This window comes from Dasypus novemcinctus, chromosome 23 (assembly GCF_030445035.2).
Source record: "Dasypus novemcinctus isolate mDasNov1 chromosome 23, mDasNov1.1.hap2, whole genome shotgun sequence".
NCBI lineage: Eukaryota > Metazoa > Chordata > Mammalia > Cingulata > Dasypodidae > Dasypus > Dasypus novemcinctus.
Window position 1 is genome coordinate 9,321,223 of NC_080695.1, and position 70,467 is coordinate 9,391,689.

The following is a 70,467-nucleotide window of genomic DNA, read 5'->3' on the forward strand; positions in this document are numbered from 1 at the left end:
ACACTAGGGCAGGAATTCTTAACCTTTTTGTTCCACAGCCACGCGACACTGTGTGTTATTTAATAAATACATCACACCTGCACCAACATGTCCCCACAAGAATGATGGTTTTTTGATTTTCAATTCAAGCCCACGCCCCCTGGTCAAGAACCCCTGCTCTAGGGAATTCCGCAGACGAACTGGGAGAAGGACAGGACAGCAATTTAAGGGTTCCAGAGGTGGTTTCAGTTTTGTTCCTGTGACCACCAGCCCCTCTCAGGCAGCTCAAGCAGAGGACGATGACCTACTGGCAGGTCAGGTGTCACCTGTGGGGGGAGACAGAGGCAGACGAACACGACACCTGCTCTGCCAGATGGTGGGAGGCACAGCGACTGCCCCGGTCACCTCGAGGCTCCACCGTCACCCACATCTACTCTTAGGGCCTTGGGAATGAAAAGGGGCTCCCCTTAAAATTCCCCACCCCGGTGTTTTCGTTTCCTGGCTGCTAGCACAGACCATGGGAATTTATGGGCTTGGGGGTTGGAGGCTAGGAAAGCCCCAAATCCAAGCGTCAGCAGGCGAAGCTTTCTCGTCAAAGACTGGGCTTCTCGGCGATCGTCGGTCCTCGGCGATCCTCAGTCCTGGCTTCGCTGTCCCAGGGCGGCGCACGTGGCGTCTTGCCCTCCTCTTCCAGCCTCCCCTGCCCCCTCCCCACAAGGCGTCCCCCGTAGGGTAAGCTGCACCCTGATGAGGTGGCTGCACCCTAGCTGAGGTCACCTCCTCAGAAAGTCCCAGCACCGCGGGGCACACCCCCAGGAACAGAGGGGATTAAGAGCAGGCTTGGCAGGGGTACGTCACTCCACGTCCCAACCCCCCCTCAATTTCAACAGCCTGCGTTGGAGCTGGACTGGGGTCAACGTCCCACTGTGGGGCAACCTACAGCTTTTTTGGATAAAAAATTGTAGCTTGGGTTAGCCCCATCTTCCATGCAGAATTCCTTCTGTGCTGGAAGGTTTTGTGCATTTAAAGCATGTATTTCTGAACTTTTAGAAATATTCACATACCTAACTCTTGACTTGCAAACCTGTAGCTAAATCTCGCCCCCCGTGCCCCTCGGTGACGTCTGTCATCTCTTCTCCCGTATTAGTTCTCCACGTCCACTGCCTGAGCAGCCTCTGGTTCTGATCTTCTTTCATCATGTCAGGGACAATCACCATCAAATGTTTGAATTTTTTAGTGCTTTTCTAGGGAGTCAGAACCCAGCGCAGACTGAAACTGGACCCACACTGGAGTCTCGGTGAGGCCACGGAGATCCCAGGGGCTATTAGGAGAGACTGCTGGAAGCGGGAAAATGAGTGGAGAGAGGGAAAACACAGTCAGGGGGGCAGGAAGAGGCTTACAGCTCCCGACCTCCGGATCTGCTCTCCAATGGGGTGTTTTGCCCATTTGTCTGCTGCCCTCTGTCTCCCCACTGCCATCTAGCTGCCCTCTGTCACCCCACTGCCATCTAGCTGCCCTCTGTCGCCCACTGCCATCTAGCTGCCCTCTGTCGCCCACTGCCATCTAGCTGCCCTCTGTCGCCCACTGCCATCTAGCTGGCAAAAGAGGTGTAGGAAGCAGCTGGGCGAGGGCAAGGACGTTGCAGAGTGCCAGGAGCAGGCAAAGTCCATGCCAGTGACTCTGTCCCCACAGGCACAGCCCCTGGACGTCTGTCCTCCCAGCTCATGCAGCGCCAGGAGCTCAGACTGCATGGGACCTGCCAGGCCGGGTTGGGGAACCCTGCTATAACTGCATTGTGTGTTCACACAGATCACCTATTTCCATTTTTCTCTATCAAAACGCACCCTCCCTGCTAATCTCTGCTTTTTGAAATTCATTGCACTCTCACTTTCTGTATCTTCTAACCTGGTAAGCCCATTCCCTTCGGGGTTCAAAGAGGGGATGTCACACGCTATTTTCAATATTTCAAAGTACCCACCAGAAAACAGTTTACTTGTCCTTATGAGACTGTGCAAGATTCTTTGCTTTTCACTGGAATGCTTTCTGGTAGGGGTGGCCATGGGTCGACCTGGACCCCTGGGCCTGGACGGGGCTCCTCCTCGCTGGGCGGGGCTCCTCCTCCCTGGGCGGGGTTCCTCCTCGCTGGACGGGGCTCCTCCTCCCTGGACGGGGCTCCTCCTCCCTGGACGGGGCTTCTCCTCCCTGGACGGGGCTCCTCCTCCCTGGACGGGGCTCCTCCTCGCTGGACGGGGCTCCTCCTCCCTGGACGGGGCTCCTCCTCGCTGGACGGGGCTCCTCCTCCCTGGACGGGGCTCCTCCTCGCTGGACGGGGCGCCTCCTCCCTGGACGGGGCTCCTCCTCCCTGGACGGGGCTCCTCCTCCCTGGACGGGGCTCCTCCTCGCTGGACGGGGCTCCTCCTCGCTGGACGGGGCGCCTCCTCCCTGGCTGAGCGACATGCGGAGGTGCTTAACGAGGCTGAGCTCAGTTTCCCCATCTATGGAACGTGGATACTCACCATGCTCAGGAAACGGGAGCTATTGTCTCTGTATCATTACTGTTTGTACCCAGTTCCTACATCAGTAAAAAGGAAAGCTAACCATTCGTTCATTTGGCAAACATCTATTGAGCCCTTGCAATATATTTCTAGGTACTTGTAGTGTATCAATAAGCAAAGCACGACAAAATTTCCCCCTATTGTGAAGTTGACATTTATGTGAAAGGGAACCAGACATTAAACAATAAAATAATTAAAAAGCAAATTTTATAGTATGTTCAAGGGTGATAAATGTAGCAGAAACAGAAGACGTAGGGCAGGGTAATGGGGGGTGGGGGGTAGAGGGGGGCTGGTTGCCATTTTAGCTAAGGTTGTTAGTGTAAGCCTCAAGGAGAAAGTGACCTTTCGTCAAAAACTCAAGGGAGTTAACTGCACAGTTATCTGGGGAAAGATAAAATAAAATTTGACAGATAAAGTCTTCCAAGAAAAGTGAAAGTGGCTCTTCAGGGAGAGCTTGATTTGTACAACAAACACCCTCTGAGAAGTTCTCAATGATCAAAAGTTTCTGGCAGGCTCAGGGGAAGCTCCCTGACCTTCCAGAAAGAAAGCAAACCCAGGCTGGCAGACACCTGGGAGGAGCGATGCAGACTGTGAGTCGAGATTAGGGGTCTGCAAACTGGGGACAGCAGGTCAAATCCAGGCCACGGCTGGTTTTTGTTTTGTTTAGTTTTAGCTTAGAGCAGTGCTTTACATACCATAGAGTTCACCTGTTTACATTGGATGGTTCAATGGTCTTGAGACATTTGTAGAGTGGTGAAGCCATCACCACATCCTGTGCACCTGTCAGTATGGCTAGAATACAAACGAGTGCCAACACCAAATGCTGGTGAGGATGTGGAAAAACTGGATGTGCCAACGAAACAGAAACCTGCAGACAACTGTTCATACCTGCCTTATTGGTGATAGAAGACCAATAAATATTCACTATGAGAAGAGTGACATCGTCAATCAATACCCAACCAACTGGAAACATCTTTGGCTACTTTAGAGATGAAGGCAGCACCAGTTACTTTGAATGGATAGAGGGAGTCCAAACCTGGGAATGCTTTCTTTTGGCAAACATTTCTGGTTTATTGGGTGTTGACTGGCAATTTGCTCTTCTTTGGACCTCAATCCACAGGAAAAACAAGTGACTGAAACAAACAGTAAGAGAACATCTAGCATCTTGCTTGGAAACAGCTGAAATGGGACAAAGCCCTGCCTGTTGCACTCCTGAGGATAAGAATAGCAGCCAGAAGCAGACCAGGTTTAAGTCCTTAAGCAATGACATACGGAAGGCCATTTCTAGAAGTGAAGTATGCTAGAAATAGGCATCCTGGTTCTGAATTAGCTGTGTTCAGTAGGTAAAGTCCGTAGGAAGAAGTTTAACTGAAATCAATACCTCTACTTCGAACTATCTCAAGTCCCCCACATAAGTTCTTTACACAACTACCAACCTGGAGATGGGGTGTGGTTGTGTGCATGGAAAACTCACACCCCACCCCAAGCACAACGAAGTCCCAGATAGGTAGGACCATACCTGGCATTGCTTGTCACTCCCTCTTCTCTTAAGTTACAGGGCATCAAACCATGGCTACGTCACACTGGGGTCCAGTCACAACCCACCCTGAGTGCTGATGCTCCACCCCTCAGCCAGAAAACTGCTGCTGCGATTGACCCACCCGAAGACTAAATACACCTGTGATCCGCCAGATGGACTTATAGTTGTTCGAAAAGGAAAAGCCTTCATGAGTACTGGTGGTTATTGTAGGTGCTAGTAATTCCCCTTTTCTTCATTTTCCTAGGAAATTGGCTTCTGGTTAACAATATTCTTAGTCACTGAAAATTAACTCATAATTAACATTAACATGGCTATCCAACCCTCTTTCCTATCTTTGACTCTAAAACCACAAAATAATCACCTTTTTCTTCAGTGGGTTCGTTCTTATATTAACAGTGAGACCCAGCCTAACTGCTGAATTTGTGGACAGCTGCCAACCTCCAGCATCTACAGACTGTCCTGTGGCCATGTCCCGTACGAGGTACTGATTGGAAATCCTTCAAATCTTTCCTAAAAGAAATGCAGAGACAGCAAGGAACATTAGATACCATTGACATACCCAGAGCCAACCCTGGACCTTGGCCAGTGAACCCAACCAAACCTGGTCCTCGGCTCCAATTCGCAAATGATGTTACTGCTAAAACTGCTTTGCAGTGTTCTTTTCAGTTAGCCTACCAAGCTGGAAATTTTACCATAAGAGAAAAAGACGGACGTTTCCAACTTTGGGACAGAATGGCCTGGCTCTCCCCAGGGAATGGCAAACTAAGTCAGGGAGCACCCCTATGTCGAGAACAACGCAGTCTCTCCTGGCATCAGAACCCTTCTCTAAATCGCAAATTAGAATGCTTAGTAAGAGAAAATTGTCACCAATCACCTTACATGCAAGTGGTTGGTTTAGCACTGATTGGGAAGGTAGACCTGGAATTGCTGTGTAGCACCATTTGGCACCCAGTGGATTTGTGGAAAGTGAGTGGCCATGGCTCCCTCCAGGCTGGCTAGGAAGATGTCCCCTAGGGCTGCCATGGGGCTGAAAGAACTGTTGCAGCAAACCTACCCTTGTTCCACGCCAGAAGGACTTGCTCCATCTTTCATTGGTATGATCACCCAGCAGCAATTTTTTCCTCCTATAGGAACTGAAGATGTTATAGCAAGAATAGAAGCCTAAAAATTGTATTTCTCAAGCCTTTATTGAGAGTTACCATAGTATATCTCTTATTAACACTGAAATGAGTCTAATGCTCAAGGCTATTCTCCAAAATGGAATGGCTTTAGACATTTTGACAGCTTCTCAAGAAGGTATGTGCTGTTAGAAAAGCTGAGTCCTGTACTAACAGCCCTGATGAATCTAATAACATAGCCAGTCAATTTCCGTGAATAAACAAATTCAGGCTGTGTCCACCCCTTCCAGTCCATTCAAATTCTTTGATTTATTTAGTTGGCTTCCATCCAGTATTGGATCCTGGCTATGCGCTCTTCTTCAACTGGCCTCACAGTTATGCCATTAATAACCATAAGCCTTGTGATTCTAAAATGTGCTCTCTTTATGGACTTGACTATTCATAAAAATCTTTTCTTCACCTAGAGTTACTTCAAAAACCTCCCCAGTCCTCAAACAACAATGAACATTACTTACATACCCTGGAATCAGCATGTCCACCAAGAAACTCCATAACTGCTCCATCCCATCTCAGCAGGAAGCAACCAGATTGAACGATAATCAAATCCCCCCAAAATAATTCCATGATTGGAAATAAAGTACAATCAGGGGAGTTTGTAGCATGAACAGACCACAATGTGCCTGTAACCTAGCAAGCACCTTAGAACAGGCTTGACGAAGTTCATACAGAAGAGCACGTAGCCCTGTCGAGTTTATTAACTAGACACTTCTTTCTTTGTAAATGAAATGCCTCTCCTCTTATAACCATGAAACTTAGAGGCACCGGGCACAGTATGTGTCTTAAATGTTAACCGGAGCGAAAACTAGAACAACTCTCCAACGCCTTCAAAGAAATGTTGAGTCGATGATTAATTTTCTTTTTTTTAAATCACTCCTGTGATTAATTCTCTTCATTTCAAGCCTGTACGTAAGCTGTGGGAAAACCCCTGGGCAGGCTTGCCAGCAGTTGCCCTCCGCCAGCCGGTACACCTTCTTTTCCTTCCTGGTCCAGTTCGGGGCGTATCTATCTCGCTGCGCCGAGTGAAGAACTCAGCCCAGGACAGCCCGTCTTCCACATACTGCACGGATGCATTTATAGAACTTTCTTGAAATGACATTTATAGAGGCGGAAAACAGATTAGTGCTTGCCGAGGTTTCGCAGTGGTGGCGGGAGGGGCGGGTACGACTAAGACGACTGCAGGAGAACTTCGTGGCGAGGCAATGCAAAATGGCACAACTGCTTTGGAAAACAGTTTGACAGTTTTTTAAGTTAAATATACATCCACCATCGTCCACTGTAGGCGTTTACCAAGAGAAATGAAAGCACATGTCCATACAAAGACGTATGCAAATGCCCATCGGGGATTTGCAATTGCAAGACTTGGAAACAAGCCATCTGTCCGTCCACAGGTGAACTGATGCGCAAATTGTGGTCCTTTCAGACAGAGAGATACTTCTACTGAGCAAGAAAAAGGATGAGCATGCAACCTCGTGGGTGAATTGAAAATAATCAAGCTGAGCAAAAGAAGCCAACCAAGAGTCCATATGTATGACTTGGATGTAAAATTCTAGGAAACGCAAACTAATCTAAAGAGACAGAAAGCAGACCCCTGGGTGGAGGACTGGAGCAGGGAGTGGTGACAAAGCAGCAGGAGAAACCCTAGAGGGTGCTGAATCGATGCATTATTTTCATTGTATCAAATTGTGTGTTTAAATATGGACAGTTTATTGCACACTGATTATACCTCAAAAAAGCTGTTAGATATTGAAAACGAAATATATTCACAGATGGATGTGTAATAATAAATTTAAAAACAGGTATCTGGGGGAGGCCTGACGCTGGGGCAGGGTTGGGGGGGCGTCCCCCCAGGCGTCTCGGCCGCGCACTGAGTTTGGGTGGAGAGCGGATTTGACTCTCACAGTCGTGGTGGCAAAGGAGGGGCAGCCAGGAAGCTCACGTCCTCTCTAGGAGAGGGAAACCCCCAGCCCCACCTTCTGACAAAGTGGGGGGCCCAGCAGAGCCACGCCAGCAGACTCTGGGGTCCAGTCCCAGGGGTGCACCCCGACTTCAGTCTTCCCTCCCATGGGTCTGTCGGTGACTGTGGAGTGGGAGCCTCTGCGTGGGGAGAGGTGCCGTGTCCGGGCCGTGGCCTGGCCGTGCCAGGACCCCGGGGGAGGGCGGAGCGGCCTCTTGCAGGAAGCTGCGGCTGGAGCTGATGCCGCGGGGGGCCGTGGAGGCCGTGGGGCCTGGCCAAGCACCCGAGGCCCCTTCCAGAGAGCGGGGCTCCCCGCAGCGTGGTCCCGACTGTCCCCGCCGGGCCTGCCCCGAGACTCCGGGCTGGAGGCGGGACGCTCGGCGCCCAGTCCAGGGCAGTCCCGGAAGCAGGCGGCGCCCTGTGCTCTTCCCCGCGGGGAGGGAGCTGGGGCAGGAGTCTTCCCGGGGCAGGAGCCTTCCCGGGGCAGGAGCCTTCCCGGCCAGGAGCGCGGCATGGGCGCCTTCCCAAGCCCCTCCGCGGAGACCTGGACCCTCCTGGCGGCCTGCGGCGCCCTCCTGCTGCTGTGAGTGCCCCTGGGTTTTCTCAAGTGCAAGTGCGGCCGCGGGCCGGGACCGGAGGGTGAAGAGAGGCGGGGGCGGGAGGCCTGAGCCGTTGGCCCACCCGGAAGAGGAGGAGGGCGCTCAGGGCGGGGGCTGCTGGGTCCCGGGACATCTGGGCGCCCACCCCGCGCCGAGCTGGGCTGCCCGAGGCAAGGAGGGCCGGGGAGGGCGGGGGCCCCGGGCGCCGCAGGCTTAGCGGGCTTGGCAAGCTGCCTCCGTGGCTGTCAGCCAGGCCGGGGCAGGGGCTGGGTGGGCGCTGGCGACCCAGGCCAGTTCACAGGTGTAGACACAGGGCAACTACTGGGCCAGGCAACAGGTGTAGACACAGGGCAACTACTGGGCCAGGCAACAGGTGTAGACACAGGGCAACTACTGGGCCAGGCAACAGGTGTAGATGCTGGGCGGTTCCAGGGGTCAGGAAACAGGTATAGACGCTGGGTGACGGGGGTGGGGGAGGGTATCAGGTAACAGGTGTAGACACTGGGTGATGGGGGGGCATCAGGTAACAGGTGTAGGCGCTGGGTGATGGGGGAGGCATCAGGTAACAGGTGTAGGCACTGGGTGTAGGGGGCATCAGGTAACAGGTGTAGACGCTGGGTGATGGGGGGGCATCAGGTAACAGGTGGAGATGCTGGGTGATGGGGGGGCATCAGGTAACAGGTGTAGACGCTGGGTGATGGGGGGGCATCAGGTAACAGGTGTAGACGCTGGGTGATGGGGAGGCATCAGGTAACAGGTGTAGACGCTGGGTGATGGGGGGGCATCAGGTAACAGGTGTAGACGCTGGGTGATGGGGGAGGCATCAGGTAACAGGTGTAGATGCTGGACGACTCCCAGGCCAGGTGACAGTGCAGATGCAGGTGCCTGGGAGGGGCGAGGAGTAGGCCCGGGCGGGCAGGCGTGTGGGCCCTCACGTGCCTTTAGAAGGCAGCCGCTCTTCTAAACGCACGAGGAAGTGGGACTCATGACAGGCAGGGGGTGATTTGTGGAGGAGGAAGTACCGTTTGTCCCGGGACAGAGGGAAGGAACCTCGTGGGGACGGGCGCGCATAGGTGGGGGAAGCGACGACGACCCCCAAGCGTGGACACAGGAGCAGCCCGGCTGAGGGGCGCACGGCGCCCCCCTCCTGAGGATGACGGGGAAGGAAGCCTGGGCCGAGCCGCTGTACCTGCAGCTTGGACACGCAGTGGCGCGGAGGCCGCAGCTCACGATCCGGCTTCTATGACACCCTAGGCCAGTCATGGAGATGGAGTAGACGGACTCCGGGCCGGACAGGGCAGTGCATCTGGGAAGCTGGAAAAGACCTGGAAAGGGATAGTGGGTGGTGCCTCGGGAGTGCCACAGGCTTATAAATGGTTGAAATGGCAAATTTGCATCGAATGCCTGTCTCCACAATCTCAAGGCCGTGGCGTCTCCTGAGGGTGAAGGACAGCTGTGCAGACTTCCACGGACGCCCTTGCCCATCGGGTCTGCATTTGCCTAAGAGGAGGTGACCTTTGCTTAAGTAGGACACGTGGGAACGCGGGGCTCGCCGGGCCTTTGAGAAGTGTCACCTGTGGTTGGTGCCGGAGCTGGGGTGTGCCCAGGAGACTCGAATCTCTGGACTGTCCGTGTACCAGCTGGGCCCTGAGCCTCAGCAAAGTTGCAATGCCTGCTCTCCAGTTCATTGCACCTGCCCAGGTCAGCTAACAGGGAGGTGAGGATGGTCAAACACATACCAGGGAACCAAGAGTGCCTACGGCTGCAAGCAGGAGAATTGCATCCATCATCCATGTGGGATCTAAGCCCCCTCTTCATCTAGAGGTGGAGTGGACATCACCATCTCAGGGTTCTCAGGATGGAGGAATAAAATATGGATTAGAGTGGATTTACTGGTATTCTACTATAGAATTATTGTGACTCTAGCAATGGAAGAAATTGTATCATTGATGTGGAGACAGGGGCCATGGGAGTTGCTGAGGGCAGGGAGAGGGAAGAAGAGGTGTGATGTGGGGGCATTTTTGGGACTTGGAGTTGTCCTGAATAGTATTGCAGGGACAGATGCTGGACATTATATATCCTGCCATAACCACTGAGTGGACTGGGGGAGAGTGTAAGTTACAATGTAAACTATAATCCATGTGGCGCAGTAGTGCTCCAAAGTGCAATGAATGTGCCGCAATGATGAAAGAAGTTGATGTGGGAGGAGTGGGGCGTGGGAACCTCTTATAGGTTTTAATGTAACCTTTTGAGTGTATATCTTTGGAGAAAAATAAAAAGCTCCATGAGGGCGAACGCAGCCCCAGCCTTGGCCTCCGGGGCGGATGGGCTTTTGTTGAGCAGCTACAGTGTGCGGGCACAGCGACGGGGGGAAGACGGTGTGGGGACTGTCCGTGTGGCACTGACTTTCTCGGAGCAGATGGACAGGAAACCAGTAAGAGGCTCGGGGCGGAACAGGGTTCAGCCCCGGGGGGAACGGATGCACCTTCTCTGTGGACAAAGGACACTGGACGGCTTAAAACAAGAGACAGTTCCAGAGCCAGAGGCCGCAATGGAGGCGTCGGGGCGGCTCCCTCTGAAACCTGCAGGGGCCCCCCTGCCTCTTCCAGCCCCCGGGCCCCCCCAGCTCCTCTTCCAGCCCCCGTCCCCCCGCTCCCCGTCGTCCCACAGTCTGCTGCTTCCAGTGCTTGTGAGGACACCAGCCTTGCAGGAGCAGCCCCCTCCCCAGGATGACCTCACCGTGACTGGTTACACCTGCAGAGACCCTCTTTTCAAACGAGGCCGCTCGCACGGGACCGAGGGTCAGGGTATAGACGTGTGCTCTGGGGGACACGATTCACCCCGTAACCGGGCTGAGAGCGGCGCCTCCGGGGGAGCCGCGTCGGGGACAGGCTCAGAGCGCTGTTGGCTGCGTCGGGCTCCCTGAGGACCCCAGCAAGCCCCCTGACATGACTGCTCAGAGGATCTGCTCCGCGGCGTGGGGAGGGTCCGCCGGCGCTGGGGCGCCCTCGGCCCCCGCCCGCCCCCTCTGCAGCGCAGGCTCCAGGGCTCCCGCACAAGCTGCTGAGAAGCTTTGCGTGCTCCGCGAGTCGCGCTTGCGCTCTGGTCAAAGGCTGAGCCCCTGCTGGGCTCTCAGACAGGGCTTCACTGTAAGCAGCTGAGCTTGGACGGTTGTGCCTACGTAGTCGGTCTTCAAGTCAGCTTTAATGACGATAGACAATCCCACTTCATTATTTTCCAGAGTTGCTTTAACAATTTTAGTTCTTTTGCCTTGCCCTGTAAATTTTACAATAAAAATAAACCTTGCTGGGATTTTTGCAGGAATTGCATTGCACCTGTGTATCCATTTGGGTGGAACCGACGTCTTTCCCACGTTGAGCCCTCCAGCCCAGGGCAGGGAGTGGCCCTCCACGTACTAAGATCTTTGATTTCCTTCATTAGTGTTTTGACGTTTTGGCATGCAAGCCACGTGCCCGTTTGGGTAGATTCCCACCTAAGTAACTTTTTGAACAATTGTAAATGGTATTGCCCTTTTAATTTTGGCTTCCATGTGCCATGCTTAAATGTAGAAAACATTCATTTGAATACATTTGCCTCATACCCCGGGGCCTTGTGAGCTCTGTTAGGATTCAGGAGCGTTTTGAGGATCCCCCGCAGGTTTTTCAGGCCCTCTCATGCCATGTGCGTGCAGGGACATTTTTCGTTCTTCATTTCTTTTTTGGATGCGTTTCCTCTCCTCCTCTTGCTGTTTTGTGGCGGCGGGAACGTCCAGTGTTGAGTTGAGTAGAGGGGTGGGAGCCGCCCCTGCCCCGCTTCCTGATTAGTGCGGGCACGTGGCGTGGGGCCCCTGCTCAGAGACGCACTGGCAGGCGCTCCGGGGGCTGGCGGTGACCCCTCCCAGCTCGAGGTGGCCTGTCCCTACCCTCCTCCTCGCTCAGCATCCAGGTGGGATTCTCCCACATGCCCAGACCCTTCTCTGACGACCCCTCGAGGCACGTGGACGGAGGAGGCCTTGGTTGACTCTCTAACTACCTTTAAACAGATTCAGTCTAGAGCTGAGCCCCCCGCTACAGCAGCCCTAGCTACCCATGGCCGGGTAACCCCGATTAAAATAAAAAGTCCCTTTCCCGGCCACGCTGGCCACAGGGCGCCAGGGGCTACCATACTGGACAGCACGGATGACAGAACGTCTGCATCCCTGTGGAAGGTCCTCCGTGGATGGAGCTCTTCATCCACAGCCTCTCGTTCCCCCACAGGTATGGAATATGGCCCTACAACCTGTTTAAGAAGCTGGGCATTCCCGGGCCCAGGCCCCTGCCGTTCATCGGGACATTTTTAGAATATCGAAAGGTGAGTGCGCTTCAGAGTCATTTTTCCTCAGTGCTTGGGATCCTTGGGCTATTCGACTGAGTCGAATTCATTTGTCTTCAGAAATTCAGAGGGCAGTTAGGAAGGTGAGGACAGAAGGCTCTGAGACCAGGTGAGGCCGCCAGCCTCACCTCTGCGCGCGCCTGCACAGGCGCACAGCTGCTCCAGCTGGAAGCGGGAGCAGCGGTGGTTCCCAAGCCCCTGGCCCGGGGGCATCCACAGCACGGATGCCTCGTTTTACATATCTTGAGAGCACCAACTCCCCCAGTGCTCTGGGCAGGTGACAAAGCTCTCTCCGTGCCAGCCCCTGGAGGAACAGCCAGTAGCTTGGGGACGGTCTCTGATAAATGCGCGCACCGCAGCTGAGCTCCACTTCGTGCACTAACCTAGAAACGCAGACGCAAGCCAGGCCTAAGTTTCCAGGTGGGAGATACCGGCCAGGCCCGGGGAGCTCGCGCCCGGTAGCAGGACTCTCTTCCCCCCTCCTGGGTGGGAGTGGTCAACGCCAGCACCTCCGCGCCTGCCACGCACCACCCAAGGCGCCCCGGTGCCCCTCTGGAAAACGGGGGTGAAGAGCCCCACCCACCGAGGCCAGGCCGAGCAGCAGCTCGGGCAGCCTGTCTAAGGAAACTCCTTCTTTTGCAGGGGCTTTGGCAGTTCGACCTGGAATGTTTTAAGAAATACGGAAAAACCTGGGGGTAAGGCTCTCACCACGGGGTCCCCTCCTCCCACTGCAGTGAGAGAACACGGGGGGCGGGGGCTCCTCTTTCCGGACACCACCGTGCGTGCAGAAGCTCAGGCCATCGGCCAGGCTTGGCTGTCGGCCGCCCGCCCCTTTGGAGCTGGCCCTCCCGCACCGTGGGTGGGAGGCATGTCCACAGCCCGGTCAACCTGAAAAGTAGCAGCGACGGCTGCGTGCAGGCGCTGAGCATGGCCAGACAAGATCTGTCCCTCCCGAAGAGCTCAGACCCAAGTGGGGTTCTGATGCACGCATAGGAGCGAGTAGAAGTCGGCCCAACAGGGCATCTTACAGTCCAGTGAGGAGGCTGGAGACCACGTTGACCAGTGTAAGGAAAACACTCCGAGCTGGGATGCGGAGGGCGCCCAGCTGGTCCCAGTGGGCTCAGGGAAGCCAGGCATCCCCATGGCGACGAGGCACGAGCTGGCGCCCACTGGCCCCTGAGAGGATCCGCTTCCCCAGCGTCCTTAGGAGGCTGATTTCCCCCTTACAGATGGCTCCAAGCCAGCCTGCCTTTTACATGCTGCACTATGTCTCCCAGAGCTCGCCTTTTCCTTCTATCCTTGTCAGGATCAAACCAAACAAGTGTGAATGCTGTCGCCCAGCGTTACCTGCTGAGAAATCGGGTGAGGGTGGATATAAACGACAGGCAAATGCTAGCAGGCACCACCAAGCAATGCACTGGCACCAATTCTATGCAGCTCAACCTAAATGTCTCGAAATCCACATTTTAAAAAAAATCACCTGGAGCGGATGTGGCACAAGTGGTTGAGCACCTGCTTCCCACACGGGAGGTCCCAGGTTCGGTTCCCAGTGCCTCCTTAAAAACAAAAACAAACAAACATGAAAAAACCGACTCAGGGGAGCCCATGTGGCTCAGTGGTCGAGGGCCGGCTTCTCACACACGAGGTCCTGGGTTCAATCCCTGGCCCCTGGTACCTAAAAGAAAAAAAAAATCCTCTGTTGGTGAATAAATGTTTGAAAACCATAAAGCCGCTCCAGCCTCCGTCTCTAGCCCTGTTCATTCTTCGGGCTGTCTTTGGGCTTCCATGTGGGTCATGCTCCTCGGTCGGCACTGGGAATGCAAAGGCGGATAAAGACACCCCGTCTTCAGGGAGCACATGTTCTAGGCAGGAAAGAGGCGGCTCAACAGACCTTCCAAAGGCAACGCCAGTGCCACGCAAGGTCTACACACAGGGTTTTGAGGGACACCAAGTAAAGCTGGAAGACTGCATGGAGAAGGTGACCTCTGGGCAGAGCCCTGAAGGAGAAATAGGAGTTGGTCAAATAGAAAGGGAAGACACCCATTTTACTCCCACCCAAACGGTCAAAAATATCAAAGACCAGCGATACCAAATGCAAGTGAGGCTGTGGAGCGGCTGGAACCCTCGTTCGTGGCGCAGGAGTGGAGTAGAACAACCTCTCTGAAGAGTCGCCTGGCAATTTCCTATAAAGTTAGACATAGGTTTACCCCGTAACCCAACAACTCCATACCCAAGCAAAGTGAAAACATGCCCCAAAAAGACTTGTACAAGAATCTTCTTAGCAGCTTTACTCCTTGTCAGAATGTTCATTAGCAGAAATGAATAATCCAGTCGTGGCACATCCATACAGCAGAATGCTGTCCACAGTAAGAACCCAGCTATCGACACACTCACCACTGTCCACGCATCTCAGCCACGTGATGTGTGCGGGGAGCCAGGTGTGGCAGAATACATGGGATATGATGTCATTCGGATGAAGTCCAAGGTCGAAAGCTAATCTACACCAATAAAAATCAAAAAGTGGTTTGGAGAGTCGGGAATCTCCCCAAACACACTGTCCAGGGAGCAGGAATATATGTTTCTTTTTTTGGTCGGTGACGTACACAATTGTCAAAACCTGTCAATCCAAATCCTTTAGCTGTAGTGTCCCACTGCAGAAGGAGGCAAAGAGGCCCTGGGATCTTCTGGGTACAGTAGAGACTAAAGAATTCAGCATGGCTGGAGTATAGGATGCCTGAGAAAAAGCTGGAGAAGTAGGTGGGAGCAAGTAAAAGAAATCATCTTAGCCTACGTTTTAGGATTCTCCAGAGGAAAAAAACAATAAAAATTATAGAGATGTGTTCTAGAAATTGGCTCGGGCAGCCATGAGGATGAGTATGTCCATATTACATAAGGTAGGTCACAAGTTGGAGACTCTGATGAAAGTGAGATTGGATTCCCCAGAAGAAGCTGGCGAGCTGATGGGAGAGGCAGGAATTCTTCTTTCTGACTTCTGACACCAACTGATTGGATGAGGAGACACTGCTCATTGCTGAGGGCAATCTCCTTTGTTGATTATAGATACAGTCAACTGTCGATGCAACCAACCAACTATAGATTCAAATCCATCTATGAAATATCTTCACAGTAACTATCAGGCCAACGCTTGCCTGACCGAACACTGGACACCAAAACTCAGCCAAGCTAACACATGAAACTAAGTATCCCAGGCTATATTCTTGAAATTAGATATGCAGATGTTTGACGTGTACTAGAAGGGGGAAATGGTGGTAAGGGGTTGCTTAATGATAAAGATCTTAGAAAAATAACCAAAAGGCCAAGCTTGCCAATCAGAATACTTGGGTTTAAGAAAGGTTTTCTAGCTCGCTCTTGGCTGATTTGTTTTGTTTTGGGTCTTGGTGTCTGCCGCAGCATCTACGAGGGCAGACAGCCCATCCTGACCACCCTGGATCCCGTGCTTATCAAGGCGGTTCTCGTGAAGGAGTTTTACACCCTTTTTACCAACCGGCGGGTAGGTTCCAACTCAGGGTTGCATCTTTCTTTTGTGTTCCTGGCAGGAAGGAGGGAAAGTTGGGCTTTCTGCTGTGGCCCCTTCCTTTTGCTGATCATCAGTTTATATGCTCAAAGCCCTTTTCCATATTCGTGTCTCCGTTTGCTATTCTGATGGCTTTGCAAAATCTGGTTTGCCTCTTTTGAAAAGCATGCCAGCGTCCAAGTGCTGGGCAGTCACCCTTGCATTGGCAGCAAATTTGGAAGCTAAAGGCAGCGTAATGTGGAAGTGGCTGTCCCCTAGGGTGGCATCTGAAGAGCCCTTTTGCTGAAGTTAGAGCCGCCGTATGTCAAGGCGCTAGGCTGTGGGCAACGGGGCTGGCACAGGGCCCGGCCAATTGGCAGGCTCCCCTGCAGGGATTTGAGCGCCCCTGGCCGGCTCCTGTCCAACATCTCTCCCACTTCTACCTGTCATGACAACTCAAACTCCACCGGTGGGGTTAAGCCTTTGGTGTCTTTTGGGCCAAGATCACATTTTAAGCCATTTTGTCAGCACCCTTCCTCCAGCCCCTAACGGTAATGAGATATCACACAGCTCTGAAGCACTCTGGACTCCAGGTTATTCTCTGGAATGCTTCTTCCCTACTCTTCTGCATTTACTACAGGTGCGTATGTTTTTCCAACCAGGTTTATAGTCCCAGTTTTGCCTCAAGTTGGCCTCGGGACCCTGGAAAACACAATCCCTTTAGGTACCTGGGTTTCTTCACATTTCAGAGAGGGTAGTGGTGGTTAGGATAAAAAAAACTCATAAAAGGTAGCAATAATCTTCCCAAAGGCATATAATATTAGACCGAAAAATAATCACGCGGAAGCTTTTGTCCTAATTATTCTCCCAGCTTGACTCCCTGCAAAGAAATAGATCGGCTGGTTCTGCGGGGACCGGCTTGGGACCCCATGGCCTAAGGACAGTGTGCCTGGGCCCCACAAGCGCTTCCTGCGGCATTGGCTCCAGCCACACCCACGTCTCCCCACACGCCGCCCCAGCTCCTGTCTTGGCATCGCGGTTCAGCGCACGCTGGGAAGAGCGTACATTACCTGATTCGCTATTTTTTCCAGTTTCGGGGTAATGCCTCTAATCCCCCCTCGGAAAACCCCCAAGCGCCGTTCTCCAACCCACGCCTCTCCGATTCACTCGGTCCCCTTTAGAACTTCGGTCTGAACGGAGGTTTGGACTCGGGCCTCACCATCGCTGAGGACGAGACGTGGAAACGGGTCAGGACCGTCATCTCCCCGACCTTCACCAGTGGAAAACTCAAGGAGGTAAAGGCTGGCCCACGGGAGGAGGCGCGGGCCCGCGGGAGGAGGTCATGGCCGCGGCCAGGGCTGGACCGGACGCCTCAGCAGGTGCAGGGCGAGAGCGTGCGGCTCTGCGCCTCCCTCCCCCCTGAGGCTCCTTCCCCCTCTCGCGTCAAGCTTTCTTGCCTTCCCGTCCCGCCTCTCCTTCCTCTCCCTCTTCATCCTCTCCCCGTCCTGCGTCCTCTCCTCCTGCCTCTTCGTCCTCTCCCTTTCTGCCTTGGTCGGCCAGGGCTGCCAGAGCCGAGACCGCAGACTGGTCGGCTCACACCACTGCTGCTGATTGTCCCCTTCCGGGAGGAAAGACGGCCGCGTCCAGGGGGCAGGGCGCGCTGCTCTGAAGCCGGCAGCGTCCTGGGGTGGCCGGCCACCCACAGCTCAGGCACTGCCCCGACTCTGTGTCTAAGTGGCCCTCAGTCCTGTTGGAGGAAGGCCCTGAATTCCCCTGGCCTCGCCTTAGCCAACGGCATCCTCCAAACTCCATTTGCAAATGGGCTCAGGCCACAGGGCCGGGCTGGGGCTTGGACATGTCTGTGGGGGACACGATTCAGCACAGAACGTCTCCCCCGCCCTCCCCTGCCCTCCTCTGCTGCCCTCCCTTGCCCTCCCCTGCCCTCTTCCCCCTCCCCTCCTCCTGCCCTCCCCCACCCTCCCCACTCTCCCCAACCCTTCTCCTCTTGCCCTCCTCCTCCTCCTCCCCTTCCTCCCCTGCCCTCCCCTACCCTCCTCCCCTGTCCTCCTCTGACCTCCCCTGTCCTCTTCCCCCCACCCTCCCCACCCTCCCCTGCCTTCCTCCCCCGCCCTCCCCCTGCCCTCCCTGCCCTCCTCCCCCTGCCCTCCTCCCCTCCCCTCATCCTGCCCGATCCCACCCTCTGCCACCCTCCCCGGCCCTCCTCTGCTGCCCTCCCTTGCCCTCCCCCACCCTCCTCCCCCTCCCCTCCTCCTGCCCTACCCCCTCCCCGCCCTCCCCCACTCTTCTCCTCTTGCCCTCCTCCTCCTCCCTCCTCCACCCACCCTCCCCTGCCCTCTTCCTCCTCCTCCCCCCTCCTCCCTCCAGTGGACTCACCACTTGCTGTTCCTGGAGATAGAAACGTGCCCACAAACGTGCTGCCTTGTGCCCCAGTGTCAGGGAACAGCTTAGCCCAGGCCCGAGGCACTGCCGTGTGGCCCGAGGAAAGGGGGCCATTCCAGGAGCCCCAGAGGAGCCCCCGCCGTAAAGGGCCCTGAGGACGTGCTCTCCCCTCTTGCCGGGCATCTCAACGCTGCGGAGCAGGGAGCTGCTTCCAGGCCTGCCCTTGGCCACAGTCCTGACCTCGAGTAGAGTTGAACCCGTCTTTATGCACCGATGGTCTGTCCGCACCTAAATCCGCGTGTCCAGGAGGCAGGCGGGAGGGAGCAGGAGCAGGTGGCGGCCTCAAACGTCCACGCAGAGCGGCCCTCTCGCCTGTCCCTCCCCGGGGCGCGTGGGAGAAGCCAGCGCGGTGCTCCACGCAGGCAGGGGCTCCTGGGCTCCTCTGCTGAGCCCCCGATAGTAGAGGCGCTTTGGACGCCCCCAAACTAGGGCGGTCCCCACGTGGCCAGGGAGCCTCAGGGCTGGCGGGGGCAGCGCCTCTGCGAGAACCGGCTCGGAGCGGGGAGATGCAGGGGGTGGGAGCCCCCGAAGCCTGTGGGGGGGGACCTTCTGCCTGGAAACGAGGGGCGCGGGCAGCACCTCCCAGTCCAAACCGGCCCCTTGATGGGCGTGTGGGGCCTGCGGTGCGCACGCAGCGCTGCTGGCCCGCGTCTCACTAGGCCGCCAGCTTCTCGAAGGAGAGCACAGGATGTCACTGTTTCAAATGTCCTTCAACCAGAAATGAACTTGGACCCTCAATTTGGCCAGAATTTTTATCTGCACTTGTTTTAGGCAAAAGGGGCCAGATGACAGCACAATACATTTGTAACTGGATGTTTTTTCCAAGAACACCCGGTGGCAAGCTGGACGCAGCTTGCGCGGCTCCTAGAGCAGATGGTGCGCGTTTCCGCCCGGATGGGGGGCTCCAGGGTAGCCGTTGCGGGGGCGTCTACGCCCCCGCGCGTGGGACAGGCGGCCTCAGGGCCCCCTCCCTGCAGAGCCGGTTCTGTGCTCCACCACGGACACCCCTCCCTCCAGAACCCAAGCCAGTTTCCTCCACGCGGGGGTGGTGGGCCGTGACCTGCAGCCCCCCCACCCCACCGCGGGGCTCCGTCCTCAGCTGGACGGAGGAGGCGGGGGCTTGCCACGCTGCAGGACCCGGGAGAAAAGCCCGCTGCCGCTCGGCTCCTCCCTCCTCTTCCAGGACCCCCGCCCCCCTTTGCTTCACTCTGGTGAGTGGAAGTTTGAGAGCAGAGACCCCCACGTGTCCATCTGGGGGCGCCCAGGACTGAAGGCCGTGGCTGTGCTTGTGCTTCCAGATGTTTCCCCTCATCAGACGCCATGGAGACCTCCTCATGCGAAACATCGGGAAGAAAGTGGCGCGGGGCGAGGCCGTGGACATGAAGGCGTGAGCTGGGGCCTGGGTCGGGCGGCGGGCGTTTGGGGCGCCGGGCCTGCACGCGCAGGCGGTCCCCGCCGCCTCTTTCTAGAAGGCAGCTCGGAGCCGCTGCCTTCTCCAGCCTCCGCAGATCAGCAGGTTAGTGCAGGCGCAAGGCCAGCCCAGAGGAATTTAGTGCAGGATACAACCCGGGGTGACGGAGCTGGCGGCCCCGACCCGGGCCTCGCCCAGCGCCGCGCACCTGCCGGCCTGGGTGCAGGTCCCCGTGAGCTCCTGCTCAGGGCTCCCTCCTTCCAGCGCGGGCCTGCCTCCTCTTCAACCGGGTCCTCCCACCCCGGGCGCCCCCGTCAGGCCAGGCACGCAGAGGCCCTCCTCTGGAAGGTGGAGCTGCCGGGGGAGGGGGAAGGGGTACGCGTGGGGCATCCTCGAGGCAGGCAAAGGGGACAGAACAGAGAGCCGGGCTGACAGCTGCTCCCACGTGGAGCCCAGCTTTGGCACCAAGCTGCTTAGACGCTCAGAAAACTTAGAGCCCCCTGGAGGCTGTCGAGAGCCCCCTCTGAATAGAACCCCCCTGTCCAGAACTCCCTCCATCTAGAGCCCCCCTTCTAGAGCCCCCTCCACCCTGTCTAGAGCCCCCTCTGCCTAGAACCCCCCTTTCTAGAGCCCCCTGTCTAGAGCCCCCTCCCCCTCTGTCTAGAGCCCCCGTCTAGAGTCCCCCGTCTAGAGCTCCCTCTGCCTAGAACCCCCCTTTCTAGAGCGCCCCTGTCTAGAGAACCCTTCTGTCTAGAGCCCTCTCTGTCTAGAGCCCCCTCTCCCTCCATCTAGAGTCCCCCTGTCTAGAGTCCCCCTGTCTAGAGCCCCGTGTCTAGAGTCCCCCCGTCTAGAGCTCCCCCTAGAGCCCCCCTGTCTAGAGCCCCCCTGTCTAGAGCCCCCTCTGTCTGGAGCCCTCTCTGTCTAGAGCCCCCTCCCTCCATCTATAGCCCCCCCTCTAGAGCCCCCCGGGGCCGTCTGCTCAGCCTCTTCCACTCCTGCAGCCCTGGGTCCCCTGCAGGCCCCACGCGCCCCGCCTGACGCCCCTTCCCCGCGCCTCTCAAACGTCCCGTTCCCTCTCACCATCGAGAGACTTCGGTTTCTCCAGGAAGACAAGCGCAGTCGCCCACCGCGCTGGAGAGGGGTTCCTCTGATCACCTGCCTTTCCTTGTCTTTTTCCTTCTGGTTTGAGGGTCAGGGTTGCTTATTTTAAACACCTCTCTCCCTGGCACGGCGGCGCGCACATCGGAAGCGCGTAGCTCGGTGGCTTCTCATGTCGGCTCTGGGTGGACGCGCAGGCCCGGGCGTGGTTGTTTGCGGAGCCTCCCCGCCCCCGCGCCCCCGCGCCCTCGCCCGCGGCCTGGAGGCCCGGCTCCTGCTCCTGAGCCGTGTGTGCACGAGCGGCCTTTGGCTCCCGGGCCCTGCCCAGCCCGGCGCCTGCGCGACGCCTCCGTGGTGGCCGAGGCGCGGTCCTTGGTGGACGCTGTTGGCACTTCCTTCTCGCGGGCGCCAGCGTTTCTCTCCCCACGTGCGCTGGGAGCCCTCGGGACCCTCCCGGCCCGGGCCGTTGGTCGCGGCTGCTCTGAGCACCCTTTTACCCACCTTCTGGTGGAGCTGAGTCACGTTCCCCTGGGGCCTGTCCCCAGGAGTGGAGTTACCGAGGGCAGGAGCGTGCTGCCTGGCTCTGTAGAAACTGCGTGACTCTTTTCCTAAGCAACCCCCAGGCTGCCTCCTCGGCGACGCGTGAGCGTGTCAGCGGCCCCCCCACCCTTGGCGACACTCATTATCGTCCACCGTTTTCATTCTCGGCCACTCTGGTGGGTGTCCAGAAGTATCTTGTCGCGGTTTTAATTTGCTGTCCCCTGCTGACAAGTGGTGCTTTTCCCCCTTATCTAAGCGCCCCCCCCACTTCTCAGGCCTGACTCCGGTACCCCCCTCTCCCATGGACCCTTGTCTAGCAGCTGTCGTCAGCTGGCCATCCACTCTTCCGTGGCACGAATCTGCTGAGCAGCAGCCGGCGCGGGGCCGACGAGCGCTTGCTCGCTATCCAGGGGCTCTCCAGTGTCCCTTTCAGAGTCCGTACCCCCACTGCACCCAGAGTCTCGGCCCTGCAGGTACGCGGGTGCTCAGTGACGGCCCGAAGGCTTGGTTCCCTTTGCCCAGCCAGCCTGACATTGTGCCAGGCTCAGGAAGGGGCTCGGGGCTTGGTCAGCCGGCGGGGTCTGAGGGCCCAGGCCCTCTTGACCCCTTGGTGTCCTTGGCATCTAAGTCATCTCCCCCAACCCAGGATGTTTGGGGCCTACAGCCTGGACGTCGTCACCAGCACTTCCTTCGGCGTGGACACCGACTCCATCAACAACCCCGAGGACGTCCTACTCCGCCGCATCAAGAAGTTGATGTCATTCAGCTTTTTCAGCCCTCTCTTCTTCCTCATAGGTACAGACACCACCCCGTCCCCCCCCCCCCAAAAAAAAAAAAAACGGCAAAAAAGGCAGCACCGGCACCTTCAGCTTTGGGCCTGGCCCATCTCTGACACGAGCCACCTCGGCTGAGCGTCTTGCCCCACCATCGCCCCCCCTCAAGGACAGACGAGAACCTGCCCCCCCGGGCTGCCATGGGGCCGAGTGAGACCAAGTGTGTCAAAGGGAAATGTAAACTCAAAAGCTTACACACAAGGAAATAAAGAAGACTCGTCACATCGTTAGAGAAAGGTCCCCATTTGTTGCCGAAGATGAAAAATATCTTTAAAATAAGGCTACTCCTTCCTACACGCGCACAGTGAATTCCAGGGCCTCCGAGCGCTGTGGGTTGCATGCCCATATGAGTGATGATTGTTGCTCATTTATCGATGAGGCATTCATGTGTACTGCCGTACTGCTATACGATGTACACCATAAAACATACCCCCAAGTCGACGTTTTCGAAGGACCAACCGGAAACCCTGCACTGTGGGTGGCTCACATGCCCCAGGTCTGGTAAGAAGAGGCCTCGTTCTTTGGTGACCGAGGAGGTTTTTAGGACGCAGGGGAGCGTGTCACCCACAGCCTTTTCCTCTGGACAGACCTTCTGGCTGTGCTTTCAGAACATTTCGCTGTGGCTCTCGTTCTCGCTTTGCCAACGCCCCGTTTCGGTCAGGCCGGTCGTCGTGAAGTTAGGTGCAAGCCAAGTGCATGGGGGAGGCTGCGGGGGCGCAGCGTTTAGAGGGTGGGCGCTGGTGAGAGCCCCCCCGGGTTCGACTTCCAGCCCTGCCGCTCGCCCTGTGAATTTGGGCAACAAGACAGAGAGAATGTGGGAACTCCCAGCGGGACTCTTGGGGGTCCAGAACGGGGGATGCCCAGCAAGGCCTTGTGTCCGTGGCCGGCACCTAACCGATGACCACCAGCCCCGCTGTCGTGGACAAGGGGCAGGTCGTCTCAGGATCCTCACCACCCTACTAGCCCACCGTCCAAGGTCACGCGGGACCCACACAGGGCTTGGGGTCAGCCCGTGCCGGGACTCCACTGTTTGCCTTTCTCCCTTTCCTTAGTGATGTTTCCTTGCCTTGTGCCACTGCTGGAAAGAATGAAGGTGACCCTGATGCCCAAAAAGGATCTGGACTTCTTCGTGAACTTGACCCAGCGTCTTAAGGAGGAACGACAAGCAAGTGGACGCAGGGTAAGCCCGGGGCCCGCCGCCGCCACCCACGCGCCAGCCCGAGGTCAACGGCAGCCTGTTGGCGTTGGTGGGTCCTGCACCCCTGTGGAGAGGTTGCACCTGGCATCGCCCGGACCTGCCCACATCTCCGAAAGCAAGCCGACCCGTGAGCGCTTCAGGACTCGGGCGGCCTGAGTGGGGCTCCGGGGGCGGCAGGCAAGGAGGGAAGCTGGGACACACGGTTGGATGGCGACAGTGGGCGGCAGGGTGCTGGGGCGTGGGACTAAACAAGGGTCAAGTGGACACGCTCCCCCGCGCCTCTCCAAGGAAAGCCTTGACGTAAGCAAGCATGGAAGCATGAAGGAGGCAAGGTGGCTCGAGCCCCTCTGCTGGCGCCAGATGGACAGGGCGGTGATAGCAGTCGAGGCAGTTGCCTGGGGAAGAGGGGTTCAGCTTTGGACTTCCCCAAAGCCCGTTGGGGCTGGATGCTGGCCGGCCACGTGCCTGGTTTCCCTGCCCTGCTCACTATCCACCTTCAGATGCCCAGTTCCAAGTAAGGCCACACCCCCAGGTACTTAACGGGTCTTTGGGGGGGGGTCACGGCTCACCCTGCGACATGGTCCATTATAAAAGGCACATGCCCTTGGGTGGAGTTGGACATTAAGCCACTTGCAGTCATCTTTCTTCATGAAAGGAGAAAACTGGCTTCTTCTGAGCTCTCACGTGTGCCAAGGACAGTGCCAGGGCTTTTTCCATGCACGTCTCTCTCATTCCGTCTTCAAACTGACTTTTCCGGGCAGCGTTAACTGCTGCTCGGGACGCAGGTGGAGGAGCCCTGCTGGAATTCAGGGACGCTCCTCGGGCAGCCTGTTCACATGTGACCCTTCTCGAGAGGGAGAAGGGACAGCCTGGGAAAGCAACAAAGCCTCAAAGAGGAGACGGGAAGGCACCAAGAGCAACTTTACATGCTTTATTGAAAATGCACGTGTCAAGTGGGGCAAAGTGTCTGGAAGAAATATGCCCGATGAAGTGTGACTAGACTTCAGTTATGAGGAACTTGTGCAAATCAATAAGGAAAACACCCATACTCCAAAGAGAGACGTTCAAAGAACACCCATAGAAGAAAAATTACAAGCGCCAATTCCCTTATGGAAGAATGTCCAACCTCATTAACAGCCATAAGCATGCAGATGAAAAGAATCCTACAGTTTATTTTACTATCAAATTAGAGTTTAAAATGGATAATATATGTCATCTTTATGAGAGCCAGAGCTGCCTATCAGTACAAACTCCTTAGGAAACAATTTGGCAATATGTATCAAAAGACTTAAAATGATTTCCACACTGTGATCTATTAGTTCCACTTCAAAAATTTAGAAATCTATTCCCATATAATAATTAGAAATGTGAACAAATAGAGCCTCAAGCAAATGTGTTCATTGGAACAATATAAAAATATTAGAAACAGAAAAAATGCTAAATGATGCTGTACTCATATAATGGAGCTTAGACAGTTATCATAAAATGCTGAAAAAATTTTAATGGGGGAAATAGAGGTGAGTCATCTACGTAAACAATGCTTGCAAAAAGATGAGAAAGAAATACAGAAAAATGCAATAGCATAAGAACATGTTCCTTAGGTATTGAATTTTAAGTAATTTTTAAAATTTTCTGATTTTTCAAAAATATATCTGAAAAATAATTTGGACATAAAAATAAGTTTAGAGGTATTTTAGTATTTTTGCATAAGGCCAGTTCTGAAAATGAAAGACTGTCACAGGAGGCCGCAGGGGACGGGGCACAGGAAGGAGGAAGAGGGGACCCCCTGTGCCGAGGAGGCTGGCTTCCGGTTTCGCTTGAAAGAGTCCCCAGATGTGCCTCGGGCTGAAGTTTGGGGAACACAGCAGGGGCAGCCGGGAGGCCTGCGGCCTGCGTCACTCTCCCACTGCCGTCCTCACAGCACCCCCTCCCCGGCTACTGTTCCAGGACCGCGTGGATTTCCTACAGCTCATGATGGATTCCCAGGCCACGGCCAGTGGGGACGCCGGCCGGGCAGACCCGTCCCCTAAGGGTGAGTAAGGTCACAGGTGCTCACTTGAGGCCCATCAGGGCCGTGCACCCACTCCCTCAGTGAGTTCCCCAGGCAGGCCTTACGGGCCACCAGCACCAACTTCTGATGAAAACCTGCCCTGGGGTGGAAAGACCAGCTCCGCTTGCACTTCGCCCTGCCCTCAGCTAATGTCCCCTCACCCCTGGGCGCTCCTTTCTCATCTGTAAAGGGAGGGCGTTGGCCTCTGGACCTCGGTCTCCAGCTCATAGCATTGCAGCAGTCCTTGCTCTTTTCCCACTCTCGTCCCCTTGCAGGAACTTCCTCCAGACCACCCGCTTTCCGCTAAGCCTCGAGGGATGGTTGTCTACAACCCCCCCATCCGTCACGAGGGCATCCGCGTTCCCAGTTCCTTCTCTGTCAGACAGGCACTTCACAAGACCTGAAGAGGGACAGCAGGTTTCATGTGGCCAAATAAACAGCCAGGAACAGGCCAGAAGGAAACCTCTCCCTGTCCAGACGGTCAAGGGATAGATCCAGAATCTCATCTGCTGTCCCCGCATCCATTCACGGTGTCATTTTTTTTTTCCTCAAAGCTTTGACCGACATAGAGATTTCCGCTCAAGCCATCATCTTCATTTTTGCTGGTTATGAAACCACGAGCTCGACCCTCAGCTTCATAGCCTACAACCTGGCCACTCACCCCGAGGTGCAAGAGAAGCTGCAGGAGGAGATAGAAGCTGCCTTTCCCGACAAGGTGATCTGCCCCGGGGTCCCCGTGGGGCTGGTAACCCTGATCGCTTCCATCTCACGTGTTAATTCTGAGTCTACATTCAAGCACATCCCCAGAAAGGAGATGCTGACACCATCGGACCAAGCACACGTTACGAGGTGCTGGGTCTCCAGGATTAAAGCAAACTATGAACGCTGACACCAAGAGCCAACTGGGGAGGTGGGTCTAGAAACGAGCTGTGAGGGGTACCTTGAAGGTACACAGGATGTGCAAAGTGGCCTGACAGCCGCGTGTTCAACAAACCCTTGTTGAACTCCTAGAGCAGAGCAGACCAGATGTGAGCTGGAGTCCACAATAGGGTGGTGGGCACGCTGGTCCGGGCTCGGTCTCCAGGAGCTCCCGTGACCCTTGTGATGTCTGGGAACAGGCCAGCGTCCCACACTCCGAAGGGGCTGGCGTGATGCTCAGCATTTGCTCCCTTGCAGTTCCTCACTCTTGAACAAACGGCCCTGACTTTTATTTCACATTAAGTCCTGCAGGTTATGTAACTGCTGCTGGGTGGGGAGGAGCAGAGGGGCCATAAATAAGGGAACCATAAATGAACAAGAGAACCTCAGATGGTGGAAGTTCGCTGGAGGAAGTACAAGAGGGCGGCAGGTTAGAGCGTGACGAGTGGACGGCGGGTGGGGCGGAGGGCACCCTTGAGCTCAGGCGTCCATGGATGACATCTCTAGCAGGTAGTGTTTGAATGAGAAGAAACCAGCCTTGGACAGAGAGTTCTGGACTGAGGGAACAGGTACAAAAGCGCTCATGAATCCAGGCCTTGGGAGAGGACCAGGTGGCCAAGTGTAGTGAGGAAGAGGCTGGAGAGGTGGGCAGGGGCCAGGTCATGGCGGACTTCATTGGCCATGGATGGAACTGGGCTGTCACCTCAATGTGGTGAGAAACCACTGAGGGCGCCTACGCGCACAGTGACATGGTCGGATTTGTGCAGGGGGCAGAAATGCACCCAGGGAAACAAGTGCAGTGGCTTTGGCACAGGTGGGGGAGAGGACAGCGGTGGAGCTTGCGACGTGTGGATGGATTTTAGGGAGATGTGGGAGGTCAGCCTGATGGGACTTGCTGACGAATGGGCAAGGTGCGTTTTAAGAAGATCAAGGACAACTTCTAGGTTTGGAGCATGTGAGTGGACGGTGGAGCCATGAACTGAAAAGGGGGGAGACCAGCGAGCAGCAGTTTGTGGAGGTGGAGAGAGCATTGGACTTGGCCACGTTGAGCCATCCGGGGAGAGCCTGGGCAGTCCCGGGCTCTCCGTCTCCTCCAGGCACGTACTGTTAGAACTGCAAGGAAGGAATCCCTACACCGTCCTAGAAGAACACTAGCCAATGGGCTACCAAGGATCCAAGCCATCCCTTACCATGGAGGAGGGATCCTCGGGGACACACGTGACATCCAACGAGCTCTGGGACACCTGGCCCCATCTCACCTAAAACTCGCAGCGTCTATGCTTGAGACACTTCTTTAGTTGGCTCTGGGCAAGCAGAGGTGCTCTGGGGGACGTTTCTGAGTCACAGAATCCTTTAGGCGGCACATCCAGAAGCCCCTTCCTCACCACCCTCCCCTCCTGCAGGCAGAGCCTACCTACGAGGCCCTTTTCCAGATGGAGTACCTAGACATGGTGGTGAACGAGACCCTGCGGCTCTTCCCCCCGGTGGGCCGGCTGGAGAGGGTCTGTAAGAAGAGCGCAGAGATCAACGGCGTGGCCATCCCCCAGGGCACGGCCGTGATCGTCCCCACCTACGTCCTGCACCGCGACCCCGAGCAGTGGCCGGAGCCGGAGGAGTTCCGCCCGGAGAGGTAGGTGGTGGGCAGAGCTCCTCCCGCCCCCTCGAATGCTCAGTTCTCACTCGCCAGCCCTCCACCTGGTAGGATGAAGCCCACCCACCTGTAGGGGGGCGTTTCCTTTCCCGGGGGTCAACGGGTTGAAGATCTAATCCCGCCTATGTAATTCCTCCACAAGTGCTTGATCAAACAACTAGACACCATAACTAGCCAAGCTGGCCTAAAATTAACCATCACACCACCCCAGTCAATATATACAGGATACTTTCAACCCCCTGGGAGGTGCCCTCGTGCCCCCACTCCGCCACATGGGACCACTGTCCTGATTTCTGTGGCTGGAGATTAGTCTTACTGGCCGTTGAGCCTCCTAACGTGCAACCCCACAGGAAGTCCTTTTTGCGTAGTTGGTTTAGTCCCAGGCGGTCGTCTGTTGCCTGGCTGTACCAGGTCTGCTTGTCCATCTGGGTCGCCTCCAGTTTGGGACTAAAAGCAAGACTGCTGCGGCGATTATTCTTGGATAGGCCTTTTGTGGACCTGCGTTTTCATTTTCCCTGGGTAAATATCTAAAGTGGAGGCAACGTGGAATTTTTAAAAGGACCTCAGATGTGCCACCTGCCCTGATCTCAGAACGCCTCTGCGCTTCCTGTGTTGACACCATTGTAAAAATAGTACGAACGTTCGCCCAGGAGCCAGCCGCCTGCGTCCAAACCGGTCGCTCCAGCCAAGGAGCTGGATCATCTCCGATTGCGCCCTGTGCTCAGAATTTAATTAGCTGTGTTCAGGAAAGCGACACAAAGGCCCAGCTTATAGCAGCTGCGACATTGAGGGGTTTATGGCCAGATATTAAAAGCAAAGCCAGAGGGATGCGGGCTTGGGGCCAGACAAATCCCCAGCAAGAAGGGTAAAGATGGGTTGAAAATAAAATGTAATTTCCCAGCTGCAGTGATGAGCGAGTCATATTGTGGCTTCACCGTGGGGTCAAAGACTAACAACCGAGGAAGGAACCCAGGCGGGCGTCAGCGAAGCCAGAAAGACAGAGCGGCCCTGGCGTGGGTGGAGCAGGCATGAGAGCAACCTCAGGGAGGGTTTAACCGGGTGTCCCCTTCCACATAAATCCTCAGGTCCCCGGAAGGGACTGACCTGGTGCCTACGGAGGTCACTCTGCGCAGCGGGGCCGGCACCGGGGGCTAATGCTGACCTCGCCCAAACAGGAGCGGGACAGGGGGCGCAGCCGGCCGAGGCTTTGGGCAGAGCCCTGCGTGCCCCTGGCCCCGCTTAGCCCAACCAAGTGGCCCCCAGCCTGGCCCCAGCCGGGGGGTCGCCCCTCCAGGGTCCACTGCCCGAACGTGGCCACCTTCCCCAGACGTGGCCCCGCCTCGCGCCGTCCCTCTGTCCTCCCCACCTGCCGGGACGCTCCCTCCGCCTGCCCTGGAAAGGCTCGCCCGCACCGCCTTCCGCGTGGTTCCTCTCCTAGACCGTCGCTCCGCCTGGTGGCACAGACCAGTGTCCCCCGCCTGGTCTCCTAGGGTTCCAGAGTGAAGCACCCAGACGGGCGCTGCAAACAACAGAAATCACTCGTTCCACAGCGCGGCAGGCCCAGGTCTGAGATCCCGGGGTGCGCAGCGCCGCGCGCCCTGACACCTCCCAGCCTCTGGGCACCTGCCAATCTGGCCCCGCACAGGGCGCCCCTGCCTCGCCTTCCCGGGCTGCCTGCTCCCTGCGGCCTCTGCCTTCATGTGGCGCCCTCCCCTCTCTGTGTCCGGCTTCTCTCGTCTTTCGAGGACCCCGGCTGGGCTGGTTGGTGGTCCTCTCTGGCCTTAACTTATTCCATCTTAACTAATCGCAGTTGCAGAGACCCTACTTCCAAATAAGGCACGTTCAGAGGTGCCAGGCGTTACAACTCCAGCCCGGCTCTGCAGGGGGCACAGTTAAACGCTCTTCTCCAAGAAAGGAGCCGTATGCATCTCTTTCCCCCACAAGACCAAAACAATGCCGTACACGTTCTAGGTGCCGAATCAGCATTTGTTGAATTCATTCATTCCTTCACAGATCTCTACCGAGCACCTAGTATGTTCTAGGCACGTGGAGAAAGCACCAAATAATTTGCTTCGATCATCTGAATCCACACGGATGTCGAAAAGCACAGGTGCTCTCTCTTCCCTTCCGAGTAACCTCACTGTTGGTAACAGGTTCGATAGGGACAGGAAGGCGGCCCTGGACCCCTACGCCTTCCTCCCCTTCGGAGCTGGGCCTCGGAACTGCATCGGGATGAGATTCGCCCTCCTCTCTCTGAAGGCAGCCCTCGTCATGCTCCTGCAGAACTTCTCCCTGGAGACTTGCGCGGAGACGCCGGTGAGACAGCGTCGCCCTCGTTTTACCAAACCGGCGCGGCCTTGGGGCTGGGCCCGCGACAAGCAGGGAAGTTAGCGGGGTGCACGGGTAGGGCGCGGCCCGCAGACCCAGCTCGCTTCTGACACGGGGGCGTGTGTGGTCCCCCGCCACCCTCTGCTGCAGTAATTCACGGCAGGCGCGCTCCCCTAACAGTGGCTTACTCGTGGTTGCCTTTGTTAGGGGGAGGGGTAGAGCGTAAACTCAGCAGAAGGAGAGCTGCGTGGGGTCCAGCAGAGCTTCCGACATGGGCTTCCAGTTGTCCTCTTGCCATGGAGCCATGACATGTTCCTGTCCCGGTGTCTGTGTGACAACACTCACGGGGCGCTGCCGGCCACGGAAGCCCCTCTGAGCCTCGGCGCCGGGAGCTTTTTACTGGGGCTCCCACTCATAAGCACCGTCAACCGCCCAGGGAGCTGACGTCAAGCTCTAGAGTCTCTGGAGGGCGAGCGGACACTGCAGGACCCAAGCCCCACCCTAATCACCTTCTTGGACCATCAGACACGGCCCAAGGCCCCACCCTAAATCACCTTGTTGGCTGATCGGCAGGAGCCAAGGCCCCGGGCAAATAAGAACTGTCCCATGAGGCACGACATGACATTCCAGGGGCTTACACTCCTCTCCCAGAAGCCAGCTGCAAAGGTCAGGCCTTTTGGACAAGGTTAAATTCTTTATTGCACCTTGAGGGATCTGTGCCTATTTCCTAGAAATTAGCCCAGAGGATTCCCGTTTCATACACCCAAGGGAAACCTGTTACAAGCCAGGTCTAGGAACTAGATCCGTCATGCCTCGAATCACAGATTTGGAGTTTGGGAAGAATTTTAGATGCCACTAGATGGGAGGCAATCATTTAGATGACACTCACTTCCCACCACACCTTGTTATCATCAAATGCTCTTTCTCCTGTGCCAGTGAGGAAGGTTTGTTCACCCCATGGGAATGCAGGGTGGTGGGAAGTCCTGTTTCCCGGGTTTAAAGGGCTGTGTACTTGGCACCGCGTATCTCCAAGGCACCCGCAGCTCTTGTCTTCCTCAAAGTCCCGTCTGCTTTTCTGCACAGACCCCCTTAGAACTGAACACCAACGGCTTCCCGCAGCCCAAGAAACCCATCGTGCTCAAACTCACCGCCAGAGCGAGAGATGCGCCCCGCGAGTGAAGAGCCCGCCCTCGTGCTTGGGAGGGCGCCGCCTATCCTGCCCTGCACCCTGGAGAGGAATGAAGAGATCCCGGGGCCCACCAAAGGCGGGTGCTACCTGGGCAGGGCTTGGGTTGCACTTTGGCCCCTCCCCAAGGTCTTTAGTGCCTGGACAAATGCCTCCCACAGCCAGCGCATAAGTAGGAAGTTCCACCCGAAATCCCAAAGCTTTGTGCTTGCATCCCCGCAGGAAATGCAGAAACATGCCAGGTGAAATCCCTACCACTCCCCCTTTCGCTCTGAGCGCCACCTCCCCTCGTGCTTACCCAGCAGCTGGACAGGTCCACGTGCTCGGGGTCAGATCGCTCAATACCTTAAACCCTGGGCTGTTAACCACAGCCCGCTATCACCAGCAATGACTGTAAACTTGGCTCACCTCGTACCCCGTCCCTGATCCCAAAGGAGGACTCCTCCTCGGCATGCGCCATGAACCAGCAGGTGGTCTTGGCCAGGGAGGGGGTGGGAAGCTGGTGCAGGGGCGGAGCACCATCTGCTAGCACTGGCCGATCAGATCTCAGCTGACCTTAGCTCCTAACTGCCCCCTCCTCGGAAGTATGTCCCCCCTCGCTTCCAACCCGCTCCACTACCAAGCCTTGCAGCAGGGGTTAAGGTTACAGCTGCTTCATGCCAAAGCAGACGGAGTGAGCCCTGCAGGTGCTTGGGGATTGCACCTTGGAGCCACCTCTTTAGTTCAGATGCCCCATGGCCTCTCCAAGCAGAGGAAAGGGAGGCTGGAGATTGGGGTTCAGCTCCCACAGCCTCACAGGCGGATGACTCCTGTGTCTGCTGACTGCTGTGCCCTCCGGGCTTGTGGCCGGCATCATCACAGCTGAGTGCTCCAAGCCTAGTGCCACTGCTGAGCTCCACAGACACGCCCGGGGCGACGGGTGAGGTCAGCCTGTGAGGCTCTGAGTCCAGGGTGTGGGGACGGCCCTGGTCCGAGGTGTCTGCTGCCACCTTCGGGGGTCCCAGGGCAATGGCCCACTCTGGCTTCCCCATGGAGGGCCTGTGCAGAGTGCAGCTCCTGTAACTGTGTTTACACCAAGCCGGGTGGAGGGCAGAGGCACTCGCAAACATCTGAGTGGCAGCTATGCAGGAGTCCCCTTGCAGGAGGGCACCGCCAGCAGCCAGGAGGTCCAGAGAGGGAGGAGAGCGGCTGAGGAAGGGAACTGTATTTTCACAGCCCCCCGTTGCTGTTGAGCTTCTCGGCCGCCACCCGGAAGCTGGGTCCCGCGACCGGCCCTGATTTGTCACACCCTAGGAAGACCGCTCCACTTGCGACATTCTTTTTCATTTCCCCAAACATCTAGAATTGAAAACCATTGTTTTAGGACCATAAATGTAGATCTGAGCAGGAAAACTCTCTCCTGCAGTAGGTGTTGGGATCAACGGGATAGCACTTCTCTGGGCTCTTGCTGCAGCTGGTTAAGCCACGTCCCGTTATTTTGTTTGGCTGGGAAACGAGCCCACGTAGTCTTTATTATCTGTGCCTCAGCTGCTCTCCAGAAGGATTTTAGCGACTCTTTTTGATTGATTATGAGGCAGCCTGGCTCTCCTGGCTAAGAGTTTTAGGATTCCAATGTTAGGCTTTTGAGTCCCCGCTCCACAGAAGTGTGGGTCATTTTGTGCATTTTAAAGTCCTTCACTGTCCCTGCTCATCTGCTGTGGTTATTCTGGTGGCCAGAGGGAGGGCACAAAGCCAGGGCTCTGCACAGCCCAACCCAGGTGGCGGCCCGTCGGGGGAGGACTGTCCCTGGCAGCACCCCAGGGCCGTGCTGGCCTCTGAATGCTTCTTACGCGTTTTGACCAAAAACTGCGATTTTCTACCTGCCATGAATAAGTAATGATAACCCGTTCTGATGAAAGGGGTGGTAAATTATTTATTGGGAATTTTAAAAAAAGAAAAGAAACTCATTGAAATGCTTTTGTTGTTACCGGTTTGAGCTGTTATTTCACTTAGGGACAACTCGCTGAAAATTAACTCTAAAATTATTAGTTATAAATCGAAAGGGTAAAGGTGCCAAGAATTTGTTTCCCTGGCTAGTCTCCCGATAGCTATTTGTTCCGCCTCTGTTTAGCTTGAGATTTTATTTGATTTTTAAAATTTTATCAGAGCAGCTGTAGGTTGTCTGTTGTGACCTGTTTGTTGAAATATGATGGCCACACTAATCATAACAAATGTATCAGACTAATGCAAGGTGTTAATGGAGGAACAGAGTCCTGCAGTTTATGCATGACTCTTCTGTAAACCCACAAGTCCTCTAATAAAAAAATTCTTTTAAGTAAAAAATAAATATGACGGATGCTTCTCAGTCTTTATTTCTCTTGCCATCTCTATAGCATTTTAAAATTTATTTTCTGATATAAAAATCATCCATGTTGATTATAGAAAAGTTGGAAAAAGCACACCGTCACAGACAAAACGAATATCATCCCAAACACACACCATAAAAGCCAGTATTCATAACTTGGTGTATTTATTTCATTCTCTTTTTCAAACATTCCACAAAGAGTATCAAGTGCCTACAGCACGTCAAGGCCTGTTCCTTTCAGCATATTTTTCTGCACATAAATGTTTGTGAAGTTTATCTCAGAACAAGGACCTACCACAAGTTCACCTTCATAGCCTGCTTTATCTAGCCCCACTGAGTAGCCTTGTAATTGGTACATAAAATTTGTTATACAAACTTATCATGGGTTACTTACTGTTTACTTTTGATTTTTTACATATTTAGGGGGATTCCCATTTCTGGCTGTTATAAATTAAAATCTGTTTATATCTGATTTTTGTTTTAGTTTTTCTTTTTTTTAACTTTTGCATTTGTATATAAATCTTCTTACATTTACTTCATTGCTAGCTGAGGGTGAATTGTTAAATTGAATTCCTAAGTCAAAAGCATGAACATTATTAAAGTTATGGATGCTTATTTCAAAATTGTGCTCCAGAAATAGCATGTAGATTTTCTCTTTTATGAATTAGTGTCCATTTCATGGCATTTACACTGAGTGCTATCTTTATTTTTAAAACCTTGGCAATTTTATTTTTAAAAATACCTCATTTTGCATTATTTTATATTTTCTGTTAACTGGGTTATTTTATATGTTTATTAACAACTTATGTTTCTACTCTTAGAACTTGCTTGCAAAGCTGTCATCTGTCATAAATATTATTTCTTCCCAGCTTGTGTTTCTCCTTTTCATTTAGTTCATTTTTCCCTAATTCCCCTTGATCAATAGAATTTCATTTGTCTCTGTTTTTATGCCCAGAAAGCCCTTTCTATCTTGTCAGTGCCTGCATGTTTTTCTGTTTGTATGGCTTGGTTTTTATATTTAACTCTTTAAAGCAGCTGGAATGTGTTTGGATATATGATGCAAGGAAGGAATCTAACTCTCTTATTGTCCCATTATGCATCAATTATCTTGCTTGGATTTGTGTGAAAATCCATGCCAGTGCAGAAATACCGCAAAGCGCGTCTGGAGTCAGACTGCTGGCCTCCCACTGAGGACTCCCAGTCCCTAAAATGGAGAAAACAGGCTTCTTTTAAGCATTAAATTAGTTAGAATATTTAATTTTAGTAACTCTTTTCAAGGGCTTCTGGTTATGAATTATCTCAGTTTTCCTTCATCTGAAATTGTCTTTATGTCACCTTCAATCTTGAAGGGTATTTTTTGCTGGACATAGAATCTGGGTGTCAGTTTTTTCACCAATTTAAAAATGTGCCTTTTCCTTCTGACCTCTATAGTTTCTTCGGAGAAATCCACTTCACTCAAGTCACTGTCACCTTACAGTTCATGCATTTTGTTTTCTGGCTGCTTTCAATATGTTCTCCTGGTTTTTAGTTTTCGGCCTTCTGATTATCACGAGTCTGGGTATGGATTTTCTTTGGGTTTTGCTGTTTGGTGTTCACTCAGATTCTTGAATCTGAAAGTTTTTTTTCTTTCTCCAAACTTGGGAAGTTTTCTTCAAATATTTTTTGTATCATACTCTTTCTCCTTTCTATGACTCTGGTGACATTTTTTATCTTGTCCCACAGGTCCCTGAGGCGCTGTTCATTTTCTTCAATCTTCTGTTTTCTCTATTGTGCAGATTGGAGGATTTCTATTCCTATTTCTTCAAGTTCAATGACTCTTCCTCTGTCAGCTACTTTCTGCTGTTGAGTTCATTCGGTGAATTTTTCTAAAAGTTTAATTAGTGTAATTTTCATTTTTAATATTACTGTTTTGTTTTTTTAATATCTTCTATTTCTCTACTGAGAGTTTCTATTTCAATATATGTCCCAAGAGTGTTTGCAATTGCTCAGCTGAGGATTTTTACAATAGCTGCTTTAAAGTAAAGCCTTTGTCAGATAATTCCAACATCTGTGTCCTCTTGGTAAAGGCATCTATTGACTTTCATGGTTCTTCATATGCTGAACCATTTCGGATTATATCCTGCACAATTTTAATAATACTTCATGAGACTCTGGGTCTTGAATAAATCCTGTGAAGAATGCTGATATTTTTGTTTAATGAGCAATCAACTTCATTAGATTCAGGTTACAAGTTCCAACCTGCCTTCTGTGAGCCACAGATCCAATGTCAGTTCAGTTTTCAAAGCCTTTGCAGAGCCCTGCCCATCTGTCCTGGCCATGTGTCACCCAGCGGTCAGTCCTGGGAACCTGGGAAGTGGTTGAGCCATCAGCTCAAGGCCTGAATTCTTTGGCGTGCTAATTAGGATGAGGTTCATACATGCCAGGCTTGGTGGGGAGCCCTGGAGTCCGTAAACCACTTTACGAGGTTGTTTTCATGAGTTCTTCCCTCTGCACCTCCACCCTAGTCCTTCCCAATTCCCTGGAGCTCCCCCACTCAGCCACCAGCCAGGGCTGACATCCCCACTTACTCCTTCCTGCTGCGCACGGCGGTGAGTGGGCCCACGTCAGGGCTCAAGCAGAAGGTGGGACAGAGAGAGAAAAGACCCCAGGGGTCACAGCTCCACTGAACGAGAGGTAGACCCTTCTCCTTGTGAGTTTGGTTCCTGCCAGCACAGCTACCATGGGATTGCCTGCAAACTCAGGTATGAGAGAGCAGAGGAAATGAGAGATTGAAAAGGAAAAGGAGAGCCCTGGGAATCCCTGCACTTCTGCTGAAAACTTTTTTTAAATAGGCTTTTAAAATATCAGCTTTAATTTAAAGGAACTTTGGAAATAAATATTTTTACAAATTTTTTTTTTTTATTTTTTTTTATTTTTACAAATTATAATCAAACAGTTAAACATAATTTGATCATGTTAAACATTAATTCTTAATTCAAAATGACACCCACAGAACACATCCTGGTATTGGCCGATATAAAGTTATTTACTTCACTCTTGTATTTTTATATGTGGTTAACCTTTAATCCTTCCTAAAATTCAATGATTGTAATTAATCAGCTTTAGAAGGTTAAGCAGATCTTCTATGTAATACCCCAGAGATAATTTTTCAAATGTGAAACATATACCAGCAAGGAAATTACCAAGATGTATATACCGAAGGGATTGATTAAAAGGCTGTCTATATACAGATAGACACATTTCATCTTATAAAGCACATGCATGAGTACACACACATATCACAACACACACTACATCCTCCTAAAAGTTATATTGCATACCAAACTTTGTTCTCTTTGAGCCAGAGGGCTTTCCCAGAGCTCCGCCTGGGCTCTGGTGTGTGGTTCTGTGTTTCCAGCTATACTAACTTCAGGCTGGGCAAAGTGGAGGAGAAAATGCCCATTTGTGGGCTTCTTAGAATTCTTCCCTAATCTCCCACTGTTTATCTTCCAGAGTTATTTTTTAAAAAATATATTTGTTATTTTTAAAAAATACATAGATCACTCAAAATGTTACATTAAAAAAAATAGGTGATTCCCATATGTCCCACTCCCTGTACTCCCCACTTTTCTCACATCAACAACCTCTTCCATCAGGGTGGCACACTCATAGCAATTGATGAACACATTTTGGAGCACTGCTACAGCATGGATTATAGTTTACATTGTAGTTTACACTCCCAGTCCATTCAGTAGGTTATGGCAGGATATATAATGTCCTCCATCTGTGCCTGCAATGTCACTCAGGACACCTCCAAGTCCCCAAAATGCCCCCATGTTACACCTCTTTTTCACTCTTCAGCAACTCCAGTGGTCACTGTCTCCACATCAATGATATAATTTCTTCCATTGCTAGAATCACAATAAGTCTATAGTAGAATACCAGTAAGTCCACTCTAGTCCATATTTTATTCCCCAGTCCTGAAGATTCTGGGATGGTGATGCCCATTCCACTTCTTAATTGAGAGGGGGCTTAGATTCCACATGGCTGGTGGATGGGACTCTCCTGCTTGCAGTTATAGACTCTCTCGGTCCCTTCGTGTGGTGATTGTCCATCCTCACCTCCTTGTTGGCTGTCCTGGGTGAGTCCAATGTCCAACGAACTGGAGAGTAGGTGTTGCAACTCTGCTGGGGCTCAGGGCCCAGCTGGCACATGGACAGTCCAGAGATTCAAGTCTCCTGGACATACACCCACTAACCCTAGTGCCAACCATAGGTTCAATAAAAGGGACAGAAGAGGCATGTGTAGAGAAGTCACATCTGAGTCCAACTCCATCACACTCAGGAACACAAACTCCAAAGTAGGGCCCACTGGCAAGACACCAAACTCTGGAGCCTTCTGCCATGACCATAGGACCTGGGTGGCTCCATAGCCCTCAGGAGCCCCACTGCCTGGGGTAGTATTTGCTTTGGCTGTCTATGAGATCCTGCTGAGACGTGCATAAGCACCACCCCTCTGATGACCTCTTGACTCATTTTGAAGTCTCTTAACCATATAAACTCACTTATCTTTACCATTTTTCCCTTTTACTCAAGGTCTTTTTCCAGTTGCAAAACCAGGAAGTGCTTGTTAGTAATCCCACAGTCTAGAGAGGTTCATCCCTGGGAGTCATGTCCCATGCTGGGGGGAAGGTAATGCATTTACATGCTGAGTTTGACTTAGAGAGTTGCCATATTTGAGCAATGAGGAGGCTCTCAGGAGATAACACTTAGGCACCCTGCAACCCTAGGCCAAGTTAAAAGTGGAAGAGAAAATGCTTATTTATGGCTTCTTAGAATTTTGCAGTTCTTCCCTAATCTGTCTGCTGTTTACCTTCCAGAGTTCTTAAGGGGCTGCTCTGTGCATCTATCCAGGTTTTATTATCATAAACAGTAAAAAAGTTGGGCAGAGAATACTTAATCCACCTCACACAGAACTGGATCTGAGTTGGCTTTTAAAAAGCCAAAACTATTAAAAAAATGAACTCACAATGGATTAAAGACCTAAGTATAAGGACCAGAATCATAAAACTCCTAGAAGAAAACGTTAAGGAAGTATCTTCAGGACCTTGCGTTAGGCCATGGTTTCTTAGACTTTATACCAAAAGCAGAGCAACAAAAGGAAAAATAGGTAAATGGGACCTCATCAAAATTAAAAGCTTTTGTGACTCAAAAGACTTCATCACGAAAGTAAAAAGACAACCTACAGAATGGGAGAAAATATTTGGAAACCATGTATCCAATGAAGTTTTAATATCCAGAGTATATAACCAGAATATATAACGAGATCCTACAACTCAACAAGAAAAAGCTAACAAGTGAATTAAAAACTGGGCAAAAGACTTGAATAGGCATCTCTCCAAAGAAGATAGACCAATGATCGAAAACCACATAAAAAGATGCTCAACATCATTAGCCATTAGGAAATGAAAATCAAATCCAGAATAAGAGACCATTTCTCACCCACGAGAATGCTGCTGTTTGAAAAATGGACGATAACAAGGGTTGAAGAGGATGTGGAGAACAGGAACACTCACTGGGTGGTGGGAATGTGAGATGTGGCAGCTGCTGCAGAAGACAGGTGGCAGTTCCTCAGAAAGTTAAGTACAGAATTACCAAATGACCAGGAAACCCTACTTCTAGGTTTATATCCCAAAGAACTGAAAGCAGGGATACAAACAGATATTTGCACACCTATGTTCATAGCGGTGTTTTTCACAATTGTCAAAAAATGGGAGCAACTGAAGTGTCCGTCAACCAATGAAAGAATAAATAAAATGCGGCATATACATGCAATGGAGTATTATTCAGTCATGTAAGGAAATGGAGTTCTGATACATGCGACAACATGGATGAGCCCTGAAGACATCATGTAGAGTGAAATAAGCCAGACACGAAAGGACAAATATTGTATGATATCCCTGACATGAAATAATTACAGTGAACAAGTCTGTAGAGTCAAAAGCTAGAATACAGGTTACCAAGGGCTAGGGTAGGAGGAGGGGATGGAGAGTTAATGCTAAATTGGTACAGGGTTTCAGTTTGGAAAGATGGAAGACTTTTGGTAATGGATGGCGGTGATGGAAGCACAACACTGTGAATGTAATTAACTCCACTGAATAATATATTAGAATTATATTACTACGCAAAGTATAAATAAGTTATTATTTATATAAGTAGTAATTTATATATAAACTTCCCCCTTTATATTTAGTATTTATATAAATATAAAATTTATATATGTTTTACTAGAATAATTTGTTAAAAGAGTAGGACTATACAACACAAACAGTGAACCAGGGACTAGAGTTAATAGAATAAGTGTAATGATATTGTTTCATCATTTGTAACACAGGTATCACACCAATGCAAAGTGTTACTAATAGGGAAAACTGTGTGTGAGGGGAGTATAGGGGAAATTTATTTTCTCCATGATTTTTCTGTAAACCTTCTTCTCTAATAAAAATAATTAAAACAAAACAAAAGCTAAAAAAGGAACCCAGTGTAATGGAAATCCATTATTGTTTCCTGGAAAGATAATTAAATTCAGATCCTCCTGGTGAGAGGTTAGCAATAGCGTCCTCCTCTACAAAAGACAGCTTTATGGCCATAGGCTCGATTTTATGCCCCAAGTATAACTGCACCTAATTTTACTTATTTGCAAGAATTATTCAGATTCATTGAAATTTCCAGCTGCTACTGGATTAGACTGAATAAGTGAATGAGTGGCTCTTGGGGGCTTGCTCACTTTCTAATGATGTTTCACCACCTGCGTACTCCAGGGTTCGCCTGATATCCAGCCGAGTTCTGCAGGGAGTCTCTAGGCTCAGAGTCTTGAAGGCTGACCTCTCTCACTGTTGAGATAGTGCCGGCAATGCCACCTCCAAAAACAAAAAAACACAAATTAAGAGGCAATGGATCAGTCTCTTGACCGCAGGCAAGGTACTCCAAGATGCAGTGAGAGCTTGCTAGCAAGACACTGGGGAGATCAGCACAGCCAGCTTCCCGGCCTCCTTCAGACACGCACGTGGAGGGAAGCGGGGCCACGCAGTGGGATGTCAAGGAAAACTGTTTAGACATTCCTTTCCCCCTGCGCTTACCTGTGTTTTCCTCCTGCTGAAGCTGTTAGCCTCGGGAGGTTTGAGGCAGGCGCTGCTTGTCATAGCCTTTCTCTAGTTCAAGTTCAAAAACTTAAAGTCCTTGAGAAAATAGAGTTTGAAGAGGGAAGGTGCGCTGCTGAGGAAAACCTGGAGGCAGACAGCTCTCCTCCGCGGTCAGGGTGGTGTCCTGGGGGTGAGGGGCAGGGTCACAGCTCCCCTCAGCATCACCGGGTCCCGGAGGTATAGACCTGAGCCTGGGCTTCCAGCTTCCCCAAGCGTTCCACGCCCCCAGACCTGGTTCAGAAGCAGCGAAGACAGCCACCTGCGCGTCCACGTGGGCAGGAAATGGGCAACCTGGGACCAATGGGCCTCCCAGATATCTTGGCCCCGCCTGGGGCTCCACTACCTCGGCACAGCCTCCAGGAGGTCATAGAAAGTGCCTGAGGTTGTACTCCCATCAGCAGGCAGGATGGGGGCCCAGAGACAAAATTCACTTGCTCTAAAGGCATTAAGACATCTCTGGCCCACCCAAATTGCAGACGAGATTTTCATCCCATCCCTCCACCCCCCAGCCACACACGCAGGATAATAAATAGTAAAGAGAGACATAAACTTCGTAGAAAGAAGAATTTTTACCAAATATACGAGGCTGCCAAAGCCAGGGAGTCTTGTTCAGCCAAATGATTACAGCTGGAATTTTATTTCTAAGCGTCTTTTTAGCATTCCGTTGTCACCTATAATAAGTGGGGGAAGATCCTAATTGGCCCCGGCTAAGGAATTTTTCACCGTTTCACCGGGGAAAGGATGAGCAGCATATGCAGTTACAGTAATGGTTTCATTTTTTAAGGCACTGAGGGTTGTTTATGAGCTGTGCTTGTTTTATCGCAGGCAGACGAACAATCGCTCATCCCGCGCGGAGCCGCGTTGGAGAGGCAGCTCTCTCAGACTGCCTGCCGGAGCCGCCTCGGTTTGGTTTTCCTTTCCCCTGCCGAGGTCAACGACCAGCTCAGGGTGATTTCTGCTGAGTCAGGTTGCCGCACTCTCTCTTCCTCTTCCCCACGTTAATTATGTCTCCAAATGAGCGCGGGGCTAAAACACAGGGCTTATTTCAAGAGCGCAAAAATGCATTTCTCCTTATCCGATGGCCCTTCGTTTTGGCTCTTGCTCCGCTCCGGCCTTGCGGTCAGCAGAGATGGGCTTTACTTGGGAGAGGTGGGGAGATGTTGGCGGCCCTTGCTTTTCAGATCTCAGAATCCAGAATAACGTAGGGACGAAAGGACTTGGTTCTCCTTCCCACCCTGTGAAATGCGCTCTCGGCCTCTTATTTGAAACTAGCCCTTTACGGAAATCTGCTCCAGGTCTCTCTTCTGTCTCCTGGGGATTTGGATGGTTCATCTCAGGGAAAGAGATCTCTGCCTCCCGGTGGCCAACAGTGAAGCAAAGTTCAAATACCTTTAAAAAAGCCGTGTCTCAAAAAGATGCTCTTATTTGTGTCCAGTTTGGAATGGGAACCAATTCCAGATACGGCCACCTTGCCAGAGCTCTGGGGGTTCCTCCCCCAGCCCAGGCTGGCGATGGAGAGATGAAGTTCCAGCTTCCAGCCCGGCCCAAGCTGGATTCCACATTAATGGGCCTTAATACAAAACAAAGGCCATTAGAGGAGCCAGGAAGGCCGAAGAGGGAACTTAGAAGCTGGCGTGGGGAAGCTGAGCTCCCGTTTCTGGTCCCCGCATGGGGAAAGGGCGGGTGAACGAGATCACGGCCGTGGGCAAACCGCTGTCTCTAGAGCCCTTTTTACAGCACAGGGGGTCAGCTAGGTCCCCCTTTCCCTTGGATTACCGTATCTCCATCTTTTGAGACGTGTCGTAGGTAAAACTAAATGGGAGCCCCTCTTAGGTATGCCCCAAACCCTGCCCTAGAGCATCTTATCAGCAGGTCCCCCAAATCATCTGTGTTCTAGGGCCCCCCATGCCAGACCTATCAGGGTTCCATCTGTGTCCCTTGCCTTCAGCTTTCCGGACCAGTGGCCGGTCTCTGCTAAGCAGCGCCGATTTGCCCTCTTAGTTGAAGATCCAGAACCTTCCACAGTTCTTCTCACAGAGCTACCCTCTCGGTTTTCCACGCTGCTCTGGCAAGTATCACGCCATGGGTTGCCTAGACAATGAGAATTGCCTGGCTTGTGGTTTCGAGGCTAGAAGTCCAAAGCTATGGCATTGGCAAGGTGACGCCTTCTCCCCAAGGTCTGTGCCTTGCTGGTGCTGGCTGCACCGTGGCTGCTGTCCCTGCCACCACATGGCCATGCCGTCCCTTCTCTCCCGGGTTCTGTAGACTTGTGGCTTCCAGCTCCTCCCATGGCTCTTTCTATTGATGGCTGGATGTCTTCTTTCCATAAGGGACTCTGGCAACCTGGGGTAAGACCCAGTCATTTGACTGCGCCACACCTTAGCTGACATAACATCCTCAAGAGATCCTCAGACAGTGCGCTCAGCCCCAGGAATGCGGGCTACAGTTAGGAGCATGTCTAAATTGGGGCGCGATTCAATCTCCCGCAGCTACCACGCTGAATTTTAACTGTGCGTGGTTTTAGGTGTGCAATTACTGGAACCTCCCTGGCCACCTCTCTAGCGTCGCAGCTTAGGCGCTTGGAGCAAGTCAGATGAGCCCCATGATCCTCAGGTAACTATCTGTAAAATGGGCCAAGAGTCCTCGGCAGCTAGCAGCACTCAGGGGGTATGCGCTGCATGGAGGAATTCACACGAGAAGGCCGCTTCACCGGCTCAGATGCAGAAAAGGGCATAACTCACCTGCCTGTGGGCTCCAGCATGGGGACACAGAAACGGCCACAGTTCTGGCTCGGACACCAGCAATCTGCTTCAGAAGAAGGGAAAAAGAGTAGACGCCTCCAGAGCAAAGGAACTTGGTGCTGGCTGAGTTGGTCCCGGCGCCATCTGCAAGCTCGCCTGCCTCCCCTGGCCTCCACCGATGGCCCGTGTTGCTCTGTCCTGTAGGCAGCCGGGTGCCCCAGACAACTCCCTTTGAGTCCCTCGGGGGCCCTTACACAGGTGTATGCTTTTGTAGGGTCTACCTGCCTCAGAGGAGGGTCTGGCCAGTCGCAGTGGCAGGTAGTGCTTCTGCGCCCAAGGCTCCACCGCCAGCTCCGAGGGCTGACCTGGTTGTGGTTACTCAAGTGGATTTTCTGTCACTGGACTAAGCTGGTACTTGCTGCAGTTTCTTCACCCTTTTACTCCCAAATCCCAAGAGGCCATGTCCTAACCTGAGTAAAGTGACTCGTTAACTATCCCCTCGGCTGTCAGCAGGAACGTGGCTGCATAAGAGCATTTTCCTCCTTTTCCTGGAAAAGGCACTTAAGGGACAAGGAGAAGTTTTGAAAATGCACATAAGCTCCATTTTCAGGGAAACCAGGAAATAGACGGGTCTGCGTCTTACAGATGCTTGGATGGACTGACAAAGCTGCTGAGGGGAGCAGGCTGCGCCAGAGGAGCCGGGAGAGGGCAGAGCGCCCAGTGGGGGCTGAAGGACACAGCGGCTAAAACCGGCTTCTGAACGGAGGGGTCCCCCTCAGAGAACAACGGCTGCCCTCACGTCTGCAAGCATGAGTTTGGGAACCAGGAGTGGTGGAAGCAGGCTTGGTTCCCAGCAGAAGAGGGAGAGCTGCAAGGGCTGGAGCCACACTTCCCACTTCAGCCACACTTGACCTCAGTGGAGGGAGAGAAGGAAAACCATTTGGGGCGAAGCCTGGAGGACTTATTTTGACCTGGTTTCCTCCACATCTTCCTGCAGGGTTCTGTTCAGCAGATTGCCAGCTGTCTTCCTGGAATTCTTCCTTTCTTTTTCCATAGTAGGGAAGCTTCGGTGGGACACAGGGCCAGCAGGAGCGCCTCATCGCCCACACCCTCTTCCAGTGGATGTGGCCATGGGACCGTCTAGGGTCCAAGAACTGTGAGCAGAAGGGACGTATGTGACTTCTGGTCTGAGGACGAATCGATCATTCTGGATGCCTGCTCTTTTCTCCTTCCTCTAGTTGGAAAGCAGATGTGGGGGGGAATGCAGTTGACACGTTGCCCAGAGTGGATGATAATCCAGGGAACGAGGGAGAAAGAAAATGGAAAGAACCCGGGTCTCTGCATGACGTCACAGAGTGGCAAGCCTCCCACCACCTGGACGGGGAACCCCTGGGCCGCTAAGTGAGGGAGACAAGCTGCTCTCTCTTCTAAGCTACTAGCTACGCCCTATATGCTACATCCTTAATATAAATCTGCACTTGGAAGTGGGATGTGGTCAGATCGAGACCTCAAATAGTGCTTTGGCTCATGACCCAGCGGCTGGCACCCGAGCGGAAGCAAGCTTTGCTCCTGGAACGCACGAGTCATTATATTTGCTAAAGCCACTGCCTGTGACAACTCAGAAGGCAGACTGTTTGCCTTTGAGCATGTAGCTCTAGGGAAACTGGCTGGGAAAACTCAACGTCTGGGAAGTCTGGCTAATCCTCGCTGCTTTTAGCAAAAGACCATGTGACAGAGGCGAGTTCAAGCAAGAAGTGACCACTCTCCATAAATGAGTTGGAAGGAAGCCGTGCTCTGTTAAAAGACAGGTATTTTCAGTCTGCAATCTGCAAGTTAAGTTGACCTCGTCCAGAAACTTGGGGTCTCATAAGGATGAAAAGAGCAATGCTTCTGTATTCCAAGTGGCAGGAGATAAAATTGTTGCTCAGAGGAAGCTATAATCAGATTAAGGGTGAGACTTTCCCAGTCAAGGATGCTGGTTCCAATGATGGCAAAATTACCAACTGTGGCAGTTTGAGATTATTTGCGAACCCCAGAAAAGGATGATGTTTGTGAACTGGTCTGTTCCTCTGGGTATGATAACTTTGATTATATTAAATTCAAAGGTTTTATGTTTACTTGATTAAGTCAATTTAGGACTTTTGATTCAGCCACATCAGTAAGGCATGATTAGGGTTGAATCCCTGCCCTGAAAAATGGACACTCACTCAAGAAGACACCAGGAAGAGGGAGTGCTCCATAGACCTAGCAGAAGAGAGAATGTTGATTCTGGAGCCCCAGGGAGAGATGACAGAAATGCCAGCCTGTAGCCGAAAGCGAGAAAGGCTGAACCCTCGCAGAGATCAGCAGCCATCTTGCTTCAACACGCGGCAACTGACTTAAGTGAGAAAGCAACATTGAGCTGGACTCTTTAGGGCCTTGTAACTGTAAGCTTTTACCCCCAGTAAATACCCTTTATAAAAGCCAACAGATTTCTGGTACTTTGCATCAGCAGCCCTTTGGTTAATACACCAACTTAGATTGAAGAAGAAACCAGTAAATAATTTGGGAAAGAATCTTCAGGTTTGAGAACTGTGTTGAAAAGAGCTCTTTGAGTGCAGTCCCTGTATTAGCTTCCCAGGGTCACCATACAAACTGGAGGAGAAATCTATTCTGTCAGAGTTCTGGAGGAAGGAAGTTCAAAATAGTACTAGGTTCAGGACGAGGACTCCACACCTCTTGATAAGGGAGTGCAAAAGTTCTAGAAGAGTGTGTGGAATTGGAAACATTATTGCAGCCATTTTTGGAAGACACGGTTTGCCACATCTTACCTAATAATAGGGTTTTAGCTGACTGCCCAGTTTGAGTCTATTTCTCAGTCTATCTAATGGAAATATGTGGCCATGTGAATAAGTTTGGGGCAGTGGAGTATGAATAGAAATGATAGTTTCTAGGTAATTTCCTACTTCTGTTTCCCCTGGATTTCTGCCCCTTTCCTTCTCTCAGACTGGGTACAGGCATTAATGGTGATGGAGCTTCACCATGCAGTTGAGAAAAGCATTCCAGGGTGTAGCAGAGCAAAAATCTGGAAAGAACCTGGGATCTTGATTAACTTCTGGGAAAGACTCACCAGACGGACCACTGTGATAGTTAATCTCATGGGTCAATTTGGCTAGCTCATGGTGTCCAGTTGTTTGGTCAAGCAAGCACTGGCCTGATTGCTACTGTGAGGTGATTTTGTAGATGACTTTGAATATACAGTTGGTTGATTCCATCTACAGATATTTCATCTACAACTGGCAAAGGAGATTGCCCTCAGCAATGAGCACAGTCTCCTCATGCAATCAGTTGAGGGTTTTGCAGCCGGAAGTGAGGATTTAAGAAGTCAGAAAGAATGCCCGCCTCTACTTCAGCCAAACAGCTTCTCCTCCTGGAGAACACAACTTCAACTTCATTAGGGTTTCCAACTTGCAGTTTGCCCTATGGAATTCATACTTGCCAATCCTGACAATCACATTAGCCAATTCCTGTAATAATCTTTTTCTCTCTCTGTCTCCTCTCTCTCCTGTCTCTCCTTTCTCTCTCTCTCTATCCCTGCTGTTCTGTTGGTTCTGCTTCTCTGGAAACCCTGCTAATACAACCACTCATTTCCAAACCAAGTTTTCAGAAATAAACTAGTTTCTATTCCATTAAACTTCTTTTATTCTGGGGTCTCTTTGTTACTAATATAGCTAGAGAGGAAATCCAACTTACTGGTAATGAGTCATTAAGAAAACTGGGTCTAAACCCTCCTTGGCCCACTCTGGGCAGTCGAATGTTTGCCCATTGACTTTCTAAAGGACTCAAACTCTTGACCGAAGCATTTTCTGGCTGGAGGGTGTGCTCAGTTCAGAAAACCACTGCCCAGGAGCTTCCCTCCTATGTTCTGGGCGACATTTCTCAAATGGTTTTTAGAACCTTTTTTTTTTCCATCCCAAGAAAAGCTCACCAAAAGCATCAATATACAAAAAGAGAAGAAGGCGGATCTGGTTGACGTGTGCTCCTGGGGCAGGGGGCCCTGCCTTCCTGGTCTCATCTCACCCAGGCCTCCCTTCTTGGCCCATGTGAGGAATCAGAACCGGCCCTTACCCAAAAAAGAGCAACGCGGTTCCCAGCTTCTCCTTTTCCATATGCCGCTTGGTCTTGCCACGTTAAATACAAATCACATACCCACATGGATGCATCTCACAAACAATTTTGCTAAATGAAAGAAGGTGGGCAGAAAAAAGCACACTATTTCTTTCCATTGATATGAAATTCTACCAAAAAAAAAATTATAGTAACGAAGCAGATCAGTGGTTGCTTTGGGGGCTGGGTGGAGATGGAAATTGACTGGGAAGTGGCGTAAGGGAAGTTCTATACCTTGACAGGTATGCATTGGTAAAGTCCATCAAATCATAACACTTAAAACATGTGTGTTTCAATGTACATAATGTTACAAAAAAATGCAAAAACAAATATTGAGCTCTAGTTCGTGAAATGCATGCTGAAGTATTCTTTGAAAGGCATTAAAAATAAGATGAATGGATGGATAGAGGGGCAGATACACAATAGAGCAAATATGGCAAAATTTTAATTGTAAACTCCAGATGGTGGGAGACAGCTGCTCGCTATACAATTCTTTGAATTGTGTCTGAAGATTTTCTTGATAAAATGTTGAGGGGAAAAAAGAATTCAAAGGACTTCCGTGGTGGAAAGGAGAGGAAAGAAGCGCCAGCTTGCTTTCCTATTTGAAGAATTATCTTCAGTCAATACTCTGCTAAATATTTTCTCAGGCCCTTCTGTTTTGCCCATTCATTCAAAACATCTTCCACCATTTTCTTTTCCTTTTTAAAAGGTCAGGCTTTTTAAGGATAATTTACATACAGTAAAATTTACCCTTTTTAATGTCTAACTTTATGAGTCTGACACATGCATACAGCTGTGTAACCACTGCCACACTCCACCATTGCCTTTAAGCTTTGAACAATTTCCTCTGTGAGCCTTTGAAGTCAGTCTCCCTCATCCCTCACTCATAGCTCCTGGCAACCACTGATCTGTCCTTGATCCCCACCGTTGCCTTTCTGAGAATGTCAAATAAATTGAATCATACATTTGTAGCTTTTTGGATTAGGCTTTTTTCAGTTAACAGAGTATTTGAGATTCGTTTGTGTCGTTGCATGGAGCAGTAGGTCCCTTCTTTTATTGCTGAGGTTACATTCCTTGCATGGCTACACCAAACTTCATCCATTTGCCAGCTGAAGGACATCTTGGTGGTTTCCAGTTTCTGATCATTGTGAATAAAACTGCTGTAAATGTACAGATTTTTTACAGGTTTGGGGTGAACCCAAGTTTTTATTTCTCATGGATCAATTCCTAGAGTGCAGATGCTGAGTCATATAATAGGTGTGTGTGTCACCAATGAAACGTTCTCCAAAATGATTGTTCCATTGTGTGGTCCCATCAGCAGTGTGTTAGTGTCCCAGTTGCTTTTCTCCTTGTCAGCACTTGGAATTGTCAGTATTTTTATTTTAGCCATTCTAATAGATGTGGAGCAGCATCTCACTGAGGCTTGAATTTGCATTTCCCACATGATAATGATGACAAGCATCTCTGCGTGTGCTCATTTGCCATCCTTGCCTCCCCTCAGTGAAGTATCCGTCTATGTCTCTTGCCCATTTTTAAATCGGACTATTTGTTTTCAAATGATTAAGTTTTGAAAGTTCTTTATATGATATGTATACAAGTTCTTCATCAGATAAAACGTTCTTCCTCTTTTCAAATCTTCTCTTTCAGGTAGCTAAGTAAGTAATAAGACTAACAAGATGTACAAGAGAATGAAATAAGGATTGGATTATTTTGCAGGCATCAGGGGTTCGTGAGTGAGAAAATAACATGAATATATCTCTTTTGTGAAGATCTGGTTATCAGGTGAAGGATAAACAAGACAGGAAGCAGGGGGCTCACTCAGGGAGGCCTGCCGACGTCAGGTGTGGGCTCAGGGCTGTCAGACCCTGTTCCCCAGTGATGTAAAGGGACAGAGATCACCGGGGCCCGTACTGCCTCAAGTGGCACCGCAGAGCGCCTGGGTGCACGTCCAGAGCCAGCAGTGCCCGTGGCTCTCGGGGCAGCACCGACCTCTGGGACGGGAGGGGTCAGCATGGCAAGCAGGAGAGCCTCAGACCCGATTCTCAGGGCTCGTGGGATTCTGCGAGCCCCCATCCATTTCGTGCATTCCTTTGCCGCTGTAACTCACCACATTCAGTCTCTATTGCTGACCAGCCTCATCTCTGTTTAGTTCCTTTGGTTTGAATCCACAGGTAACACCCCACGTAAGGCAGTCCGTAAAGGCTCATCGCAGAAGTGAATTCACCGCTGAAAAGGAGAAGGTATGGCAGTAACACCTCTCCTTCCTTAAAATACTCACTTCAGGAATTATTGGGGAACTCCCTGCCTAAGGGCGGGCTTGTAAGACCAGGGCGCAGTGTTTGTGCTAAGAACAGCCCTGGGACCAGGGAGCAGCAGCAGGTCAGAGGACTCAGGGTCTTGAACCCCACTGCAAACTTTAGAGCCCAGAGGGGTGGAAGCACAGAGCAGGTGAGGTGGAACAAGGGAACAGCGGCTCAGAGTTAGGTACCGTGGCCATCTACCCATCTGGGGCCTTCCTCAGTTTTAGGTTCTATTTACTACTTTTTCTTCCTTATTTTCTGATTATGTCTTTATTATAGCATTCCCTCTGCTTTTGTTTAGTTTATTTGCTTGTCCTTTTCTAATTCTTAAGACAGATGCTGAATGCGGATATTTTCATTCTTTCCTATTTATTGGTATAAATACCCCAAACTATAAATTTTCCTCTTCTGACATATAGTGTTCCCTTATCATTATTTCCGAGATATATTGCAGTTGGGTTCATATTTCCATCTGTCTTTCTGAAACGGTTGCACTTCTTTCTTCTACTTTCTCCTGATTTTTTAAACTTTTATCTCCTACTGTTTCTCATCTGAGATTTAAATTTTTTAATTTATCTTCTTCATTTGACTGTTGCTTCATTATTAAAAAAAAAAAAACACCATGGTGAAATGTTTGCAATTTTCATCTTTCAATCCATGGGTGGCTGTCAGAAGAATGCAGCCTCTGCCCCAGATCCCACCACCTGTGGGTGCATGATGCTGCAGGGCGGAAAGGAGTAAGGCTGCAGATGCAGTTATGGTTGCTAATCACCTGACCTTAAAATAGGGAGAGTACCCCAGGCCTTCCAGGTGGCCCCTATATAAGCAAAAGGGCCCTGAAGAGTGGAAGAGGAAGGCAAAGGAAGGCCAGGCTCAGAGCTGTGGGATGTGAAGAGACACCAATTGCCAAGGAATGTGGGCAGCTTCTATCAGCTGGAAAATGCAAGAAAATAGATTCTCTCCTAAAGCTTCCAGAGAGGAAAGCAATCCTGACAACACCTTAATTTTAGCCATGCAGATTCCTCTTCAGACTTCTGATCTCTAGAACTAGAAGACAACCAATTGGGGTTGCTTTCAGACACTGTGTTTGTGGTCATTTGTTACAGCCCCAGAAAGAAACTAATACACATTGCAAAATATCTGGTGAGTGTTCTTTGTCTGTTACAGGTTTTGCTGCTGTTTTTCTCACTTATTTCTTTTCGTACCTTTGTGTAGATACTATGCTCAGTCTGTTTTTTATTACGTATTCCTGAATGAGTTGGAGTTTTGATATCAGCTGTTTGCAGGATGTTCCTGGGCAGGTGAGGATGAAGTGTGGGCAGCATTCTTGGCTTGCAGAGACTCAAGATGCAAAGTCTCTTTTTCTCAATTACACCAAAGATAGACTGCTCCCTGGAAATACGGGGTGTCTTTACACTTCCTTGTGTAGACTTCTCCAAACTGGAATGGTTCCGGGGGGGCATCTGCCACTCCTCGTGTCAACCCTTCTCCTGCCCGCACCGCAGCAGTGAATGATAGGCTTTTGCGCCCCGGGTGTGTCTCTTACCTTGTGGAAGTGCAGCTCTGCTGGTGCTTCCTGAGCTCTGCTGCCTCTGGATCATTACCATTTAGATGCTGCTTGACACCTCCCATTCCTTCTCCCAGTTCCAGAATGATCTCAGTCGATGTTGGCAGGGCAGCATTTACCTGTATTTTGGAGTCTATCTTCTTAAAACGAGGTTTGCATCTTCTTATTATCCTTTTATACTTTTAGAGTTATGGGAAAATTCTTAGTTTCATGTGTATGTTTTTAAGAGAACTCTAATTTGAACATTTAGCAAGTGCGCCAGTTGACCAAAAGAGGTCTTTGGGCCACGCTCTGAAAAACATCTAGAAATTCTTCATCAGCGAAGGGGGAGACTTGGCCCCAAACCAGAGACAAGGATGAGGGTCCAGGCAAACCAGAGCCTTCCATTCTGCTTGGCACGCTAACGCTCCGGAAGCCTACTGAGTAGAACAAAAAGTTGTTTTCCTTCGTCTGCTGCTTAGAAAAGTCCTACAGGCAAACGGCAAAATGTTTGTTAAATAGAAAAACAACAAAGATGTCCAGTTGTGTAGTTTAGGCCCAGTCCATTTACTAAGACTCTCTTAAGACTAAGGAGAGTCCCAAGGGCTCGGTTTACCTAGAAACAACTCTTAGAACAACCTTTGGGGCTTGAAAACTCTCACCTCTCAGGGGCTGAAACACGAAGCACGAGGAATTGTCTCCAAAAGCACATGAAGACACCCAAACAAAAAGAACAAGGCCGTGTCCGGGGCTCCTGGAGGATGGGAAACAGGTTGGTTAAAACATCATGAGCCGACTGCTGATGAGAGCCTCCTCGACTCCTTCATGAAACATTCATTAAGCATCTGTCTTGTACCAGCGACGATGCTGTCGGGGGTACCAAATTGCGAGGGCTCATCTCCAACTTACGTAGACAATGAGTAAAATTGTTGTACCTACAAGAGGGGATGCGTCAACTAAAGAGTAGTGGGATTTCTTCTCTTTTTTCCAGTTATCACTCAGGACATTTGATGCTGGCGTTTTTATTCCGGAAAGCGCCGTGTACCCTGGGTCTTCCGTGCGCACGTCAATTACCTGCCTGGACTGCAGATGCTGATCTGCAGTGATTGGACTGAAAGCCCGGTGCCTGCAGAGAATAGCATTGAGCAGAACTGCCTGACCTTATCTTTGGAAAATCTTGTTTTGCTCACACCAGTCTTCCATCCCGATGCTTCTCTTTGACCTTCGTGTAACCAACTCTCAGGAAATAATAAATATCTTGAAATTTAAGGCCGACACGCGCGGACAGCTTTGACAAGCTCGTGTCAAGCTTCTGACAGCCCTGCCTTTCAGACAGGAGGATGGAGGTGGACGCCGCCGCCTTCGATCCTGCGTCTCTATAAGGCGACTGATTTATTCACATCTCCTCTCCCGGCCCCCAGCACAAAATTTTCACAGATGAAAAGGTCAGCTGAGATTACGGACTTTTAGCATAATGCAATCAACGACACCGTCTGCTCCCAGTTTATTTAAGATCGAGATTCTGTGAAAATTATTCTCAGCCAAGGAGACGAGAAGCGATGATAATGATCTCCATGTGCATTTTGAGAATATTAATGTGTTTCCCACAGGTGTGTGAAGCGAATTAGTATTTCCATTACTCTCCATTAACGTTCTATTATTGCTCAAGCGGCTTCTCCAGGCCCTGAGCTTGGCACCACGGATCTGAAAGTCCATCCCTGGGGACCCGTCCAGGGAGCTCAGAGTCTGGTGGGAGGAGCAGGCATGAAGGAAACACTCAGGCGCCTCACCAGCTGTAAAGAGGGGAGAGAAGCAGCCGAGATGTGATCAGGGCAGGCCCCAGGCCCAGGCTGTGAGCTGAGCTCCGGCAGGAGCCCAAGGGAGTTACCTGGAAGAGGCATGCAGAGCGGGAGGGGCGCTCCAGGAAGAGGCCAGGCTGGCTGCGCAGGTGGGCACCGACTTGACTGCAAGTGGAGCGGGTGTGGCTCAGAGGCTGAGCGCCCGCTTCGCATGTACGAGGTCCCAGGTTCAAAACACAGTAAGTTCTAAAAAAAAAAGCACTGGGGAGCTTTGGGTGCATTTTTAAGCTCAGCTTTATTGAGGTACAATTCGCTTACTGAAAGGATACAGTGCAGTGGGTTTCAGTGTATTCTCAGGTATGTGCAGAACAAAACTCCCAGCCCTCGAGGGCATGGCGGGGAACCTGGTTCCTTCTCGTACCCGAATCACGTTCCGCGGCAAGGGTGGACCACAGCGTGTCAGTCGGTGGCCATTCGGGCTCCTCCCCCCAGTTGGCTGTTATGAATAACCCTGCCGCAGACGTCCGCGGACAAGTAGTTTTCACTTCATTAGGGATGGAAGTGCTGGGCCCCGAGGAGGCTATGTTTCGTCATCTGAGGTCAGCCAGGCTATTTAATATTTACACCGCGGCTGCACCATTTTACATCCCATCAGCCGCGCGGGAGGTGCTGCCTTCCCCGCCGCCTTCCCCACAGCCTCCCCAGCACTTCCTATCATCTGACTTTCTGATTCTCGCCTTCCTGGTGGGCGCGCAGTGGTTTTAGGCCAGCGGCTGCCCTGAGCCTACCCAGAGCTGTTCATCCAGCCCCAGGATTCTCAACTCGAAACGCAAGGTGTCTGCCAGGAGGCTCGGGAGCCTCAGTGCCGACGTCCTTGGAGGAGAGCAAGCCTGGACGCGGCTGGCCTGCGCGGGAGGGGAGGGCCTGCGCGCAAGGTCGATGGGAGGGGAGGGCCGCGGAGGGGAGGGCCTGCGCGCAGGGTCCACGGGGAGGGCAGTGGAGGGGAGGGCCTGAGGGGGAGGGGAGGGCCTGCGCGCAAGGTCGATGGGAGGGGAGGGCCTGCGCGCAGGGTCGACGGGGAGGGCCGCGGAGGGGAGGGCTTGTATGCAGGGTCGACCAGGAGGGAGGGCCGCGGGTGGGGAGCCTTGGGGGGGTGAGGGCCGGCATGCAGGGTCGTGGGGAGGGTGTGGCGGGGGGAGGAGGGGCTGCGTGGGGAGGGTGTGGCGGGGGGAGGAGGGGCTGCGTGGGGAGGGTGTGGCGGGGGGAGGAGGGGCTGCGTGCACGGTCGGGGAAGAGATGGGGCGGGCCGTGGGAGACGGAAACATGGAGTCAGGCATCGACTGTGCGAGAGGCCACGAGGGCTGCAGAGCCGGGAGGCCTCTGGGGGGCAGCTTTTGTTGCGGGGGGGGGGGGGGGGGGGGGTGAGGGGGGGAGGCTCCAGGGCACAGGGGAGGGTCAGCCCTGCGGGAACCTCCCGGCTGCTGCCGGTCCAGGGAGGAGGGCACGCAGTGAGGCCCCGCAGACGCATCCCGCCCCTGAACCCGCGAGGGCCTGGCCTCCCCAGCCCACGCCCCCTCTCCCTTCCCCAGAGCCTCCCTGCCTCTCCTCAAACGTCTGCGATGATGGGAGAAGCCCCCTCCCCCCGCTTGCCCCCACCCTGCGCCCATCTGTCCCCCAGTCCCCCCCAGTTACCGAGCCCCCCTCGAGGAGGCAGCGTCTCGGCCTGCCGCCCCAGGACATTGCCAGCAAGTTCCCCGCTGCTGTCCTAGTTCCTGCGCCTGCGCCCCTGAAGGAAGCCCCTGGCGGCGGGGCGGGCTGCTCTGCGTCCGCTCCTCTCCCCATCAGCTGCCTTTTATTTCCCTACCCCCGCGCCTCGCTGCTCCTTCCGTGCCAGCGGGCGCAGCTCTACCTGTTTTCAGCTGTCGCGTAGGGTCCCCTGGCACGAGGCGCGCCTCTTCCTTAGCCAGTCCCCCCTGCTGGCCAGGCGGGACGTTTTCCGTTTCTCACTGTAACAGGTAATTTTGCAATGAACGTCGTTTAACTCCTCCCTTGTGTAAAAGCATCACTCTTTCTCTCTGCCATTGGATCTGTGCATTTTTCATTTTAATAGACGCTCCCAATCGCCCCCAAAATACCTGCTCCAATGCTCCCACAGGCGGCAAACGGTTCCCCTGCACTTTTGCCAGCGCTTCACATTATCCAGCTGCTATTTTTGCAAACCCGATGGGGAAAATAACCTTTAATTCCTGTTTTAATTTGCATTTCCCTGATTATCACCCACGTAATTGTTTTCAGATTGGACTGCTGCAGGGGCGCTCAACGAGGGGCGGCCGCCTCTCCCCACGGGAGGAGTTGGCAGAGTCGGCGGGCGTTTTTGGCGTGCGCCGGGGCGCCTCTGCCAGCGTCCGGTGGGCGGGGGCAGGTGGCTGCTACCGCCGCAGAGAAGGCCGCGGGCCGCAGCCGAGGCGGCAGGGGGGCATGAACGTGGCAAAGTGTGGGCTATGGCGTGGAACACGGGACATGGGGTGCAGCGATGTCCGGAGATGTACTCACCAGATACAACGGATGTGACATGATGATTGGGGAGAGTGTTACTGTGGGGGGAGTGGTGGGGTGGGGGCGGTGGGGGTGAATGGGGACCTCATATTTTTTTAATGTAATAGCTTTTTAAAAAATGAATAAATTGAGTAGAATTTGGAAAAAAAAAAAAAGAAACCGAAACAGGAAGCCGGCCCGAAGCCCTAACACGACCAGTGTGGCTTTTTGAGGCAACGGTGGTCAGGAGGTGTCCGGCAGTGGGCTGCGCCGCTGTCCGTGGGCTCCGGCCTCTGCAGTCAAGTACCACCCTGGCTGAGGGAATGACCCCCAAGGGCAGTGAGCAACGGGACGGTCCAAAGACCGGCAGGGCCTGCAGCTCACTGTCATTCCTGGACACAAAATACTCCTTTGTCCCTCCTCGACCCCGGCCTTTCCCCTTTGCCGGGTGGATTTCCCTGTTCCATCAATCCCAAACATCCTGTCACCTTAAGTGCCCGCCCGTGCTTCCCACTAATGCATTCTAAAATGCCAGGTAAGCTATTCCGCATTTTCTGCTACATAATGAAAATTTATTTTCCCCCAAATTTCCCCAAACATTCTGAAAGTGAGAAGGAACAGTTCAGGAAATAAATATTTATGCCCATTATGCCTGACCTCTGACTCTCTACATATTATGAAGGATAATTCTGCACCAACACGACAAAAGGAACCTTAAAAACAAATTTCATTGCATAAAAATCCCTCTGATTAACATCCCCAGGCAGGGAGCTGGGAAGAACCCATCTCCGTGAGTTTCCTTTAATAGAATTCCACAAATAATCGAAAGAATAAACATTAATAAAGGAACAATAATGAGCTGGCATATTTGTTCCTTCATATGCTTTGCTAATAACTCCCACACAAATGCCAAACCCATATAGTGATGCTCTCATCAAATGAGATGGCCACGGGAATTTAATAAGCTTCAGCTGTTTGTTCCCCTTTGCTGCACTGCTGAAGCAGGCACGGAGGAGGTGGTGGTGGGACCAGAGCTTTCCTTCACCTGGTTGGTGCTACACCGCATTGGCCCACGCCGCCACCGAACCACCAGGCTGAGGCTGGTGTCAGCGTGTGGCACTGAGCCCTGGGGTTCTGATTTGAGATGGCCAGGGCTGCGTTTAGAAGCACAAGCAGCCTCAGAAAGCTTGGTGCCACATGGGTAGATTTGTCATTGAACTTTATGAAACCAACGAGGAATCTGTCTCAATCTCTACAAAGCCATGCATTTGTCGGTTCCTCACAAAGCTAAGAACTCCAGGGTGGACCGGTCCCTGGCCTTGGCCGCGTCTCGGTGGTAGGCAGGGTGCTTCCTCAACACTTGCTGTGTTGAGCCAGCAGATGTGCTCGTGCACGCTTGTTCATGACCATCCTCACGAGAAGGACTTGCCTCAGGTGGCCAGGTGGCCCTACAGAAACAAGAGATGTACGGAGCAGGCCTGACCTGAAGCCATGCCTGGAGCCAAGCTCAGCCCAGCCCAGCCTAGACCAGCCGAACACCGGCCGCCTGGCAGACTGAGCCAGAAAGAAATGCTCGTAACTGCATCCCACTGCGTCCTGGGGTGATTTGTTATGCAGCGTTACTAGGCCAACAGCTGACTAAGACACATATTATCTTAGGTTGCCAGAGGTCCTATCACAAATACCATACAATGGGTTGGATTAAACAGTGGAAAAAAATTTTTTTTAAATATTTTTGTTTGTTTCTCCCCCCTGCCACCATTGTCTGCTCTCTGTGTCCATTTGCTGTGTGTTCGTCTGTGTCTGCTTGTATTCTCATTAGGCGGCTCCAGGAACCGACCTACAACCTCCTGGAGTGGGAGAGAGGCGATTGTTTTCTTGCACCACCTCAGCTCCCTGGTCTGCTGTGTCTCTTATTTTCTCTCCTCTGTGTCTCTTTTTTTGTTGCGTCGCCTCGCTGCGCCAGCTCTCTGCGCAGGTCTGCACTTCTGTGTGGGGCAGCACTCCGCATGGGCCAGCTCGCCGCGTGGGCCAGCTCGCCTTCACCAGGAGGCCCTGGGCATCGAACTCTGGACCTCCTGTATGGTAGACGGGAGCCCAGTCGCTTGAGTCACATCCGCTTCCCTTAAACAATGGAAATTTATTGGCTCCTGGTTTTGAGGCTGGAAGTCAAGGTGTCAGTAAGGTGGTGCTTTCTCCCGGCTCTGTGACACGCTGGTCGCAGGTGCCAGCAGCCCTTGGGGTTGCTTGGCTCATCACACAGCGATGTCCTCTGGTCCCTGTGGCTTCCGGATTCTCTTTTCAAGGCCTCTAGTAATGCAGATGAAGGCGCACACGGGTTCAGTTCACCGCACCAGAGCTGAAACTGCACCTTCTAAAGACCCCGTTCTCCACGGGCTCAACCCCCAGGGCCGCAGATGAAGGATGCGTGCTTGTTGGGGTGCACCCCTCGACCTCACATGCTATAGCAGGCTCAAACTAGGAGGCAAAGAGGGAAACAGGACGAAAAGTTCCTGGTGTTGAGGGAGGCGTGGTGAGTGGAGGAGCAGCTGGGCAAAGGAGCTCAGCCCTGAGGCAGGGGCAGGCTGCAGCAATTGTGCGCACCGGGAAGACGAGGGCGGAGGGGAGGCGAGGCGGGCTCCACTCCTTCCGGGCTTGCGGGGGGGCCCCTCCCCAGGGAGGGCAACCGCCGCTGAGCAAAACTCACCCGCAGCTAAGCGGGAGGGGGCACTTCTAAGCACAAGGACTGCGCTCGGTGCCCAGGAACCTGCGGCCCCTCAGTCCAGCCCAAGCCGGGGTCCTCGGGAAGCCGAGTGAGGGGTGCAGCCAGTACTGTGGGTTTGCGCCCCCTCTGTGCCCCTCAGCCGGAGCAGCCACTGCTCCAAATCCCTTAGAAAAACCTGGTACAAAAACCTGAAAATGCTTAAAGAGAGGCTTTGAAGAAACAAGAAGTCCAGCCTGAAACCAGCCTAATAATAAATAAAATCGCAGTCTTAGAAAACGCTAGACACACCAGCTGAGCTTGGATGTGCAGGCTCTGCCTGAGATGGACAGATCAAGGACCGCAGAAGCGGATAATGTCGTGATCAATGGCATCTGCGAGTCAACTAGAAATTGGGGGAAAAAAATGAAGAAAAATTGGAGAATAAAAATAAAAGCAGAGGGATAAAATGCTTGTAAGTGCGCTGAGATCCCTTGGGCAGAAAATAATGGGAAAAAAGCCAGTTGACCAAAATGTAAGGTGTTGTACTATGGGCAAGATGCCTCCTTTATCCTGTCTCCTGTACAACAGCAGGAAGTGTGAGGAACGGTCCGGAGCCAAGTGGCAGGGCCGTGTGCCCAGGGGCCCAGTGGCCGGAGAAGAACCGTGTGCAGTTCACTGTGTCCAGGGGTCAGCGCTGGGGAAGGCGGCCACTTGAAAGGACCTGTGCCGAGACCAACTGGAGGCTGCAAGCTGTGGACCAGTGCCCACAGGAGCCAGCCAGGCAACATGAACCCAGGCAGTTGGGGTGAAGTTAAGACAATAGGGGCTGGTGGGGATGAGGGCAAAATGGAGCTAACTATCCAGAAGTGCAGCTGTCACTCAGCAACCCCCTAACTTGATGCCAAGTGGTTTGTGGGCCCAATAATGCTACATCTTCTGATTATTCTGGAGGTCAAAAAAAAAAAATCAAGATTTTTATGGGAAATCTCCCAATGTATAAAGGTTGTTAACTAATTAAATTTAATAATGAACAAAACATTGCTTATGTCAAATCACAGACGTGACTAGATCAAAGCTGGCCAGCAGTTTAAAACCTCTGCTTTAAACCCCAAGGTAAATGTAAGTGATCCCCACCAGGAATGGGATTTCAAAAGTAGCCAGATTTTGTCTGGAATCCAAAAGCCTCCTTTACTTTAAAGTTCAGACCAGGGCGGGATTTCAAAAACCACGGGAAGAGGCACACAAAGGCTGGAGCAGAAACTATTAGAAGGCTGCGAAGTCTCTGGGAACCTCTAGGTTCTGAGAATAAAATACACACTGTGGCCATATTTTCCTCCAAATCTGGATATGCGGGATTCGAGGATTTGTATGGGTTTTGTTTCGTTTTTTGAAAAAGCATGCAAAGAATTACAAACTCAACTGCAGGTAATTGTCCATTTAATTAAGGGTTTCCCAATGTATTCTAATTCATAAGCTCCTTTCACACTAAGAAATAAGAGCAGGAACCATCTTAGGAATGATACTCATTCCAGAATTCTTTCTTGGTGTATCGGTCAGGGCTCCATTAGGAACAGAGGCACTCCGAGTGTTATGGGGATAAGGAATTTATGATAGATAGTAGACCTTACTCAAGTGTGAGATGAGCTGAGAAAATGAAGGGCTGGAAGGTGGAGCTAGAAGATCATGGGGGGAAAATCTCTAAACAATTTGCCAGAAGCATTGGGTGGGTGGGCAACTTGGGTCCTGCAGGGAAACCACGGAAGCCAAGCACAAATTTTAACTGGGAACGAACTGGAGAAGCTTGTGGAGTGGATTGGGAGCATTTGCCTCCAAGTGGCCACCACCTCCCTGGACCTACAACCAGGTGCCTGCTGGCAGCAAGGGAGGGGGTGTTGGAAAGTGGAGCCCGAGAGCTGAGTTCACCCCAGGAACAGCGGAGGGTGTGAGGGCAAGCTGAGAGTCAGGGGGCACCTCCTCTGCTCGCCCCTACTTCTGACCATGCTAACTCCCAGGAAGAGTGGCTGTGCTCTTCCCTCTTCCTAATCCCCCATACATTTCCCATTTCACCAACCCTAACAGGAAGAATATGGGAAGGGGATTCTGGGAAATGTAGTCCTCAGCCTTTGCAGACATCATATATAATAGAGATTTTTAAGGTCAACAATTTTTTGGTATCTTATTTATTTTGTGAACTATAAAGACTATTGGTGTTTCCCAATGAACTTGACTCAATAATGTACAAAAACATGATTTGTTTTTAAAAAATTTAAAAATCAAAAATTTATATTGAAATATAAATGGAATTTCTACTACCCATTATATCATGAAAGCATACAAATATTGATGTGATTGTTGAAGTTCTTAAATCCTGCATTTCAAAAAAGCCAACTGATTTTAAAAAATATTGTATATTTTGTTTTTAAAAGAAAAGAGGAGATTTCAGGTTGCTATTTGTTAGCATTTCTCCATAAATAGCACACCACAGAGGCAGCTTGAATAAAAACTGTATTCTCAAGAGATGGAAGGTCAAATGATGTGCTCTCATCACTGTACTTCCTCTTTGTAACACTAGTCTTTACATTAAAAAAAAAAAGTCTCAATGAGCAATAGAAATGATGGAGAGGCCTGTCCAGTCCTTCTGAGTCACACACAAACCACCCAAGAAGGTTCTAAATCCAGTTTCCAGTCGGGCAAATCAACCTGTGAATTTCCTGCCTCCCTGCCTCATGCTGGGATACCTAAGTTGGGAAAAGTAGTCCTGGAAATTCTAATGATCATCTTTTCCTACCTGAGAATCAAGCTCAGACAGGCTTTGCTTGTGAGTTAACCCAACAGACCCTCCTGAAATCCATCCATCCCTCTCCCTGGCTCTACTAGAGAGACTGAAAAATACTCAATTTCCCAGGCTCCCTTGCAACCAGGATTCACCAGGTGATGCAATCCTTGCCAGTGAGGTGTAAGCAGAATCCAGTTAAAGCTTCATCAGATTTCATCAGATGCACCTACTCCCTTTTAGCTCTTCCTCTATGCACAAACTTTAAATCCGTAGTTGTGGTGGCCAACTTCTGAGTGTATTGGAAAAGCCAAGAGTATCACAGAAATGCTGACTCTCGGTCCTGGCCTAGGGGAACAGCTGTACCACCATCGGTGGTTGCCTGCTTCTGGACTTCCCGCTGCTTTTAGATAAAGAAAAAGAAGGGGCAAGGCCAGCTCTGGGCCACCATCATCAAACTGGAAGTATCAAGCACGTTTTTTAAAAATGTGTTGCTCTTTGAGTTTCATTGTGATTGTTTTAATTGTGTATGTCTGGGTGTATTAGTCAGGATTCTCTAGGGAAACAGAATCAACAAGAGATATCTGTCAATAGTATGTGGTCTCTCACGTGACCGTGGGGATGCACAAGTCCAGGTTCCCCAGGCAGGCTGCAACCAGGGCTGCAGTGAAAGTCCAGTGAAGGTTCTTGATGAGGAAGAGTTATAGATTGTTCTCTGGCTTTGGTCATCTTTGAGGAAGCTCTCGTCCATCTCCTTAAGCAGAGAACTCTAGACCTGAAATGGGCCTTAGAAATCAAGTCTCTGGAAAGGATGTTTGGAGGTTGCTTGTATTTTATGGTGTAGATCATTAATGAGGGAAGTGAGAAGTTATGGCAACACTGTTTTAAATGAAAGAACAAGGAAGTATCAGGCCACACTTCTATTTACTTCATAGTGAATTAGCAAATGAGAATTGTGAGATCCTCAGAACACAGGACAACTTGGAACAGTTTGATGAAGCACCAAGGAAGTCCACAGACCAAGACTTCCACATTCAACAGAGGGCAACCGCCAAGAAGAGTCAACCCTGGGCCATTGAGGAATCTTTTAGAGCAGGTAAAAGATAACTCAAATTCAAGCTGGTTTCTCAAAAAAACCCAGCATTTATTGGTTCACGCAATGAGAAGATCTAAAGAGTAGTCAGTGACGTCATCCAGGTTCACTGTGTCACCACTGAGCTCTGAGTTCACTGTGATTTCTTCTTGTTGGTTTCGATTGCCTTCACCTGAAAATAACAGGGAATGTGACCCATATGGCTGCAAATCACAGAAAGAGCCGTAAAGGGCACTTCTGGCAAAGAGGGGCCTACTTTGTTGGCCACACATGAACTGATGTCCACAATGAAGGCAGAAGTTCCCCAGGAAATGAGGCTTGGGTTTGAGAAGCAGAAGGGTGAGGCTCAGTGAGAATCATAAATAAAAGATAGATTCATTAGCTATAAAGCTACAGGCCAAAAAAAAAAAAAAAAAACCAAAACAAAACAATTGGTAATCTATAAAAAATGGCTTTACATATAAAATATCAATTAGAATATATAATAGAAGAAATAATTCCTTAAAACAGCACAAGCAGCTTCAAAGATAAGATACCTAAGGATAAAATACCCAAGATCAGTATGAAGGAAACTGAAATAAGCTCCTGAGGGGGCACAAAGGAAGCCTAGAATAAATGGAAAAATCTACCACGTTCTTGGACTGCATGCCCATGCTTCCTAAATTAGTGTATAGATTAGTCTATAAATTATTTGTGTATTTATTTCTTTGTTTGACTTAGACCAACTAAGATTAAGTTCTTATGGAAAAACAAGTAAGAACAGATAGAAACATCTAAAAATGAATGGAGAATAATCCCTACCAAATATTAAAACTCATTTTTAAGCTACAATTACTAAAACAGTATACTATTTGCACATACATTGACAGAATTATGATACAGCTGGCCTCTCAAAATGTTGATAAGAGGATTAAACCATTCAATAAATGGTAGCCTTTAACACATATACAAAAAAAATAAAATTAGATCTAAATTAGAAACAGGAAACCACAAAAGTAATAGAAAATAATATGGCAGGTTTAAAAAGTAATCTTGGATTTGGGGAACTTTTATAGTTATGATAAAATTCAGAAACTGTAAAAGGAAAAATCAATATATTTGATCACATAATGCTAATAATAAAGTGTCATAATAATCCACCCTAAGCAAAGTCATAAGACAAACAATAAACTTGGAAAAATACTTGCAACTCCTATTACAAAGGCCTAAAATTCATAATTTATAAGGAGTGCCTACAAACCAGAAAAAAAGAGACTAACAGCAAAGAGAAAAATGCTTTGAAGGTTAGAGAAAGGAAAGTTTAATGAAAAGAAACCAGCTGACCCTTTCAACATTTTGCCTGGAAAGCTTAGCCAGATCCATCAGGTCATCATGTCCATTTCCAATGGCCCTTGTTACCGCTGGTGACTGTTTTGCTGAACTTCCTGTCACCACCTAAGCAGGGTCTCCTTTCCTTTAGCGGCCCACAGCATTTTCTCATTTCCTGTTGAACCATCCAGCTCTGCCCACTGTTGGCTCCCAAAGCTAATGCCTCCTGTTTTAGGTGTTTGTTATGGTGGGGCCACCACATTCCATCCCAGGTACTAGTGCTGCAAAAACACCACCACATACTTAGAAGCATGAAACAACAACTATTTTCATATTATGGATCATAAATTTGCACAGCACATGAATGGGGTGGCTTATCTCTGCTTCATGATGTCTACAGCCTCACCTGGAAGACTTAAATATTTGGGATCGACTCGATCCCTTTGGGCTGAACCCACATAGAGGCTTCTTCACTCACATGCCTTGTGTCTGGGCTGGGATGACTTGAAGGCTGGGCCCAGCTTGGCTGGTAGACCAGAACTCCAGAACGCGCCTCTTCATGTGGCATGGGCTTCCTAACAGCATGATGGCTGGGTCCAAGGAGGGCTGTGTGGGGCATCCTGAGAATGTGCATTTTAAGAGAGTTTGCACAAGTTGCCTGGCCACTTCTAACTTCTACCATATTCTGTTGTTTGAAGTGGTCACAAGACTATTGAAATTCTTTTTCCTTAGACACCATCTCTTGATGAAAGGAATGTCAAATAATTCAAAGTCATGATTTAAACCTTTTGTACACCTTGTAAAGCAAAAGACTGGAAGCAAGCTAAATAAATGTCCATTAATATAGGACTAGTGAAACATATTGTGGTACATTGATAGAATGGATTCAGCCATAAACTATAGAATTATCTCCAAGATATATTGTCGTTGAAAAGGCAAGACATAGAATGGTGAATACATCAGACTACAAGAAAGAGTGAAATAGCTGTGTGTGCATGCACATGTGTCTGTGTATAGATGCACATTATATGCATATGTTTATACACATGGAGATACATCTTTGGTTGCACATCTGGAAATATATACCTATGTACAATGACCAATAAGATTGATTGCCTCCTGAGAGAGGAGCCAGGTGGTATCAGAGAGTGATGGAAAGGGAGCTTTTCATTATGTTTTGCACCTTTTTAATGTTGAACCTTGTGAATGTATTATCTCCTAAAATTTTTGTTAATAAACTTTTAAAAAGGAAAATTTCTGATTTTAGAATTGTATATAAAATTTTTGTATTTTAATTTTAAAGCAATTATCATACATAACTGCATTACATTAAAAATTCTGGCTGTCAGGATGAGAGTTTATGAACTCTTACGAAGTAAACAGTAGTTGATTAAATGATATTAGTTACTGTGCTGGTTTCAGTCCTTTGTGGACTACAGAAAATTCCTGTTCTTAAAGCAAACTCATTCCAGTACCTGTGAAGCCACTGTAGAAGAGGCCTTTGATTAGACTGCAAAATCCAGGGTGGGTCTTAATCCTGTGTCTGGAGTCCTTTATAAATGGAGGCCTAAGAACAACAGGTGCAGGACACAAGCTGCAGAGATGAGGAGAAGGAACCCAGGAGCTCAGAGAGGAAGCCAAGAGAGAAGAGCCACAGACAGAGCAGCCAGAAGCAAAACTGACAACGAGGCCGGCGGGGAGAGGAGAGACGAGCAGAAGGCTTAGTGCCCTGCTGAGCTCAGAGAAGAGCGAGCCTGGAGGAGGCAGGGGCCAGCAGAGTGGCCACTGCACCTTGCCTCAATGTCCAGGACGGCCAGCAGCCCACCTTCAGTGACACGGAATCTCTGATGATGCCTCGATTTGGACGTTTTCATTGCCTCGGAACTGTACGCTTTCAACCTAATAAATTCCCATTATAAAAACTGACCCATTATATTGCTCCCAGCAGCAATGGTTCTATTAAAAAGCTGAATTAAAATATGCTGCCAGAAAGAATAAACGTCTCTCCACTTCCCCCAGCAAGTTTTTTGCTAAGAAGGAATTCTATCTGGGACACCTCCTTGGTTTTGCAATGGGGAGCAAATGAGGCCAGGGCCAGGGGTTCAATATTTGGGGGAACAGTAAGAAGTACTGCCCACCCCTCGCAGCCATCACTTCCATCCCAGCCAGTGAGCCCAGGGGCTGTGCTTGGAGAGTAAATGTCCTGGTGTAGATTGCTGGTTGTTACTGGAGAAAGAGTAGAGACCCCTGGTCCCACTGCCTGTGAATCAGGGGAGCCGTGGCTTGTCACCTGTATTAGTCAGCCAAAGGGGTGCTGGTGCAAAATACCAGAAACTGGTTAGTTTTTATAAAGGGTATTTATTTGGGGTAGGAGCTTACAGATACCAGGCCATAAAGCATAGGTTACTTTCCTCAACCAAAGTCTATTTGGCTGCCCATGTCTACGAGGGTTCAGCCTTCCTGGGTTCCTACATTCCTGGGGTTTGCTTTTCTCTGGGTTCAAGTTTCCTTTCTTCCAGGGTCTTGCTTCTCTTTTCTCTGCATGCTGACTTCCTGGGGCTCCAGCTTAAGTCTCCAACATCAGAAACCCCCAACTCTGTCCTTTGCCATGCCTTTTATCTGTGAGTCTCCCACCCACCAAGAGGTGGGGACTCAACGCCCTAATCCCAACTCAATCATGCCCAGGTACAGATCAGATTACAAACATAATCCAATATCTATTTTTGGAATTCATAACCATATCAATCTGCTACATCACCGCTGTGCCTCCAAGGGTTATGCTGTCCCTTGCCTCTACCTCGGTGCTCGGGGCCCACATGGAGAGGTGGAGGGAGAGGGCCCAAGCAGCCCCTGAGGTCCACTCTTCCTGCTCATGCCAACCCAGCTCTGGCCCCTTTATTAGACCTGAGCTAGGAGCCAGAGAAAATGAAGTTTGTGGAAGGAATTTGAGAGCTCACTGAGTGCTAGCAGGGCAGGTTCATGGTGAGAAATGTCCCTCCTTCACTCCCTGACCTGCTTGCCCTGCTGAATTAAGGGTCTGCTCTCCGCGGCTGGGCGGTGATTCAATCAAAATCTGGATATTTGACTGTGCACGCTGGGACAAACTAAAACCATGCCCTGGATTTGTGGCAGTAACTCGGTCCCCGCTCAGTCAGAAGGAGCTGCATTGGAGTGCTTCTCGCTTATTTATTTTCCTGCTTGTTTCCTCCCTCCTGGAGATAATTCTCCTCACTGTTGGGTAGCCTGGGTGTCCTGATGTTTTCGTAACTTTCTTTATGGAGCTTGCAAAGCTGTCTCCAAAATCATTATACTATGGCTTGTTTTTTCTTCCCCAGAGGACAGAAAGGGTTTTGATTTTGGATATCTTAGAAATTGTTTTCTTGAGCTAATTCCGTTTATGCATCATGTTTTTAAAATACTTTTTAATTATAAGGTGAAATTTATGCAACATAAAGTTAGCTGTCTTCAAGTGAGCAATGCAGCGTCATCTAATACATTCACAGCATTGGGCAACACCTCCTCTGCCTAGTTATGAAGCATTTGCAGCTCCCCAAAGGAACCCTGCACCCATCAAGCAATTGCTCCCCATTCCTCCCTCCCCCCCGCCCCTGACAGCCACCATCTGCATTCTGTCCCCATGGATTTACCTATTCTGGGTATTTCCTATGAGTGGAATTACGCATCATCTTATCATTAAAATTAAAATATTCTCTATTTATGCATTGCTTCTTCCAAATAAAGAGATTAAAAGCACTTAATGTAGTTAAAAAACAGCAGAAATTCTAGATTCAATGGAATAATCCATACATGAACCGTTACTATGCAAGAAGCAGCCCTGAATGAAGTACACCGAGCTCTCCTTGGAAAGGAGGAGCACGAGCCCTTAGCCACGCCCTCTGGACTATCAGTTCAACCGTCCAGAAGGGTGGTTATCAGTATTAGCCTGGTCTTGGTTTGGGCTGTCTCTAAAGCAAACCCTGAGACAAGGATTTGGGAGGAGGTTCCCGGGAGCACCGTGGGGGAGCTGGGGAATGGGCTGGGGGGGAGAAGATGAATTAAGGATGTGTTGATGGAGGAGGCTGTGTCATCACCGTGGGCCGCTGGGGCTTGGACCCCGTGGAGGAGTCTCCCGGAGACTGGGGGGCTCTCCCCAGCATTCCCTCCCCACCATGAGGAAGCTGGGGGTTCATCCCTCAGCTCCCATCTGTGCGGGGTGAGGGTCCCTCCTGCGTCTTCTCCTCCTTGGTGCTTCTAGCCCACCTGCACGGGCCAAGACGCCCCTGTGGTCAGAGAATGACCTCAGCCGAGAGACACCGGGCTGCTGGCATGGACGAGAACCTGCCTCTGGGACGGGTCCAGGGGACACCGGAGGGGCCCTGAGCCGCAGTCCTCATTTTACAGGTGAAACATGGAAAGGGACTTGCCCAAGATTACCCAACTGGGAGAGCTAGCATAGCAGCGACCTTTTACTGCATCACAAATCACCCCAAAATGGCACAGCTTGAAGCAACAGAACTTTATTACCTCGGGCAGCTCCTAGGGGTCAGGGGCCTGGGGGCGACTGAACTGGACAGCTCCGGCTCCGGCTCTCGTGAGGTCGCAGTCGGTCGTAGGCTCGGGCCGAGGGGCCCAAGACCTGACTGGGTTGGGAGATCCCCCTTCAGACGCTCTCCTGTTGGCAGGAGGCCCCTGGTCCTCACAACAGGACCCGCGAGTGATCTGAGCGAGGAGCGCGTTCCAAGACCGAAGCCGCGGTGGCTTTTGTTCAGTCCTGGAAGGGACTGGCTGCGCAGACCTCTCTGCTGCGTTCTGTTGGTGGCACAGAGTGACCCACTCCAATACGTGGGAAGGGGCTCTCCAGGGATGTGGGTAGCAGGAGGTGGGCCCCATCGGGCCATCCTGGAGGCTGGCTACCTCCGGTGCAATCTGAACTCAAACTTCCTCAACTCGGATGACCACATTCTGTTTGCTATATATGATTAGCATTCCCATTTTGCAAAATGTTAGAAAGCAATATTTGAAATCCAGCTCTCTCTGCTCTGAGGAGGTTTTTGATAAGGCGTGTCTGCTTTCCCTATCCACCTCCCCCACTGACTCTAACTAGCTGGGCTAGTCACTAGTAGTTACTACTGCTAGGTTAGCGTCCACGCCAACCTCGAGTTAGGATCTGGCACAGCCACAGCTGGAGGGGAAGGGAAGTTAAGGCAAAGACGGGAGCCCCCGGAGGCTCTGCAGCTCCGCCTTCAACCCCCTCCCTGGCCCCCACCCGGGACCCGGGGCTATGGCATGCCTGGGCTTTTATTGAGGGGCTCCTTTTACAGGAGGGGTGCAGAGCTCGACCCGTCCAGAAAAGGAGCTGCACGGGACCCTGGCTCTTAGATTGTCACACTCAGCCTCATGACTACTGGCACCTACTGGCTTGACCCGGCAAACTTCTTTTCCAATAAATTCCAAAAATATCAGACAAGGATCTCAGGTCTGACTCCGGCAGCTCCAGGCTAGTGAGTATGAAGATCTCAAGGCTGAGTCTTCTCCAGCCTTCCACGCTGGACACTGAGGGGGTGTGCCACAATCCTGGTAGTTAGAGAATGACTATCCTCTAGAGTGGGGGACATTTCCAAGCCTCCAAACTGCAGTGCAAAAACACAATATAATTTTATTTAATCGAACAGAGCTTCTGTCTCAAGCTTCTACTCCGTCAGATAGCAGAAAGCTTACTCTAGACATGTTGGAGTATCTTCTATATATCAAGCCTTGTTTCAACTGTCCATTGTTAGGTATCAAATCATCCCCAAACTCAAAAGACTTAAACAAAAACATTCATTTATTATTTCTCATGGTTTCTGTGGATTATGAACTTGGGAGTGACCTGCCTGTGTGGTTCTGGTTCTGGAACTCTCATGCAGACAGACTGTGGTTGGACTTGGAACCATGGGGCCGGAGCAGCTGGGGTGAGCTGGGAGCCTCTCACTTTGCTGTGGTTCCGTGGCCTCTCCATGTGGTCTCTCTATGTGGAATAGTTTGGGCTTCCTCACAGCATGGTGACCTCAGAGCAGTCAGACTGCCTGACATGGTGACCCAAGACTTCAAGATCAAGGGGGGGGCACGGCGGACTTGACCCAGTGGTTAGGGCGTCTTTCTACCACATGGGAGGTCCGCGGTTCAAACCCCGGGCCTCCTTGACCCGTGTACAGCTGGCCCATGCGCAGTGCTGATGCACACAAGGAGTGCTGTGCCACGCAGGGGTGTCCCCTGCGTAGGGGAGTCCCACGCACAAGGAGTGCGCCCCATAAGGAGAGCCGCCCAGCGTGAAAGAAAGTGCAGCCTGCCCAGGAATGGCACCACCCACAAGGAGAGCTGACACAACAAGATGATGCCACAGAAAGAAACACAGATTCCTGTGCCACTGACAACAACAGAAGCAGACAAAGAAGATGACGCAGCAAATAGACACACAGAAGAGACAACTGGGGTGGGGGTGGGGGGAGGGGAGAGAAATAAATAAATAAATAAATCTTTAAAAAAAAAAAAGATCAAGGGGGATGGGGTGGGGATTAGAATTAGACTCCAACTCTCCATGGGGACAGGCAAGAGTCTAGAAGCACACGTGAAGGCGTCTGTGGCTTCTGTGTTCC

At 51.2% G+C, this 70,467-nt stretch overlaps 1 protein-coding gene across 7 annotated transcripts; it reads left to right on the top strand.

Moving 5' to 3' along the window:
• The first annotated feature begins 7,419 nt into the window (after positions 1-7,419).
• Positions 7,420-33,689, top strand: LOC101412143 (cytochrome P450 3A29-like). 7 transcript variants are annotated; one of them, XM_058285715.2, is made up of 13 exons: positions 7,420-7,789; positions 12,062-12,155; positions 12,819-12,871; positions 15,588-15,687; positions 16,872-16,985; positions 19,449-19,537; positions 21,846-21,994; positions 23,085-23,212; positions 25,178-25,262; positions 25,835-25,995; positions 27,602-27,828; positions 30,003-30,165; positions 31,261-33,689. In XM_058285715.2, exons 1-13 carry the CDS (start codon positions 7,719-7,721, stop codon positions 31,354-31,356), a joined length of 1,530 nt encoding a protein of 509 aa, XP_058141698.1. In that variant the 5' UTR covers positions 7,420-7,718; the 3' UTR covers positions 31,357-33,689. The 7 variants fall into 7 exon arrangements, 6 of the variants coding, with proteins under 6 accessions (XP_058141698.1, XP_058141699.1, XP_071067229.1 ...); XR_011647164.1 differs by having other exon boundaries at positions 7,425-7,789; positions 29,340-30,165; XM_058285716.2 differs by having other exon boundaries at positions 7,425-7,789; positions 27,632-27,828.
• The last annotated feature ends 36,778 nt before the right edge of the window (positions 33,690-70,467 follow it).

Coding starts and splice junctions, on each gene's coding strand:
- LOC101412143 (XM_058285713.2), top strand. CDS start 7,719: ATGGGCGCCTTCCCAAGCCCCTCCGCGGAGACCTGGACCCTCCTGGCG. Junction 23,213..25,177: donor GACAAGCAAGTGGACGCAGG/GTAAGCCCGGGG, acceptor CTACTGTTCCAG/GACCGCGTGGATTTCCTACA. Junction 25,996..27,601: donor AAGCTGCCTTTCCCGACAAG/GTGATCTGCCCC, acceptor CCCCTCCTGCAG/GCAGAGCCTACCTACGAGGC.